The sequence below is a fragment of the Leucopleurus acutus genome, assembly GCF_964270905.1.
Source record: "Leucopleurus acutus genome assembly, chromosome: 2".
NCBI lineage: Eukaryota > Metazoa > Chordata > Mammalia > Artiodactyla > Delphinidae > Leucopleurus > Leucopleurus acutus.
Window position 1 is genome coordinate 46,083,090 of NC_139143.1, and position 72,089 is coordinate 46,155,178.

The 72,089-nt window shown below is 42.9% G+C and overlaps 1 protein-coding gene across 3 annotated transcripts; it reads left to right on the forward strand.

The window, feature by feature from the left end:
- The first annotated feature begins 7,057 nt into the window (after positions 1-7,057).
- On the forward strand, positions 7,058-36,479 carry UTP25 (UTP25 small subunit processome component). 3 transcript variants are annotated; one of them, XM_082832726.1, is made up of 12 exons: positions 7,058-7,216; positions 8,368-8,407; positions 9,105-9,336; positions 11,338-11,508; positions 13,670-13,758; positions 15,451-15,861; positions 17,554-17,773; positions 24,909-25,111; positions 26,280-26,462; positions 26,596-26,708; positions 27,433-27,678; positions 34,963-36,479. In XM_082832726.1, exons 1-12 carry the CDS (start codon positions 7,110-7,112, stop codon positions 35,204-35,206), a joined length of 2,259 nt encoding a protein of 752 aa, XP_082688852.1. In that variant the 5' UTR covers positions 7,058-7,109; the 3' UTR covers positions 35,207-36,479. The 3 variants fall into 3 exon arrangements, with proteins under 3 accessions (XP_082688852.1, XP_082688853.1, XP_082688854.1); XM_082832727.1 differs by having other exon boundaries at positions 24,963-25,111; XM_082832728.1 differs by lacking the exons at positions 8,368-8,407; positions 9,105-9,336 and having other exon boundaries at positions 7,165-7,216.
- Positions 36,480-72,089: the final 35,610 nt, after the last annotated feature.

A 72,089-nucleotide genomic window follows, 5' to 3' on the forward strand; every position in this document is an offset into this window, starting at 1 on the left:
TAGGATTGGAGGACACAATGATCCAAACGTTCATCTGGCTCCCAAATCCCCTCGTCAGGCAGAGCTGGAGGAGCTCTAAGTCTGCAGAATGAAGGTAGTCCGCCTTCAACACTGACTTAACAAGCAGCTTTGCAATCTGCCTTTGTGGAATTTTCAGTGCAAGAATTTATGGTAAACTCATGAAGGCCATCTTTAGCTGCAAACTTTATTTCTAAAATTTTTAGCTCTAGTCAGAACAAATGCAGAGAGGAAAACAAGGAGAAATAAAAACCACAAGAAGATGCTAGAAATCTTCTTCATGAGAAATGTATGGTTGTTCAATATGTGAAAGGCTGACATTCTTGGGGCTTCACTATCTGAATAAGCTGCCTCCAAAATGGAAGGTAAATCATCGCCCAAGGAAAAAGATTAAGATCACTGAAGCCTCCCACACCAGATGTAACAGGCTGGGCAGTTACGCCTGTGATGGGAGAACCACACCGGGGAGTGATTTGCTAACAGTCAAAAGTGGGAGAACATAGCAGTTGCTGTCAATTTGGGCTAAGAGGCAATTATAGATTCAATTTCATTCAAGATGGTAATTCTTAACTTCATTTTTTTTAATGTAGGACCGTAGTCTATATCCTGAGGATTTTTCCCCCATTTCTTTTCTCCTAAAGAAAAGCATTCTCATAAACTGTCATGTAGGTTAACTGGTGGTGCTCAGAAGAGTCATGAATTTTACAGGCAAAATGGCACGTAAAAGGTGAATGAGAAAAAAAAGAAAGCATCACATTTAAGTCAGGTCATCGCAGCCTGGATTAATCACTCCTCCTCTGTTCTCTCGGTGCATGGCTCATACTTTCATTCAAGAATTTATCATGTTGTGATGTCATGGACAATCATCGGCTTCTAGGACTCCTCCTTCCCTCAGGACTCAGCTCCCTGAGGCCAGGGCCTCTGTTTTATTCTTTCTCATAAACTCCCTTGCCACTCCATATATGCCCAGTGTACATTAATGCGCTATCAGTGATTACTGAACAAATACCCTCCAGGTCCTATACTAGTTCCAGTGGCACATATCAAGTGTAAACTCATTTTGTACTTACTGTGATGGAGATTTGAATCCAGATCCAACTGAGTCCAATACCCTCGGTCTTAAGCCCTTTGTAAACCTGCCTTTCCTGAGAAGGATTGATCAGTGAATGGGAGACGATATCAGCTTTCCTGCTCCCCAAATGGCTGCTTCTTCTCCATCACCTTGCTGGTTCTTCCTCATCCCCCCACCCAGCCCCTGGAATTTACAAGGCCCCAGGGTTCAGTTCTCAGGCTCCTTCTCTGTATTTACACGTCATGATCTCATTCAGTCTCATTTATAGGCTGACCACTCCCATTTGGGCATCCTGGACTCTCCCCTGAATCCCAGATGTGCATGCATATTTGACTACCTCCTGGACCTCTTCACTTAGATGTCTAACAGCAACCTCAAATTTAATGTGTGATTTGAATGACCTTGACATTCTTTTTTTTGATATACCAAAGTAATAAATGCTGTTTATGACTTCTTTAAGTTTACATAGTGCTCCAACATATTAATACCCTCTGAGCTTCAAAAAACCAAATACATTTACAGGAGTATTATCAGTCACCAAAATGACAAGGAAGGAAACTTTACCTTGCGAGAATGCACAGATGTTCTCATTAAGGCAGTATTGACCCAGACGATCATTTTAGTATCTGTCAAGATGGATATAAGCGTCTCTGAGCCCCAGGAACAGAGGAAGAACAGAAGCAGTTAACAGCAATGGGGAGCACGGCCCATTAGCTTGGCCCCTACGATCCCCTCATGTTGTATCCACGCCCCACACAGGAACTAGCATGGATGGCGTGGATTTCACAAAGTGAATTCACTACAGTCTCCACTGAGGATAATTCTATCAGGAGAGACTTGAAATACTAGTTTCAAGAAATGTTGAGAAGTGGGAGGAAGCCTTTGGTAAAAACATGAAAAAGTCTCCAAAGTCTTTTGGAAGTGGGCAGCATCAGTAGCGAATCAGCTGCTCCAGGAAGGCGTCAGAAAGGAAGATTTAATGTCCTTGTCACCCATACAGACGTCACTGTGATTTCGCTAAAGTCCAAATCGGTTCACATAACCCCCTTGCTTGAAATCCTTTAAGGGCTCCTCACCTTACATGGGATTGGGCCTCAATGCCCCAGCAAGGCACACAAGGCCTTTAGTGGGCTGAATCCTCACCTGTCCGTCTCTCCAACCTCTCTACTCCCACCCACCCACCTCAGCAACAGGGACCACAGACAGTTCTCCAAACACATCTTTCCACCTTGCTCATGCTACTCCCACTCCCTGGAACCTTCTTTCCCAGGAAACCCTGACTCAGTGCATCCTCTGTGCAACTCCCCATGACCTTTCCTCTCTCCTCCACAGCAAGAGGAGCTCCTTTATCTTCTGGGTTCCTAAAACCCTTTGTAGACACCCTTCTAATCTAGCCCATGACAGCATAATTATTTGTTAATTGCTTTGTTTCCCCAAAGGTCTTCAAGGGGAAAGCCTGAGGTCTGAGCTTTCTAAATCCTTAATGCCTAACATTATGACAGGAACATGGTAACTGTTTAGAAAATGTTTGATGAATGAATGAAGGTTTGCCTGCTAAGCCTCTGCCAGAAAAATGTGAAAAACAGAATGTAGTTACACCAACATTCCACTAGAGGGAGGGATGTAAAACTTTATCCCCTCTAGTGTAGCATTTTAGCCTTGTTCTCAGTCAGATGAATATAATCTGATAAAATATTTCAGTTTTAGGCTAGACCTAATATAAAACAACCTCTGATAAGCTTGAGGAAACGTAATTATTACAGGTCACTCTATGCCAGGCTCTGGGTTTGACAATGGGTAGTTCTTCTGGGTACAGATGAATAGAAAGGGTAGGCACTATATATAACAGTGTTTTACATTTTCAAGTTATGTAGAGTGCATTGAAACGCATTACAGAACTTTTCTCCTTTCAGACATAATCTTGTTATCTAAAACATGCTCCACCTAGAAAGCTCATTGCTCCTTACACAATAAACGCTGTGGAATCCGATGACTACCCAGCTTTCTAATTTCCTGTTGCCCTATATCCCTCATATCCTGTCTTGAACACACACACATGCTGTTCATGAAGTCAGCTGAAACAATTCATACAGCCTAAAATCTAGAATCTAGATTAATCTCAAGTTCAATACCGATGTTCAATGAACGTGACAGACTGACAAACGCTCAAGGGCAGCAGATGACCCTCCCCCCAGCCCCCAACCCCCAGCAGCCCCCAACCCCCAGCAGCCCCCAAACCCCGACCGAGCTGCTTCCTTAGCACCCAGCATCTATCAGTTTAGCATTTATCACAGTGTATTGTAATAGTCTGCATACTTATCCATACCTGGGTGAGGCTGAGAGCTCCTTGAAGAGGCTGGACTGGATCTTATTCTTTCCCCCAGCCTCAGCTGCTAGCACAGCACCTGGCACATGGTGTTTAGTACATTTTTTTAAATGAATAAATGAGCTCATTTCATTATACGGGTAGCAAGAGACTGATTTCTGCCAGCAGTCTCAGGAAGAGGATGGATGGCTTTGGGGTGTATACAGACACGTATGCATACATGTGGTGGAGGAGACTGTCTGATTTGAGGCAACTAGCAGACAGATGTGTGGGTGCACACACACTTTCCCCAGAATCTTCCCAAATCAGTAGCTACGGTGTCGGAGCTTTCATAATTAGAAAGTCATACCTTTGGATTATCTATGGCTCCTTGTCAACATATCTTGAACACATGTGCCCTTGTCATCACTTATATTATCACATAAATATCAAAACTCAAACTTCCCCAGCATCTGATCTGTATCCTCAAATTGTGCTCCTTCCCCACCTTCCCATTCCTGCTCTGTTGAGAATCTCAGATAGACTCCTGTTTACTTTCTGTGGTTTGTATTAGGACATAGTTTGTCTTTTCAAATACATCACCATATGTCAAATAAGCTCTTTCAAATCATGTACACCATAATATTTGCAAGGGATTAAAACACATCAATTTGTATAATTCCATGAGTTCATAATGATACTAAAAATTTTTTTGAAAACTTGATTGGTAAACATTAGAAGATCTAGTGAATTGACTCCTTGTGTTGAAAATTAGTAAATGAAGGGAGAGAATCAAGCATTTCTTCTGCTTTTCCTATACAAACAGCACCACTGGGTAAGCAAAATTTAGGGGAAGGAAAAGCTTGCTTTCATAGAAATAGTCCAGCAAGTAAGTGAAGAAGAAATGATAGAATATCACCTCATGATAGAATTAGAATGTGACCTCTAATGAATTAATGAATTAGACATTGACTACCAATGACTGGTAACATCACAGAATGAAAGGCAACCAGACGGTATACGCCTCCTGATGGAAGTATAAAATATTAGCTATAATGAAATCTGATCAAAGTTCTAAATCCCACAATGTATTCACAAGAAACACAGAGAACAGCAGAACATGTTCAACTAACAGTGTAAAAAAAAAAAAAAGACGACAATTATGAGACAATCAGAAATCTGAATACTGACTGGTTATATGATGATATTAAATAATTGTTATCACCTTTTTTTTTAGGTGAAATAGTGCCATTGTAGCTATGTTAAAGAAAGAACCCTTATCTTTCAGATATTTAAAAATAAATATTTACAGATAAAATAATACAATGTCTGGGATTTGCTTCAAAAATAATACGGGGGCGGGAGTTAGGGGTAGTGTGTGGGCATACAAATGAAACAAGATGGCCTTGCATTGAAGCCGAGGGATGGGAACATGGGAATGTGTTATACTGTTTTGTCTACTTTTGTATATACTTGAAATTTTCCAAAGAAAAAGTTTTTAATAAAGAAAAACTAACACTTTTCTGAATATTCTGACCATCTTGTCCTAAGGGACAGCCACCCCCCTCCCACCCCTTGAGATCGTTATCCTAGGGAGTCTCCCCGAATTGAAAATACCCAAGTAACATTAATTCTTCAGCCTATCTTTACAAACTAGTACAAAAGATTATTTCCTGGACTGTTTTTACCCCTGAAAATACTGAGTCCCTGAGGGCAAAGGGCAAAGAAAACCCTGCAGGAGGGAAAAGGAAGGGCTGAGTGTGGGAAGAAGAAAAGGAAGAACAAATTTTGCCTTTATTACAATTTTCCCAGGGCCTTCACTAGTTGGCACATGCATCTTCTTTGTGTGGGTTTTACTAAGAGAACTTTCACTGGAGGCATGAAAAATATGTTTAAATTCCGAACTCTCAGGTTAAAATTTCACAAAGCATACCCTTTTATGTTGTCAAAGGCTAATATAAATATTTTCAGAAGTGGGCTCAGTGAGCCAATGATTAGACCACTTGGGTGGAGCTAGGGCACAGTTCTGTCTGAACCTGGGAACAGTCTAGACCTGTCCATAGGACTACAATGACATGGAAACCAGGAGAGAGTAAAGAGTCACATCAAGTGCTCAAGAGTATAGCTTTTCATAGCAGATCTCTGGAAGAACACCAAGAAACTGGTTGCCTCTGGGGAAGGAAGCTGGGGCACTTGGAACAGGGTGGGAGGAGAAAAAACATTGTATGACTTTATTGTCATAGCGCCTTGATATATATGATGACATTTGCAAACAGCCTTTTGTTGACGTAAGTGACTGTACTTTTTATCTTGAAATTAGACAGAAGACAGATGTCTCTTTGTTTATGGGTTCCTTGGCTGGGCCATCTGCTGGCACTACCTGCTGTTTGCATATTTTCTTGATACTCCCTCCCCTCGCCTCCCTACCCCACCCTAACCTCCCAGAATCCAACCACAAAAATAGGATTTTAATAGTTCTAGTGCGACTTCTATAGGTGTGACATGGTATTGGACAAAGCTCAGATTCTCTCACAGACGCTCCTCTAATAGCAGAGCCAGTGAACACTGTCTTTGTTGGCTCCTATTTCACCTTATTCAGGTGAATTCTGAGGTTTATGATTGACATTGTAAGTTACTATTAGAAAAAAAGTGTCTGTGTTTATCCTGTGGTTTTTAAGGATCCCTGCACACTCTGCCTGTCTCTAGAGTATTCAGTCCAGTTGCATTGTTTTTTCCTCTTTGTTTATTGAGATTATTATTTACTTGCATTAAAATGTACCCATTTTAAAGGTACAGTTTGATTAATTTTGGTAATTGTATACAAGGTGTAACCACCACCACGATCCAGATATAGAAAAGTTACTTACCCTTTAAAAGTTTTCCATCCCAATTTGCCCCAATTCAGTTTTGAGACACTTTACTGAGTTTTACTGCTTTCTCTAACATCGACTCTCGGGTGATTTAGGAAAGGCACTTTACCTCTCTGGATGTGTTTTTGCTTTTATAACATGAAAAATGCCAGAAGACATTTGTTACTAGGGGCCCTTGCAATACTTTCAGAAAATGAGGGGGTAGGGTAAGGACGGGAATCTCAGCCTTGCGTCCCCATTCTTCACATAGCACACGCATGTGGCAGATCCTAGTGGGAAAAGCCTGTGGTCGCCTGTGGTTTCCATCTCCTCTCTTGCTAGTGTGTATGTAACCTTTTGTAAGCATCAGCTTTCTCATCTCCAATATCAGGCTTATTAACAAGGCCTATTTGTTTACTGTTGTGAGGATGAACTGAGATGCGCCGGCAGCCTTAAATGTTAGTTGGTATTTGTATTATGGCATAATATAAAGGCACTGCATTCAACCATCTCCGTTACTACACGTTTATGCAGTCTGATTCTCACAGCCAAAACAGACGCACAAAATACACTCACCCATTTACCCACCTGGGGAAGCCCAAAGCCTGCCTGCCGGCCTTCCTTACAGGGCTCGGAGAAAAGCTGCGCACGCGTGCATGTGCTTCCAAAGAGTCTCGCTAGGGGCCGAATGGGAAACAGGAAGTTCTAACGCCTGTCGTACAAGCGCGACGTAAAGCGGGTCTGCTTTATGGCACCCTGCTTCCGCCGTAAAGCGCCGTCGGAAATCCCGCGTGAGTGGGTTGACGAGACTACTTCCAGGTGGAAAACGCGGTTCTTGGAAGCTGGCTGACTTAACGTCTACCCCATGGGCAAGCGCAGGAGCCGGAGCCAGAGCCAGCTGCTCAACTCCCTAACTAAAAAGCAGAAGAAGCATCTAAGGGATTTCGGCGAGGAGCATCCCTTCTATGACAGGTATGGAGAGGCAACGCTGGGACCGGCGCTGCCGGCGTCCTTTCCCGGTGGGAGTCCGCGTGTCCCCGCGTTTGGTCCGCCGGTGCCCCGGGGATAGTGATAGGGCAGCTCCCCCGCTGCCCCGGCGCCGGCCTAGCTCGCCCGGGGATCATGGCGGCTTCCCGCCTGAGATGGGGTTCTTCACCAGTCTTTCTACCTTTTGTTTAGCCGGTAGCTTTATGCTAGACGGCACGCCTCCTGTGTGGCGACTGGGCAGAGATTTTATAAGCTTGTTTTCGTTTTATATGTTTTTAAAGAATTGCTTGGGGGCTTCCCTGGTGGCGCAGTGGTTAAGAATCCGCCTGCCAACGCAGGGGACAGGGGTTCGAGCCCTGGTCCGGGAAGATCCCACATGCCGCGGAGCAACTAAGCCCGTGCGCGCGCCACAGCTATTGAGCCTGCACTCTAGAGCCCGCGAGCCACAACTACTGAGCCAGGGTGCTGCAACTACTGATGCCCGCGAGCCTAGAGCCCCTGCTCCGCAACAAGAGAAGCCACCGCAATGAGAAGCCCGCGCACCGCAACAAAGAGTAACCCCCGCTCGCCACAACTAGAGAAAGCCCGGGCGCAGCAACGAAGACCCATAGCAGTCAAAAATAAATTAATTAAATAAGTTAAAAAAAAAAAAGAATTGCTTGGGACCCTCGACATCACCGATCTATTCAATGACAATGAGGAAACTAATGTTTGGGTAGTTGTGGGTTCCTCTATAAGTGTCCAGACTCTCAGTTATGATCTTAGCGCTCATCCCACCACTTTGAGCTGCTTTATCAACAGTTAGAAGGATAGTCTACTTAAGAAACTTGCTAGAAAAGGTGAACCCCGAGGGCTTTTATTTGCCAAAATTTCCCATCTTTTGGATGAGAGCCTGTTACTGTGTGACTGTAGTATTTGTCATGTGGTCTTGTTAGACTTTTTCATTTGTCTGTTATTATCTATTTGGCATATTGTTACAAAACCTGTCCAAATGCATATGGAGTTTTTACTTGACAATAGATATAATGTATTTATAACGGTATAGTCTGCCATGTTCATTTAAAGTTGTATCATTAGACTTTTCCTAAATGCTACATGCTAGTAGTTGAAGTTTAACATTACCTGTTTCTTCTCAGGGTTTCCAGAAAGGAAGCAAAACCACAGACTTGTCAACTGGTAATGCTTTATACCTTCTTTATGATAGTTGATTCTGGACTGTTACTTTTAAGATTATATAGTAATAAAGTTTGGCTATATTTCCACTCTTTGATTTTAGATGTAAGCTATATTTTAGTAATATTGCTTAGTTTTAAGTGCAGATGTCTGTTAAAATGCATTGTGATAACTAATATAGTATAGAGTATGAAACTGTCCTGAGAGATAAGCCTGTTAGAACCTGTTAAGGAAGCTTAACCAGAGGGCTCTTGGTGAATCCTAAGAGGGAACGTCTTGTTTGCTTAACATAAAATAGAGTGCAAAATCATCAAAGGTCTTATTTCATTACCACAGACTCAAAAGTAAACTACACTTTTTTGTTGTAAGTTTTCCTGTTGCTCCTTTAAAGGTGCCACATGTCTGACACATAGGTTAGATCGCCTTATAACCTAAAGCTCCATGTGTTTAGTTTGCTATCTTTCCATGTGGAACATTAGCAGTTCAAAGAAGAGGAAGAGCTTCTAGAATCATAGCTAGATTAGCTGTTTTAAACAAATTTGGTGCTAGATTTGGTTGAATAGATAGGATTGCATATTTGCAGAAAAGCTAGTGTTTATTTAGAAAAGTCTGAACTTGGTTCCACTGTGGGCCTGATAGTCGTGGGGTAGCAACAAGAACAATATAATTTTTGTTTTTAAAATCCCCATTTTCCTTTTAGTCAGAGAGTTTAGATACTTCAAGTTCTGAAAGTGAAGCAGAGAGTGAACCAGAACAAGTTTCTGGTTACAACAGACTACTTGCCACATTAAAGGATGTTTCCAAGGAAGATGAGGAGGAGGAAGAGGAAGAAGACAGTGTTATAGATGAGACAGAAATGAATCTTGAAGATGGCGATAGTGACATCAGTGTGGACGAAGAGACGGCAGTAGCGTCTACTGACGTGCAGAAGAGTAAGTGTCTTTGATGTGGGTTTATCATCTTTGCAGGGACCACAGACAGATTGCCCCAGGGGCATGTTGCCTTGTACTGTATGAGCTGGGTGAAAGCACATGGATTCAAGGCAGAGATTCTTAACATTGTTGGGCTCTGTGATATCGTCAAGAATCTGATGAAAACACAGGACCCTCTGGCCATAATAATGCAGAAATGACATTTTTGCTTATGATTTCCAGGATTTCATCAATCCTAGTTCAAATTCCCCTGATTGAGAGGAGAGGGAACATAATTCTGTTTTTGTAATGGTCTCAATTAATGAAGAGATTATTGTTCCTCCCCTAGAGGAACCAAGTTTAATGGAAGATAGACATAAAATATACAAAACTTTTCAAGCATCAAATTTGAATGGAACCGATAAATATAAGGTGTTAAAGAGATGCAAAGTGGTCACATGCTGCCAGGGTAAATGAGGGGAGGCTTCAGAGAAGAGCTGGGATTGAAAGCTTCAAGGAACTCTGTCTCACTCAGACATCTAGGTGACTATTTTTTTATTATTATTATTTATTTATTTATTTTTGGCTGCATTGGGTCTTTGTTGCAGTGCGCCGGCTTCTTACTGTGGTGGCTTCTCTTGTTGTGGAGCATGGGCTCTAGGCACGTGGGCTTCAGTAGTTGTGGCACGCGGGCTCAGTAGTTATGGCTCGTGGGCTCTAGAGTGCAGGCTCTGTAGTTGTGGCGCACGGGCTTAGTTGCTCCGCAGCATGTGGGATCTTCCCAGACTAGGGCTCAAACCCACGTCCCCTGCATTTGCAGGCGAATTCTTAACCACTGTGCCACCGGGGAAGTCCCCATAGGTGACTTTTTAATTTAACTTTAAAATCATCTTTATTGAGGTATGAATTACATTCAACAAGGTGTACCCTTTTTAAGTATGTAATTTGATAAGTTTTGACAAATGTGTATATCTATATTGTCACCACCAAAGTCAAGATACAGAACACTTCCAATACCTACAAAAGGTTCCTTCTTGTCCTTTTACAGTCAGTTTCCCAGGCCTGGCATCAGGCAACCACTGACATCTTTCTTTCTGTATGTATTAGTGTTTCCTATTCTAGAAATTCATATGAATGGAAGCATACAATAAGTACCCTTTTGCGTGTGGCTTCTTTGTCTCCTCATGTTGTGACTCATCCGCGTAGTTCATGTTAGTAATTCATTTCTTTTACTACTGGAATAGTCCATTGTCTGAATATATCTGGGTAACTTTTTATATCCTATTATCTTAATGCCTATTTGCCTTGTATTTTTTTCTATACTTTAAGGTGTCACACACCATTCTTAGTATTTTAATTTATCACTTGTACTCAGATAAAAAACTCGTTGCCTCAGACTTAAGGGTTTTTTTGTTTAATTTTGTTGGTTTTCCAGTTTTCTTTCATGTTTTGGGTTTTTAAAAATGAAAAGTTTGTTTTTTTAATTATAAAAGTAATATATATTTACTGTAAAAATTTAAGAAGGTAATATAGTTAACGTATATCTCCTCCACCCTGAGATGAACACCTTTAACATTTTATAGAACCTTCCAGACTACTTTTTTATGGATATATGAGTGAATACAAGTATATACATATATTTGTGTGTATGTGCATAATGGTCTCATACATTTCTGTAACTTACTTTTTTTCTTTCATAATATAACGTGTGTAACTGTGGGTTCACATTAGCTTAATCACATAGTATTCCATTGTAAATAATATGTGGTAATTTAATTAGTACCCCATCGATAGAAATGACGAAATCATTTTTTTCTAGTTATTTGTTATATCCTCGCTGATTTGAACATCTTTACATGTACCGGGTCAGTAGTCAAGCTCAATTTTGAAACTTACGTCTTCTACCTGAATTTGCTTAAAAGTAAATGATAGCCTAAGGAATTAGATGTCATTTGTCAACAGAAGTGTAATTATATTTATGAGTAGTAAATAATTTCACAAAATGTTTTATCAAAACTGCAGATGCGGCCTTACCTGCTGACCCTAAGGGAAAAGATGGGCACGGGCCACCTGGCACATCAGAGGAATCCCCAGAGGAGTTTACAGATGCAAAACATGAGTCACTCTTCAGCCTAGAAACCAACTTTCTCGAAGAGGAAAGAGAAGGCAACTGTTCTCTGAAAGCATTACAAGGTCACAGCACAGCTCGTGATGTTTGAATTCAGCTGGTGCTTAGTATGGGTGGTTGTGGTCTAATACCTGTTAAATCTCCTGTTATTGGAATGAGCAGTAATAGAAACAGATAGTTTAGCAGCTAGATGTAGAGCTGGAAAGAAATGCTTCTCCAAGATCTTTTGTGTTCTTCAGGGTTAGGCAGTGTTGGGAGTGGGCGTGGCTGTTCAGGAGAACAAACAGTTGAAGAATGATGGCAGGGAAGGCCATTTCCCCAAAGCTCACGATCCACAGCTGGGGTCAGGGGGAGACTTCTGATTTTTTTCCCCAAGCAGGGAAGGGAGAGAAAGATGAGAAAAGTACTTTGCATTTTTCTCTCTATCCTTCACTTGCTCTTCCTTATTGGAGCAGTAATTTTCCAGATTTGTGAGACCCGGCAGTGGCTAATCTGATTGGTCCTTATTACCAGGAAGCACCTCACAAGCCAAAAAGCTCCACCCTGTCTCCCCAGTCTCTCTCTTTATTTTTGGCTGCATTGGGTCTTTGTGGCAGTGCTTGGGCTTCTCACTGTGGTGGCTTCTCTTGTTGTGGAGCACAGGCTCTAGGCACGCGGGCTTCAGCAGTTGTGACACGTGGGCTCAGTAATTGTGGCTCGCGGGCTCTAGAGCGCAGGCTCTGTAGTCGTGACGCACGGGCTTAGTTGTTCCACGGCATGTGGGATCTTCCCAGACTAGGGCTCGAACCCGTGTCCCCTGCATTGGCAGGCGAATTCTTAACCACTGTGCCACTGGGGAAGTCCCCATAGGCAACTTTTTAATTTAACTTTAAAATCAACTTTATTGAGGTATGAATTACATTCAACAAGGTGTACCCATTTTAAGTATGTAATTCGATAAGTTTTGACAAATGTGTATATCTATATTGTCACCGCCGAAGTCGAGATACAGAACACTCTGGGCCATGCCTCTGTCCCCATGACTGTCACTTAGACAAGCCTCTGGTAGGCTGAGACAGGGCTCTGCTGTCTCTCAGGTCCCTGTGTCTTAGCCTGTGCCTGGGTGGGCAAGTCAGGTTGGTCTCATTCTGTGTCCTGACTGCCTTTTTTGGTCCCAGTGCCATTCTTCAACCAGCTGTGCCATTGAAATTGAAATTTTAGTCCTCCTTTGGTTCTGTTAGCTATTCTAGACAAGAGGAAGAAGTAGCAGGTAGAATTTGGGCACAAACCGCATTCTGAACTCAAAAAAACTTAAAAAAAAAAAAACGCTGGAGGAAACATTAGGAGGCTTGACTATCCTAAAGTTTCTCTGGTTGTTTGGTCTATACTGATATATTATCACCTAGAATTCTTATTTCCTATTGTTCACCTTTATCTTAGGTCTTAATATAAGGTGCACTGCATTTGAAGTTTTACTACCTGGGTCCTTGAATGGGTCGTTTAACTTTGCTTCTTACATGAGTGGGACTGGAAGAGAAGAGCACTGACCCTGAGCAATGACCCTACCATTTTGATCATTTGTTCACCTCAGTTGAGTGTTGAACATTTATATTTGTCTTCCAATGCAGGTTAAATCAGACATGGAACCTGCCCTCGGGGATCTTGCAGTCTAGTTAGGTGAGGTAGGACATGCACATATATGTGTTGGTTTGGATAACTGAGGGCAGGGTGGGCCACTTGAAGGAAAGTGATGACTTTCTATAGGGGACCAGAGATGGCTTCTTTGGAGCCAGAACTTGCCTGACACAGTAGGCTCCTGGGAAATAGCTATTTATTGTGAGTCAGGGGGTAACATTCAACTGATACTATTTGGATATATAGAAATGCAGTGAATGAGAGGATAGAATTTTCAGTTAAAGGAAGGAAAGCCACAGTGGCAGAAGAATTTGAGAGCCATGTAATTCAAAAATTACATTAGAGAGGTAAGTTAGAGGTGTATGTTGAATTTCAGACCGAGAAGTTTCTTCAGAGGTTTTTGAGCTGGGGAATAATGTGATTAAAGAAATGCTTTAGGGAGATGAACCTGTCAGAAACTTTTAAGCTCTGGACTGGGATAAATGATGGGGAAAGTTGATGGGGAAAAAAGATGAGTTAACATCATGAAAACAGGATGTCATTCACAGGGGAAGACTGGAAAATCCCTGTCATTTGCTCTAAGTGTTCTAATATTCTTTATTTCTGAATTAGATCCATTTGCACAACATGTAAACAAAGAACTGAAAGAAAAAGAAATCCAGGCTGTTGCCACAAATCCCAAAACTACCCACCAGCTAAAAGTAAGCATTGTTCCATCATCACAGTCACAAATGGAGAAAAGCAGTGGTCTTGGGTTTTAGTGGTCTCCCTGAATGTATGATACACACCCGTGGCAGATGGCTTGATAGAGAGGAAGACTGGAAGAGCCCAGTAAGGCACAGACATAGCTAGAAAAGGCACTGGGAAGCTGGAAGGTGGGGACCAATAAGATAAGAATGCTTTGGAGACAGGTACACCAGGGTTTAGACCAACATCTGCAACGGGCTATCTCATGACCTAAGGCAAGTTAATCTACCTTTTTAATCTCCACTGTTCTCATCTGTTAGAGGGGGACAGTAATGCCTGCATCAAAATAAAGTAATTTATTTTACTGGAAGATACGTACAAAGTGTTCAGCCAAACAGTAGCTACTGCTGTTCATTTGTTTGAAATATCTTGAGATAAGTTCACACCTAAATTATTCAGTATGGAGCAGTTTTTGCTTTTTTTTCGGTGATTTTTTTTCTTTCACCACTGATGCTATTCATAAGAATTAGTCATCCTTGTTTCATTGAAATTTTTATTGAGATAATAATTATAGATGCAGTTGTAAGAAATAATACAAAGGTATCCCATGTGCCCTTTGCCCGGTTTCCCCCAGTGGTAGCATCTTATAAAACTGTAGTACAATATCACAAGTAGGAAATTTCCACTGATACAATCTACCTGTCTTATTCAGATTTCCTCACTTTTGCTCCTGCTCCTTTGTGTTACTTAGCTCTGTACTGTTTTATCACGTGTAGGTTGCCCTGGCCACCACCACAGTCAACATACAGAGCATTTCCAGCACCAAAGATCCTTCCTCTTTGCTGGTGCCATTTTATAACCATACCCACCTCCCTTCCCCCATTCCTAACCCTTGGTAACCACTAATCTGTTCTCCATTCCTATAATTTTGTTATTTCAAAAGCGTTACATAAATAAAATCATACAGGTTGGCTTTTTTCACTCAGCATAATTTCCTGGAGATTCATCCCAGTTGTTGGCATATATCAATAGTTAATTCTTTTTTATTGCAGAGGTCATCCTTTCTTTATTGCTAAGATCAGCAGTTTTGTTACGGTGCAAAAATTCCCAAACTGGTATTCCACAAAATATTATTCTTTACGATTCTAATATATGTCTCCAAAAAAAAAAAAATCCAAAACAACAACAAAAACCTTGTTCCATGTCCAAGTAAATTTGGAAAACTCTGGGTCAAACGAAGTGGAACAGAGTCCTTGTTACAGGACTCAGCAGAACCTTTAGTATCTGATCTTCATGTGACCCTCCCTGAGGGGGATTAGGTTTTGTGGTGTTTACCGAAGTTATTTGACCGTCAGGCCCCCTTTTCTTTTGTCTAGAGTAAATTTTGACTTCCTACAGTGTGGTCCACAGGACAGTTTGTGACCCACTGATCTAGTGAAGAGCTCACAAGGTTTCTAAAGTCAGAAACCTTGGGCTCTAACCCTTAGCTCTGTTCTCCCCTGTTTGTCTGAATCCTATAACCTCTGAATCTCAGCATTTCCTAAACTGCAAGAAGAGCATCATAGTGTTTACCTTGTAAGGTTGTTGTGAGGGTAAAGTGAGAGGATCTGTAAGTTGTGAAAGGCCTTGGTAAATTATAAAGCACTATATGAATGTAAGGTACTATAATTCATTTCTAACTTAGTTCTTGATCATTTCTCCCACAGTGGCCCATCCTGGGCCAGCTTGTCTTTTCATCCAGGTTTCAACAGTTGGAAACCTTTAAACCCCCAAAGGACATTGACTTAAAGTCACTTCATCTCCAGAAGCCTCTGGAATCCACCTGGATCAAGACCAACAGCCGGTTCCTCTCTGGCCCCCCAAATTCAAGTAGCCCCTTCACACCCCTCCAGAAAGAGCTCTTCTTAATTATGAATTCTTACCGGGACCTATTCTACCCAGAAAGGACTGCCCTGAAGAATGGGGAAGAGATCCGCCACGTGTACTGCCTGCATGTGATAAATCACGTCCTCAAAGCCAATGCCCAGGTGCTTGCCAACAACAGCAGATGCCGAAGCCAGAAACTTGGGGTGGGTGATGATGATGACTTCAGGGACCAAGGGCTAACGAGGCCCAAGGTGAGTGGCAGCAGCAGAACTTTGCCCTCAAGGAGGCTGTAAGGCACTAACATATAGGTCCTGGCACTTAGCAGGTTCTCAGATGTTTTAATGATTGGAATAATGAATGGGTCCAAGAATGAGCGTATTAGATGGGCCAGGTAATGTCAGAGCAGTGCTGCAGACAGCTCAGTGGATTGTCTCTAACAGCAGATCTAACTGGAAACTGGAGCAGGAGGTACCTCCATGATAATTCTCTCCTTAAAGATAAACCCTGTTCCTACCTAAGTAACACTCCACTATAAATCTCTTCTTTGTGATTGTCAGAGCTGGGTGGGACCTTAAGGAGCCTTTTATTCAATCCCTACTTATTACACCTGTGGACAGAGACCAAGGACTCTCTTCACTAAGCCACATAAATATGTAAACCTTGGAAAACAAAATCCCTATTTTTGCATTGTATCATTATTGCTGCTTAAAGTGATGATTACATTTATGTGGGCTCATAAGCCTAAGCTCCAGTGGATTGGGGGCTTACATCTTTTAATTCTGTCTACATTTTTCATGATGTCCTGGAGCTAGATACTGTGCCGCCCATACCCCCTTACCCCTTAGCCTCTGTGTCTATATTGAAGACGCCTCATCTTCTTAGATTCTTCTCATTGAGCTTAATAGGATTTTAGAATTTTAATACTGATATGGCTCTTAGAGATTTCTTAGTCCAACCCTCTTGTTTGATAGTTGGGGAAACCAAAGCCTAGACACTTACTTAGTGTGACAGCTGGGACAGTAACTTGGCCCTCTTCAAAACTGATCCATCATCCCCGCACTGTACCAAACTGAATCACTACACCCATCTGGCTGTGCTGGTTGCCCTTCTGGGAAACTACCTCAGAATCTTGAACATCAGGATAATAAGATTATCTGTTTCCATTTAGAATTGCAAAATAGAATATGAGGTAGATTACCCATGAATCACATTCAGAATTTGGTGAATTGCCTGATCTGACTGGGGTTATATCCATTGATTGTATTGTTTACACAAGGGTAGTTAGAAGTTAATCATTTGTTAAGCATCTTCTGGTTTTTTTCCTCAACAGTTAAAATTAAGCACTTTTGGAAATGTTTGGAAAACTGAATCCTATATTTCCCATTGAAATATGATCTTATTTCAGAAATCCTTTATCATCATCTCTGAAAAATGTACTAGGAAATGTACTAGAAAAGTAATGATGTTTTAGTCCTTTCCTTACTAGCTTTATTCTCTACTTAATACATCTAATTCATTTCTTCAGCATATTCCTTAGGTCTTACGGATCAAAATACTGAACTAAGTTCTGTGGGAGACAGAAATGAGTAACATTTCTTGTCCCGAAAGAGCTTTGTGTGTTTATGCCCTTGGGTTTTTGCTAATGGACACCTCTGTTAAAGGCATTGACTTAACCTCAAAAAGTATTTCTACGTTCTGCTTAAGAATTGCCCCCCCCGCAAGGAGCCATGAGATTGAAGTCCATAGGACATGGTGCTGTGGGTCGGAAAGATGCTCAGCCTTCAGTACTGAGCCAGGTCCTGTGTAAAGAGGGTGACACGGATGTGGTCCTTGGCCAGGGGCTGCGGAACAGAGGGCTCCTTAGGTCCTCAGCAGGCTCACCTCGAGCTGTCCTTCCTTCCTTCCCCTTGCCCGTCCAAGGCTGCCCATCACTCCCTCCACAGGTGCTGATAGTGGTGCCATTCCGGGAAGCTGCTTTGCGGGTGGTACAGCTCTTCATCAGTCTTCTTGAGGGCGATAGCAAGAAGAAAATAACTGTAAGCAACAAAAAGAGGTTTAATGGAGAGTATGGCTCAGATCCCGAGGAGAGACCACCCAACCTGAAGAGGCCTGAGGATTATGAAGCTGTATTTGTCGGCAACATCGATGACCACTTCAGGACTGGTAATTCCTCCTTGTCAAGACTGAGACCCTGAGGGACCTGAGGTGTGAGGTGCACATAGCTGGAAGCTAGAAGCCTGGAATTAGGCATTCTTTCAGAGGGTCACTGACTCAGCCTTCTAGCAGAACCAGGATGCATTTGAGACGACTCGTCTGCCAGGGGAGAGTCTTGCCTTGGCTAATGGGGTACATACTTGGCTAATGGGATGGAGTGTCTGTGAAGGCATGTATGAAAGGCACATGCATGTTTATAACAAATGTCTCAGCATGCCTATAGCTGGTAGCTTACAGTCAATGCTACAGGGGTTCTTGGGGGAGTTGGAGGTGATGGGGCTGGGTGGGTCAGTCTGGGGAAGATGAATAAACTAGAGCATCTGTACGTAATGGACTTCCCTCCTGCCTGCCATGTGGAGTGCCCACACCTGAATTATCTCCACTCTGGACTTACTGACTCCCACCCAGCTTTGCACATTTTTGCTTGTCTGTCATTCAGCTCCCATGTACTTGGCTGGTTGTACATTGAAAAAGTTCCTGGAAAATATTTTTAGTCACGTATGCCCATTTACCAATTATTAAGCATCTACTGTGTGCCAGGCACTGTTAAGAAGCTGGAGATATGGAATTAAAAGTTACTGTTAAACAAGTGCAGCCTTAAGACAAATCAGACAGTATGGGATGAGATGTGTTATGGTTAGAGGATGGTGGGTGTTCTATTTAAAGTATTTAAAGCAAATATCCTTACTGAAAATGGGCACAGGACTGTTAGGGAAGGCCTTCTGTTGGAGGTACCATCCATACTAAGTTGAAACCTGAGTAGGATTTAGCCAGGTACAAAGTGCGGTGATGAGAGTGGAAGAAAAAGTTTCAGACAGGAAACTCATGTGTGAAGGCATCAGGGTGAATAAACCAAATAGACCTAAGATTCAGAGGCTGTAGCATGGCTGGAGTGTGCAGTGCAAGGGGATGAGAGCTTATGGTTAGTTTTGAACATATGCAGGTGGCCAACAAGCAGCTGATAGATCAGTCTTTTGTTTAATTGATATATAATTGACGTATTAGTTTCAGGTGTACAACATAGTGATTCAATGTCTATACCTTACAAACTTATCACAACAATAAGTATAGTTACCATTTGTCACCATACAAAGTTAATGCAATATTATTGACTATATTCCCCATGGCATACATTGGATCCCTGTGACCTGTTCACTTTATAACTGGAAGTTTTATACCTCCTGATCTCCCCCATCCATTTTGCCCACCCTCCAACCCCGCCCTCCCTTCTGGCAACCACCAGTCTGTTCTCTGTATCTATCACTCTGGTTTTTTGTTTGTTTTGTTTTTTAGATTCCACATCTAAGTGAAATCACATGCTATTGATATTTGTCTTTGTCTGACTTATTTCACTTACTGTGATACTCTCAAGGTCTATCCTTGTTGTCACAGATGGCAAGATTTCATTCATTTATGGCTGAGTAATATTCCATTGTGCGTGTGCGTGTGCGTGTGTGTGTGTGTGTGTGTGTGCGCGCACCACATCTTTATCCATTCATCATCTGTGGACACTTACGCTGCTTCCATATTCCGTATCTTGGCTATTATAAATGTTGCAGTGAATGTAGGAGTGCATATATCTTTTTGAATTAGTGTTTTTTTTCCTTTGGATAAACACCCAGAAGTTGAATTGCTCAATTGTATGGTGGTTCTATTTTTAATTTTTGAAGAACATCCATACTGTTTTCCATAGTGGCTGCATCAAATTACATTTCCACTAACAATGCACAAGGGTTCCCTTTTCCCCACATCTTTGCCAGCATTTGTTATTTCTTGTCTTTTTGATAAGACCTATTCTGACAGGTTTGAGGTGATATCTCATTGTGTTTTTTTTTCTCTCTATGCTTTGGTTAATAGCAACTTATAATACATGGTGGCTGTAAGAATTTGTAACTCCAAAATCACAGCCTATCATTTTATATTATTTCATTTTGATCACAGCACTTACTAGCCACCTGATACATTCTTCTTCTTCTTCTTTTTTTTTTAATTGGAGTAGGTATAGTTGATTTACAATGTTGTGCTAATTTCTGCTGTATGGCAGTGACTCAGTTATACACATATGTACATCCTTTTTTATATTCTTTTGCATTATGGCATATCCCAGGAGATTGGATATAGTTCCCTGTGCTATACAGTAGGACCTTGTTGTTTACCCATTCTAAATGTAATAGTTTGCATCAACTAACCCCAGACTCTCAGTCCATCTCTCTCTCCCCACCCCTGACCTTGGCAACCACAGGTCTGTGAGTCTGTTTCTGTTTTGTAGATAGGTTCATTTGTGCCATATTTTAGATTTCATATATAAGTGATATCATATGGTATTTGTCTTTCTCTTTCTGACTGACTCGTAGTATGATAATCTGTAGTTGCATCCATGTTGCTGCCAAATGGCATTATTTTGTTCTTTTTTATGGCTGAATAGTATTCCATTGTATATATGTATCACATCTTTATCCATTCATCTGTCAATGGACATTTAGGTTGTTTCCATGTCTTGGCTATTGTGAATAGTGCTGCTATGAACATAGGGGTGCATGTATCTTTTTGAATTATAGTTTTGTCCAGATATATGCCCAGGAGTGGGATTGCTGGATCATATGGTAATTATATTTTTAGTTTTCCGAGGAACCTCCATACTGTTTTCCATAGCGACTGCACCAACTTACATTCCCACCAACAGTGCAGGAGGGTTCCCTTCTCTACACACCCTCTCCAGCATTTGTTATTTGTAGACATTTTAATGATGGCCATTTTGACCAGTGTGAGATGGTACCTCATTGTAGTTTTGATTTCTCAGTGTGATTTTGATTTGCATTTCCCTGATGATTAGTGATGTTGAACATCTCTACATTTGACTGTTGGCTATCAGTACGACTTCTTTGGAAAAATGTCTATTCAGGTCCCCTGCTATTTTTTAATTGGATTGTTTGGGTTTTTTTTTTTTTTTTTTTTTTTTTTTGCAGTACGCGGGCCTCTCAATGTTGTGGCCTCTCTCATTGCAGAGCACAGGCTCCGGACGCACAGGCTCAGCAGCCATGGCTCATGGGCCTAGCCGCTCTGCAGCATGTGGGATCTTCCTGGACTGGGGCACGAACCCGTGTCCCCTGCATTGGCAGGCGGACTCTCAACCACTGCGCCACCAGGGAAGCCCTTTAATCCATTTTGAGTTGATTTTTGTAGATGGTGTAAGCTAGTGGTCCAGTTTCATTCTTTTGCATGTAGCTATCTAGTTTTCCCATCACCATTTGTTGATGAGACTGTCTTTTCCACATTGTATATTCTTGCCTCCTTTGTCATAGATTAATTGACCATATAAATATGGATTTATTTCTGGGCTCTCTATTCTGTTCTGTTGAACTGTATCTGTTTTTGTGCTATTACCATACAATTTTGATTACTGTAGACTTGTAGTGTAGTTTAAAATCAGGTAGTGTTATACCTTCAGCTTTGTTCTTCTTTCTCATAATCAGTTTGGCTATTCAGGGTCCTTTGCAGCTCTCTACAAATTTTAGAATTATTCTAGTTTTATGAAAAATGTCATGGGTATTTTGATAAGGATTACATTAAATCTGTAGATTTCTTTGGGTAGTATGGACATTTTTTTTTGAATTTTATTTATTTTTTTATACAGCAGGTTCTTATTGTCCATTTAATACATATTAGTATATACATGTCAGTCCCAATCTCCCAATTCATCACACTCCCACCCCCACCACCACTTTCCCCCCTTGGTGTCCAGTATGGACATTTTAACAGTACTAAATCTTCCAATCTATGAGCATGGTGTATTTTTGCATGTTTGTGTCATCTTTAATTTCTTTCATCAATACCTTGTAGTTTTCCAAGTACAAGTTTTTTATCTTCTTGGTTAGATTTTTTCTAGGTATTTTATTCTTTTTGATGCTATTGTAAATGGATTGTTTTCTTAATTTCTCTTTCTAATAGTTCATTATTAATGTATATAAATGCAACAGATTTTTGTTAATTTTGTATCCTGCAACATTACTAAATTTATTTATTAGTTCTGACAGTTTTTTGGTGGAGTCTTTAGGGTTTTCTCCATAAAGTATCATGTCATCTGAAAATAGTCAGTTTTACTGCCTCCTTTCCAATTTGGGTATCTTTTATTTCTTTTTCTTGCCTAGTTGCTGTGGCTAGGATTTCTAATACTATGTTGAATAAAAGTGGCAGAAGTGTGCATCCTTGTCTTGTTCCTGATTTTAGAGGAAATGCTTTCAGCTTTTCACCACTGAATATGATGTTAGCTGTGGGTTTATCGTATATGCCTTTGTTATGTTGAGATACATTCCCTCTATACCCACTTTGTCAACCCATCCTTGCATCCCTGGAATAAATTCTACTTGATTATAGTGTATGGTCCTTTTAATGTATTGTTGGATTCAGTTTGCTAATAATTTGTCAAGGATTTTTGCATCTATGTTTATCAGGCATAGTAGCCTGTACATTTCTTTTTTTGTGGTGTTTCTGTCTGGTTTCAGTATCAGGGTTATGCTGGCCTCATAAAATGAGTTTGGAAGTGTTTCTGCCTCTTCAGTTTTTTGGAATATGTTTGAGAAGGATAGGTATTAAATCTTTAAATATTTCGTAGAATTTACCAGTGAAGCTCTCTGGTCCTGGTCTTTTGTTTTTGGGGAGTTTTTTGATTACTGATTCAATCACATTACTAGTAATTGATCTATTCACATTTTCTGTTTCTTCATGATTCAGTTTTAGAAGATTGTGTGTTTCTAGGAATTTATGTATTTCTTGTAGGTTATCTGACTTGTTGGTGTATAATTGTTCATAGTAGTCTCTTATGATACTTTGTATTTCTGTAGTGTCAGTTATAACTTCTTTTTCATTTCTTATTTTATTTGGGCCCCCTCTCTTTTTTTCTTATTGAGTCTGGCTAAAGGTTTGTTAATTTTGTTTATCTTTTCACAGAACCAGCCCTTAGTTTCACTGATCTTTTTTTTTTTTTTTTGGTCTCCATTTCATTTATTCAGTATTTCTCATCTGGCTTTTATTATTTCCTTCCTTCTTTGTTGGAAGTATTTTTTTCCTTTCAGCATATTCGAACATATCATGCCATCTCCTTCTGGACCACAAAGTTTCTGATGAAATATCAGCTGATATTCTTATGGGGATTCCCTTGTCTGTAATTAGTTGTTTTTCTCTTGCTGCTTAAGATTCCCTCTTTACCTTTGACTTTTGACATTTTAATTATAATGTGTCTTGATATGAATCTCCTTGGGTTCATTTTGTTTGGGACTCTTGGTGCTTGCTGGACCTGAATGTCTGTTTCCTTCACCCGGTTAGGGACATTTTTAGCCATGATTTCTTCAGATAAGTTTTCTGCCCCTTTCTTTCTCTCTGTCCTCCTTCTGGGACCCCTATAATGTGGATGTTAGTACCCCTTTCTCTCTCTTCTTCTGTGACCCCTTAACACCGATGATAGTACACTTGATGTTGTCCCACAGTTCCCTTAAACGGTCCTCATATTTTTAAAATATTTTTTCTCTTTGCTGTTCTGTTGGGGTGATTTCTACTACTTTGTCTGCCAGGTCACTGATCTGTTCTTTTCTACCATCTAGTCTGCTGTTGATTCCCTCTAGTGTATTTTTCAGTTCAATTATTATAATCTTCAGCTGTGTGAGTTCTGTTTAGAACTTTCTTATATTTTCTATCTCTTTCTTGAGTTTCTCGCCGTGTTCGTTCATTCATCTCCCAAGTTTGATGAGCAACTTTATGACAATGACTTTGAATTCTTTATCATTAAATATTTTTTCTGGGGTTTTATCTTGTTCCTTCATTTGGAACATGTTCCTCTGCTTTTATCTTGTTCCTTCATTTGGAACATGTTCCTCTGCTTCCTCACTTTGCTTGACTTTCTGTGTTTGTTTCTATGTAGTATGCAAAACAGTTATTGCCCCCTGTCTTGAAGGAGTGGCCCTGTGTGGGAGATGAACTGTGTTTTTAACTTTTTCTAGTTCTTGGTTGTCTTATAAACTCTCTCTCTGTTTGTTTCACTCCCATGGAGTCTAGAAATGCAGTCCCACCCCCATCTGCCTGAGCCTGGTGCTCAAGGAGTGTCCCCTGTGTGGGCTGCATGCGTTTGTTGCCTCAGGTCGTGTCCTGCAAGTGGCATGAGATGGGGTAGGCGTGGCTGCTGGTTGGCCATGTTTGTCAGTGCTGCACACAAGTAGTGCAGGGAAGTGGGGTAGGGGGTACTCACCCACCACCACTGTTAGCAACTTAGAGTGAGAGTGCAAAACATGGCACCCACCCGTGCCATCAAGGTAGAGGGAACTTGTAAAAATGGCATCTGCCAGCATTCTGTCCCCAGGGAGAGTCCCAGCCAACTTCTGCCCCTCTGGTAGGTGCTGTAAGATTAGCAAGTGAATCTCCTTCACGTATGATCTGGGCTCTCTACAAACTGCTACTTGTTGCTTAGGAGAGAGATGTGGGCAGGAAATATAAATTTTTGTGATGATAATGTCAAAGCCATAATTAGTGAATATATTTATCCAAAGCTTTATGTAGAATGAAAGAGAACTTGTGGGTGACTCCAGGGATTTGTAGAAGAGCTCTTTGAATATGGAAAAATAGATAAGGACCAGGTCAGTAATAGGAGAAGTAAGTGTTAAAGTCGTGGAAACCACCGGTAAGGAAAAGAACATTTCAAGGAGGGTGTGCTTATGCGTTCGTGACAAGAAACACTAAAGTACCATTGAATTGGGAACTGAGAGCTGTTGGTGACCTTAGCAAGAGTCATTTCAGTGGTGTCCTGAGACTCAGAGGCGGATTGCAGTGCATTAAGGAGTGAGTGGGAGATTTTAAAGTAGAGACAATTTTCTGGAAGGTTTGCCAGTGAAGGAAAAGAGGGTGGGAGCTAGAAGGGACCGTAGATGCAAAGGAGGGCTGATGATGATGATTTTAATAATTAAAGCAGTTTGAGCACAATTATATGCAGAGGGGAAGATGTGGAAGGTACAAGGGGAGGCTGCAGTTTGAGAGGGTGGAAGCTAATGGCTTGGTGGTGACTCATGAACTGATGTGTGCTTGGCTGTTTTGTGTATAGGAGTGGCAGTACTGCAGAGAAGCATCCGACTTTATGCCCCCTTCTATTCGTCAGACATCCTCATTGCCTCCCCTCTGGGCTTGAGGACCATCATTGGTGGAGAAGGAGAGAAGAAGAGAGATTTTGACTTTCTGTCTTCTATTGAGCTTCTCATCATTGATCAAGCTGACATTTACCTGATGCAGAACTGGGAGCATGTCTTGGTAATGCTGGTCATTAACATTTAGAGACAAGAAGCTCAGTGGTTTGAGTCTGAAATGGTTATTAAAGTCCCGATTAAAACTCAAATTGGAAATGAAAATATTCCACGTTTTCCAATTTGAAAATGGGAAATGTTGTCCCCTCTTCTACCCACAAGTTGGTCAGTAAAGTATCCAGAAAGATAAAAATTCTTGTCAACATTTTCAAATCTCCAGAAAAGATTTCTTCCCCTTAAAAGTTGCTTCTAGTAATAGACCAGTTTAGTGTGGTTGGTTGGTTGGTTGGTTGAAATTCCTCCTCACCAGGAATGTTTTTATCTAAAATAGTTCCTCCTATTTATGCTCGTTCTCTTTTGTGTGGTCTTCTCTTCAGTGGAGATGGGAAAACATTGCTCATGGTTTCTTAATTTGTGATGCTTTGCAGAGAAATGTAAGATGTTTTTGTCCCCCTACTGTAATTTGTGCTATAATTTTTTTTCTCCCTCTCAACATACCCTGCAATGTTTTGGGGTTTAGGATTGTGCTTTGGAACAATCCTCATCACAGAACTATAGGTTTATTTTTCTAAGGCATGTGAGAATTTACCTTTTCTGCAAGCCCAGGACTTGGAGTAAGTTTGGGACAAATAAAGGGGAGTACTTATTTATAAAATAGGGAATAATCTTATAGTACTTGTGACCCTTCAATATACATTACAAGGTAAAAATAGGATTAAAATAGAAAAGGCATGTCGATGGTTGAGTCATCTTTATTTTGAGCAAAAGGCACATGTAGTCACTCAGGGAATTTTCTAACATTGTTGGGAACTAAGTCATGGAAGGACAGCAGCTCTGTTTTCCATGTCATTTCCCTTCTTGTCCAAATCTGGAACTGAGTTGCTTATAGAGTGACCAGAGTGGCATTTCAGAATTTCCTTTAAAAGAAATATTCTGTATAGGTAGCATCTTGATCCTTTTTGAAAGATCCACGAGGTGGCCAGTTTGAGCTTTTCTTCTTGTTCACTTGACTATGGGCAAGTCACTCAGCCATCTGAGCCTGTTTTCTTGTAATTTGGGAGATGATAGTGTGTACTTCATGGGGTTAAATAAGATGATGGGCTTATAGAAAGGTTAGCAATGCCCAACAGGTAAGTGTTCAATAAGTATTAATGGAGTATTATTTCTGCTCAAAGCATTTGATGAACCACATGAACCTACTGCCCTTGGACTCACATGGGGTGGACTTTTCTCGAGTGCGCATGTGGAGCCTCAATAATTGGTCCAAGTACTATCGTCAGACGCTGCTGTTTGGGGCCCTGCAGGATGCCCAGATCAACTCTGTATTCAACAAGTACTGCGTCAATGTGCAAGGCCAGGTGGGTTCTCTCCTTTCTCTGAATTTTCATGAAGTATTGTGTATTGTTTGGGTCATGAGGCAGAAGGAGAGGATAGCATTTGGTCAACAGTGGGGATAGCTCACTTCCTAATGTTCTCACTGACTCCTGGCAGGTGGCTGTGAGGAACGTCCCGATGACAGGCTGCATCAGTCATGTCCTGGTGCAGCTCCCACATGTCTTCCAGAGGATGGAAGCTGAAAACCTAGCTTCAGTGATTGATGCCAGGTACCCTCCCCTGTCCCATTGGACCCCTGGGGGTCACAGAGAGGGATTTTACTTGGGCATTCAAATTTAGAATTGTATTCCATGTTGGCTTTATTTGTTAACCATTTACAAAATGAAATGAGATAGTTGAATCCAGTCATGCCATTGACAGAGGAGGACACTGAAGGCCAGAGAAGTAGTGTCTTGTCCTAGTTCCGGTAGTGGCAGGGTTAGTAAATCAGGGGTACTTTCCCCTAGACTGTGGCATTTTAAAATTACATTAATTTTTTAATGCCGCATGTCAACAACTTAATTCTAAGCCCTTCAGGGCAAGAACTGTTTTTCTAATTCTCTATGTAATTTTCCCCTGTCTTCTCATTGTGTTTAGTCAGGGGACCCATGGTAGCAGAATGGTGCTTAACACATGGTAGGTGTTCAGTAATTATTTGTTGACTGACTGATTGACACCTGAATGAATGAATGATACAGTTATGTACTTCCTAGAATAATTCTCTGGGATATACCAGCATCACATCTATTCTTCATGATGAATAGTGTTAGCACTTGCTTTTTAATGCGCTTAACAGGTTTTATCCTTACATAATCTCTTTGCAATGAGGTAGGCCAAGTTGGCCTCTTAGGGGAGGTAGAAGGAGATTGTGACTTGCCCAGGGTCATGCAGTTGGCAGTGGCACTATGGCTCACCTCTAGACCACTGACTTTGCCCTTTGCCTTTCCAAATCAGGTTTAACTTTTTCGTCAACAAGATTTTGCCTCAGTATCGTGATGCAGTCATGTCTCACACGCTTATCTATGTCCCCTCCTACTTTGACTTTGTGCGTCTCCGAAATTACTTCAAGAAGGAGGACCTGAACTTCACTCATATCTGCGAGTACACCCAGAAGTCTGGTGTCTCCAGGGCCAGACACTTCTTCCTTCAAGGAGAGAAGCAGTTCCTGCTCCTCACAGAGCGCTTCCATTTCTACAAAAGGTAAAGTAGGGCCAGGTTTCAAGTGTCCTCTCTGGGGGGCCTGCTTCCAAGTGCATGGTGGGCTTTGCTGTGTTATAAAGTCCTCCCTTGCTTCACCTCCTGCAGACAAGCCAGAGTCTGGGGGGCTGGACAGACTTTTCTTGATTGTTTGGTTGGTTTTCTTCCAAAATGGGCATTGTTGGAAAAGGTGGTAGAAACGAATGAGTGACTACAGCATAACCTGTATATAGATCTGGAGTGGGTCCATACTTAGGGTACCTCCTGTAGCTGTGGGTATACCCCTCAAGAAAGACATTACAGAGTTGAGCAGCTCTCAGCTGAATACAGGAAAGGGAGGAACCTGTCACAGAAGCACAGATGAAACATTGGGGACTGTGTGGTCTGTGGAGATGGAAGTTGAGTACAGTGTCAGTGTTCAGAAAGTTCTCATTTGTCCTGAGGCAGTGCACACACAACTTCTGCACCAAGGAGAACCAGGACTAAGGGGCTTCTTGAAGTTTATGGGAAGCAAAAGGTGAGGGGCTTAGAGTTGAATATTTAAGGGCTTCAAGGTTTGCTTAGCTTCCCCACCATGTGACTTTGACAAAATAAGTTGTATTGACCTTTTTTTTTCTTTTTCTTTTTTTTTAATTCTAATTAGAGTGTTAGTAATATTGAGCCTTCTGTTACTATTTGGATTAGTTGCAGCCCTCTGTGCCCCCAGAGTTTGGTTATTTTATTGTTTTGCTAATTCTCTCTGCTGCCAAATGTAAAAGCCCCTTTTAAGCTCTTACCTAGAGAGACTGGAAATTGCATCCTATAACCTTTTCTTTCCTGATTCACAATAATGTCCAGTGAGTTTAAGTTCTGACTTCACTGTTTTATTAATTCTCAATTATAAGCTAATGAGGGGCACGTTTCCTCAGAGAATCCCTAACGTCTAAGCCTGAATCTTCTAGGCTTTGGAACATATTAGATGATGCACCTTGGCATTGCATTGCCTTTTAGTTTATGCCGATATTAGGATGGTGTTCCTCCGAAATGTTCTCCTTACCAGGATGGGGAGGGAGGGATCCAGCAGCCTGCTGGAGCGCAGCAAGCTGGCGTGACATGCCTTCTTTGGGTATTCTGCTGCCTAGATGATCTGCTAGTGGAGAGTTGAGGAGTGACTACATTTGTGTTTGCTGGGCTTCATTCTTGGCTACCCACACAAGGCTGTTTGGCCCAAGAGTGTTAACGAATGCCTTCTTGCTGGCATCATTATTTGCTTTGTTCCAGTGAGTTGTTGTTTTCATTCATGTTGGAAATGGTATTTTGGGGGAGTTTGCACTCAGCAGGTCTAAAGAGCCCTTAGTTTTCCAAAAGCTTGATACATCAAAGCAAGTCCTTTAAATGAAGTGGATGGATTGGGAAACTTCCCAGCGTGATTGTCTGTAGCAAGTGTGAACTAAGCTGGGATGAGGACTGGTCTCAAGTAGCAGCTTTTCAAGGAGAGGGCATGATGTCAAAGGAGCCCTTTCTCTTAAGTAGGCAGGACAGTCTCCTGTCTTACACTGTTCATTTATTGACCAAACTGTTTTGTCCCCAAAGTCACTATAAAGACAAACCGAACACATGCCATTAGCTTTATACCCTGGACCAGGTTAGTGGGTGTTTAAGTTGAATGGAGATAATCTACAACTGCCAATTATCTCAAAGTTCCTAGCTATAGATTTTTTTGCTTGAGAGGTCACCAAGGTGATGATGGGTATTTTGATCTGCAGTGTCTTTGTGATTTGATTTTTTTCATTTTACCTTGGGAAAAGTACATGTATTTTAAACTTTAGTATCCAGCTTTAAAATTCTGTATTTATATTCTCTATGGAAGTAGGCAGTGTTAGACATATTGCAGTTCGTTTGTGAGCTAGCAAAAAACTTTCAACCTGAGGATTCGTTTTCTTTGGGGAGATGAAACCAGTAGATTCTTAGGATGGGATGGGCATTTGGTCATGATGGCCCTCCTGAGGGGAGGACAGTTCACAGTTCTTTCTCTGAGCATTATCAGTGGGTTAGCACAGGAAGGAGGATTCTTAAGCAGGGGGCAATCAGAAACTCTGGAGGTAGGATTTCTGGAGGTGGGAAACGCTAGTGGGGTGTTTCTGAGTGTTCCCTGCCCCAGGGAGAACCCCAGTTGTAGAAGTAACAGACCTAGTCTTTATAGACTGTATGCAGGAGCCAGCCTTGCAAGTCAGTTGTGGGTGCCTCATTTATCTTTAACAGTTGTCAGGTAACATAGACATCTGGAATGTCCTTAGTTTTAGGTCCTGTCACAGTGTTATGCCATATTTGTAGGGGTCACTGAAGACCCAAAGCACATACAGGAGAGGAGGAAGGCAGGGGAAGAGGTGCAGAAGATCATGGGAATTGGTACTAACTGCCCCTCTGAAGGGGTTCTGGTCACGTTGTCTTATTTCCAGGAGATGCCTAGTCTCTACTGTGGACGAATTGGTACTAAGAGAGATTTTCTTGGTTTTGAAATATAATACCTATTGGAATTGGTTTTGTTGCTTTATTTTGCTTTAAAAATAGTCTCATTATAAGAGTATTACACAATTATTGTAGAGAACCTAGAAAATCTAGGTTAAAAAAATGGGATCACCGGGCTTCCCTGGTGGCGCAGTGGTTGAGAGTCTGCCTGCCGATGCAGGGGACACGGGTTCGTGCCCCAGTCCGGGAAGATCCCACATGCCGCGGAGCGGCTGGGCCCGCGAGCCATGGCTGCTGAGCCTGCGCGTCTTGAGCTTGCGCGTCCGGAGCCTGTGCTCCACAACGGGAGAGGCCACAACAGTGAGAGGCCCACGTACTGCAAAAAAAAAAAAAAAGGGATCACTTATAATCTTATTGATATAAATACCCATTTTGGTGTATTTCTTTCCTGTCTTTTTAATGTAAAAAACATGTGCACGTGCACAGACACAGGCATTTTAAAAAGGATACCAAAATTGGGATCACAGTGGACACATTTGGATTTTTTTCTTTTATCTTGAATATTTTATGTGCTTATTGAAAAAAAGCTTAAACAAGTTAGCATTTTGGTATATATTTGTATGTTATGGATGTATTTTTAAGTTAATATATATATAGTTCTACTATATGTTGCCCCCACTCCAACTTTTTATTTGGGAAGATTTCATTTCAAAGACGTTGTAAGACTCTCCCAGTGAACATCTCTAACTCCTTCCACTTAGACTCCACCAGCAGTTAGCATTTTGCCACATTCTCATGCACCCACATTCTCTGTCTCTCCTTCTCTCTTTCCACTCACATCTCTTATTTTTTCTTCCTGAACCATTTGAGAGTAAATTACGGGAGGCTTCATGACACTTATTTACTCCTAAATCTTTCAGCCTGTAGAGCCTAAAAACAACATTCTTTTATCTAACCACAACACCATTAACATACCACTTGACATTACTGCAGTAATACCATCTAATATTTAGTCTGTATGCAAATTTTCCTAGTTGTTCCCAAAATGACTATTACAGCTGTTTCTCACCACCACCACCCCCAATCCAGGATTTAGTTAAGAATCCTACATTGCATTTGCTTGACATGTTTCTTTAGTCTATTTTAGCAGTTCTCAAGCAGGAGCAGTTTTGCTCCCCAAGGGGCATTTGGAAATATCTGGAGACATTTTTGGTTGGTACAGTTGGAGGGTTATTTTAGTGGTCTAGTGGTTCAAGCGGGTCAAGGCCTGAGTGCTGCTAGACGTCCTACAGTGCACAGGACAGCCCTTACAACAAAGAATTACCTGGCTTAAAATGGCAGTAGTGCCAGGGTTAAGAACCCCTGATCTAGAATAATTCTCTTCCTTTGTTCCTTGTTGTGATACTGATATTTTTTGAAGAGTCCAGTCCAGTTTCCTGTAGAATGTCCCACATCTGGATTTGGCTGTTTTCTTATTATTTAGATCAGTGTTCCCAAACTTTGCTACATATTAGAATCCCCTTGGGGAGCTTTTAAAAATCTGAATGCCGGGGCTTCCCTGGTGGCGCAGTGGTTGAGAGCCCGCCTGCCGATGCAGGGGACACGGGTTGTGCCCCGGTCTGGGAAGATCCCACATTCCGCGGAGCGGCTGGGCCCGTGAGCCATGGCCACTGAGCCTGCGCGTCCAGAGCCTGTGCTCCACAACAGGAGAGGCCACAACAGTGAAAGGCCCGCATACTGCAAAAAAAAAAAAAAAAAAAATCTGAATGCCCTGGTCATACCCCATTATCAATTAAATCATGGTGTTTGGGGATGGGGACCAATTACAGATATTTTTCAAAAACAAATAGGTGATTCAATGAGCATCAGAGTTCAGGGACCAAAGATTTAAACATTATTTTAGTAAGAATTCTACATAGAGGATATTGTGTTCTTCCCCCTGCATCTCCTCAAGAGGCCCAAGGTGTCAGTTTATCCCATTTTTGGTGATACTAAATGTAATCATTTGGTCAAGGTAGGTCTGCTAAATCTTTACATTGTGAAAATACCTTTTCTGTGTAATTATAAGTAATCTTTAAGGTGTGTATAGCATCCTTTTTAATGGTTGCATAGTGTTACATTGTATGGGTATATAATTAAGCCAGTTTCCTTTTAATGGGCATATTGACTTGTTGTTTTCTGTTATTATATACAGTAATGCCAAGAGCATCCCTATGCGTAGTTGATGGCATAGTTGCCTGGGCATTTCCTTAGGATAAATTTGGAAAGGAAAACTTACTTGTTCAAAAGCTGTACCCAGTTTAAAATTTGCTGTGTGTTGCCACTCCCATCTTCTCCCCTCCCCGCTAAAATACACACTCACAATAATTTATACTCCATTAGCCTATTTCTGTAAAACCCTACTTTTTTCCAGTGACTTGATAGTCAAAATGATACCTCATGGTTTTAATGTCTTTTTCTTGCTTCTGTGTTTTCTGTAATTGTCAGTTGAATGTAGTGCCTGAGTAAGTAGTTGGCCTGGACACCTCTTCTGTCAGGCCACTAGTGTGGCAGGTGTGAATCTAGTTAGGATTTGGTTGTTACCATAGTTACCTTCTGTTTACCACAGACTGCCAGTTCCTCCAGCAGACAGTGGCCCACTGTGGGGCCCGGTGCTGGAGGGCCTTGTCTCAGTGTCCTGCTCCCCTCTCAGCTTTCACCATGCCCTGCACCCCTGTGCCGAGGGAGAGCCTCTCCCACGCTCGGGCCCCTCCCCCAGCAGCAGGCTGCTCCTGCTTGCTCCTCCCCTAAGGCTTGAAGTGGGGCAGGTGTTACCCTCCTGGTCCAGCTCAGATGCAGGCAGGTTCTATCCATCCTGGGCTTTGAAGCTGGCGCTTTCTCAGGGCTCCTGCACCAGCCTCCACGGTGGCCAGCCTCTGCCTTGTTCTACGAGGGGTCTTGGTGGGAAAGAGTTCCCAGCTTCTCTGCGGTGGTGGCAGTCTGTTTACATCAGTGCAGGATCTTGGACTGAACAGGCTTCATGCCCTTTCCCCAGGACAGACTGCTCTTTTCACTGGATGTAAGTCCTGTGGTGGGGAGGAATGGGGTGAGGGGTTAATGCCCCTCGCTTAAGGCACACAGTTTTGCTGCTTCTGACTCCACCCTGGCAGTTGACCTTTGCCCCTCTCATTGGCTTCAGGCTTTAGCTTCATGTACAACTTGGCTCTGGGAAGAGAGTGAGTTTTCATGCCTGCACCACCATCGGGGTGTCTCAGGTCTTCTGCCTTGCCTCCAGTCTCTCCAGGGCTCCCAGTGGAGACCTATGGAAAAGCCCTCATGACTGTGAAGTGAAGGAGTGTCCGGGAATCCCAGGGATTCTGAACTGCCGTGCAAGCCCATAATTGCCCTTTAAGAACTTGTTAAAAGTGTAGCTTTTTTCTTCCTACCCACTTTCTTAGCAGCTGCCCTCTTCCCCACTGTGCTCTGCCAAAGGTGAAGTGGTTCATATGTCCTGTCTTTCTTCAGACAATCTTGTCACTCTTTGGAATTCAGTCAGTGATGGGCTGAAGCTGGCTCATACCAGCTCTTAAGGTATGGTTGCACATCTCTTCCCAGTTCCAAGTTCAGCAACATGACACTGGTAGCTTGAAATGGAGTATTTACACCACAGAAATTGGCAAATGCTTCAAATCAGCACCTATCCTCCCCCACTGAGAATCAGTTGTTAAACACACACCAGGGCACCGTTGAATCAGTTCACTTGGTTTCCCTGTGACATCAGCTGTCTAGGCTCAGGAAAAGGAACACTGTTGTAGATTATCTTTTTCTTGTTAGCATGGGAGCAGTATTCTCTTGAGTTTTCTACATACTAAGCAGAAATGGAACTCTGTGTTTGTTTGTTTTGATAACTACTGAGATAGAACTGTTTTTTTCAACATCATTAGCCATTAAAATTCCTTTATGGAAAGAGGATGTGGAAAGATGAACCAAGTAATTGACTGCAGTTATATTTTGGGAGAGGAGGGTCTCCAGAGAGATCAGGATGAGCTAAGGGATAAAAAGACAAGGAAAACTTATCGTCCATGAATAAAATAAAATTCCCGAGGGAGTCTGATATCAGCCCTGTATGAGAGTCTAACAGGAAAAATCAGAACCTTGTCAACGTATAAAATCTTTGGTCGTGGAGCCCAAGAGGGAATGATTGATCTCAACCTGAACCGTAAGGCGAGTCCCTAGGGTCTGCATGCCCCCCCCCATCATGCAGCCCTGTGCAGCAGGGAAAGAAGCGAGGAAGCTGTTGAAATTAATTGCCTTCCCATAATGCCTAATGGGTCCTTGGGCAGGATTTTGTAAATGGGTGAACTTGGGACATCTGCCATGGAGTTAACATGTCTACAGAATGACAAGAAAAGACTAATGGGAGTGCATTTACAGTTTATGCAGTTTATTTTATGTACTGGGTCTGGTCTGACCTCATCTCCATCATAGAACACTGTTTTGCCTGATTATAATAAGGATAGTTAAATTGGAAATGCCTGCTTTTCAAATTTTCTGCGGCAGATTTCTAATCCTTGTCTACTATTCTTCCCCACCCTACCTCAGTCTGCTCAGATTAGGCTCAAGAAGTGCAAATTCGTTTTATCATTATCTTAAGCCAAATATTAGGAATTCAAATACGCTGTCACAAAAAATGAGCCCCTCCGGCTCAAATTAGAGTAACTTTTGGTCTGTGTGTTATTTGTGCCATGGTCTTTCTCCTTGCGTGAAACAGCAAGAGTGACTGTGTCCCTGTAAAACTCTTCAGTGGCTTTTCCATAAAATTTCTCATGTAGACATAGCCTCTCTTTCTCCTTCTAACAGATACACAATAAAAGGCATCAGGAATCTGATTTTCTATGAACTGCCAACATATCCCCACTTCTACAGTGAAGTCTGTAACATGCTGCAAGCCACCACCAGAGGAGAGGAAGCTGCCTGGACCTGCACTGTCCTCTACTCCAAGTACGATGCCCAGAGGTTGGCTGCTGTGGTCGGGGTGGAACGGGCTGCACAGATGCTGCAGTCCAAGAAGAATGTCCACCTCTTCATTACTGGAGAGAGATGAGAATTGGTTGGATAGGAAATGGTGTTTGGTGTGATATGTCATGCTTGGTTCTGTGTCGCTTGGACCTGATTCTGATCACTTACACCAAGAAGGGCTGCAACAAGGAAGGAGCACCAGGCAGGTTCTTATCAGATACTTCTTTATTTTCAGATCATATATACCTGAAAAGTTCAGTGTAAACCAGATTTTGGTAAAACCCATCTTTCAGAGGTCAGGGGAGAGCTCATGGGACTCTGAGAAGTTGATAGAAGGAATCTTCTACTTGTGAATTTTTTTGTACGCCATAAATTCTTTTGTTGTGACTTCACCTCTAATTTATTACACTTGGTAAATTCTTTCAGATTTGCCTGTTTCTATTTGACACCTTCTTAAAGTGAGGCATGCATTTCTTTGCTTGTGAGAACTGGTTATGAGAAATTGGAATACTTCTTGCTGTTGAATATCATCTTAGTTTTGGATCACACAGGTTTTGCAAAACTGTTATTTTTCTCCAGCCAAACTTTTTTAAACCTTAAATATTCTATTTTAATTCAACCTAGAAGAGCACATTCGTTCACTGATCTTTTTTTAACTCCTAAATGTTTTAGTGAAAATATATACTTAAAAATCACATTATATAAAATAACATTAATTTCTACTTTATTTCAAGAAATAATTTTGTGAAATTCTTGATGTCGCAAATTCATCTTCAACATCACTGTCTTCATTGCTATAGTCATTTTTTAAGTCATATAACATAAAAAGGAAAAGAAGGTACAGTTTTAAAAACATTTTTGGATGTTCCCTGGCGGTCCAGTGGTTTGGGCTCGGCGCTTTCACTGCCGAGGCCCAGTTTCAGTTCCTGGTCAGGGAACAAAGATCCTGCAAGCTGTGCAGCGCGGCCAAAAAAAAAAAAAAAAAATTGAACTATTCTCAGACAGAAAAATTACAAATTCAGAACCTGAATCATCTGAAAATAAATTGCCAAGTTGCTGGGCCTGTCACTCCTAAAAATCACTCCTGAATTTAGTATGTATTTCATGTAAACAAGGACATTTTTCTATGTAACCTCAAAATAACCGTCAAATCAGGAAATTGCCACTAATCCTTGGGCCCCATTCAGATTTTTGCCAGATGTCCCAATAATAACCTTTATAGCAAAAGGATGCAGTTCAGAGTTAAATACTGCTTTGAGTTGTCATGTCTCTGTAGTGGCCTTTATTCTGAATGGTACCTCAGCTTTTTCTTGGCTTTCTTGACCTTGACACTTTATTTTTTTAATTTTTAAAAATTAAAAAAATTTTTTTAACATCTTTATTGGAGTATAATTGCTTTACAATGGTGTGTTAGTTTCTGCTTTATAACAAAGTGAATCAGCTATACGTATACATATATCCCTATATTTCCTCCCTCTTGTGTATCCCTCCCACCCTCCCTATCCCACCCCTCTAGGTGGTCACAAAGCACTGAGCTGATCTCCCTGTGCTATGCGGCTGCTTCCCACTAGCTATCTGTTTTACACTTGGTAGTATATTATAAATCCATGGCACTCTCTCACTTCGTCCCAGCTTATCCTTCCCCCTCCCCGTGTCCTCAAGTCCATTCTCTACATCTGTGTCTACCTAGCCTGCCCCTAGGTTCTTAAGAACCTTTTTTTTTTTTTCAGATTCCATATATATGCGTTAGCATACGGTATTTGTTTTTCTCTTTCTGACTTACCTCACTCTGTATGACAGTCTCTAGGTCCATCCACCTCACTACAAATAACTCAATTTCTTTTTTTTTTTTTTTTTTTTTGCGGTACACAGGCCTCTCACTGCTGTGGCCTCTCCCGTTGCGGAGCATAGTCTCCAGATGTGCAGGCTCAGCGGCCATGGCTCACGGGGCCCAGCCGCTCCGCGGCATGTGGGATCTTTCCGGACCGGGCACGAACCCGTGTCCCCTGCATTGGCAGACGGACTCTCAACCACTGTGCCACCAGGGAAGCCCTCAATTTCATTTCTTTTTATGGCTGAGTAACAGACGTTGACGCTTTAGAAGATTACAGACCAGTTATTTTGGATGGTGTTTCCTGTCAGATTAGGTTAGGTTAGGTTTAGTTTATGCATCGTTGGCAGGAGCAGCATAGAACCGATGCTGCATCTTCCTTGCTGCATCTCTTCAGGCGGTGCATGATTTCCACCTGTCCCATCATTATGATGCTGACTGACCACTTGTTTAAGGTGGTGCTTGCCAGACTTTTTCACTATAGAATCACTCATTCCCCCTTTATTAATTTATATTAATATTACAAGTATGGATTCTTCATTTTTTATTCAGTGAGTTGTAATTGGTTATTATCGTTATTCCTTTAGATGCTTAAATGGTCTCAGATATGGCCAGCAGGAACACCTTCAAGCTGGCTCCTGTGTCTTCTTGATACATCCCCCTTTTACTTGGGCATTTCTTTATTTTCTGACACTATAAGACATTCCAAGTTTGTCTTATACTTTCCCTATTCCAGCCCTGCTTTCTTTAGTGGAAAATTATCTTAAAGCGAAGATTTGAGTGCTAAGTGTACTCAGTACCATTGTGGAGCCACTGGTGGTCCCAGGCCATCTCAGTGGTCAGAGTTGGGGAATATCTGCATGTGTGTATATGTATACACATACCTATGTGCCCACGACATCTAAATTTATTTCTGTGTCCATATATTGAAAGCCATGAATGTACACCATACCTCCAATTTCAGACTGACAACACAGGGTTCCTTTTGTTTTCTCCCTTTCCAAACTTGTAACTCCCTTCTCACATAGTGAGACATGTGGCTCCCATTAGGCTCAGTGGAACAACCCATATTGGTACAGATTTTCTTCCTCTTGGACATGCTTAAAATTGCTCATCAAAAAAAAAAAAGTGAAATCACTTTTGGGGTACTTTTCCTGCTAGATATTTAAATAAACATTTTTAGTTCTCTCTCAACATGAAGAGTAGAACTATTCATTCCATATATAGATGGGTTCCTAAAGTTTTGCAAATTTATAGGCTTAAGCCAGCCAAACTCATGCTACAAAGAACATTTTTTTTAATATATATTTTTAAAATGGAGTATAGTTGATTTACAATGTTGCATTAGTTTCAGGTGTACAGCAAAGCAAATCAGTTATACATATACATGTATCCACTCTACAAAGAACTGTTTTATCCATAGAGTGCCCTGTGGGTATTGGCATATTTGTGCTGTGTTTACCATAGAGCCTGTGTATTATGAGAAAAGAAACAAGTTATTTGCCTAGTTCAGAGATATGAGGAAGAAGGGACTCTGATTACCCCCATCTTCTATTTCCATATTCTTTTCCCTGTGAATTGTAGCTAATTCATGGCTTTCATTATCACTATTCACAAGACTCTCAAATCTCCGTCTTCTCTGGACCTCCACTCACATGTGAGCCTGGATTTCAAGTCTGTGATATAGCCCCAGAAATACATATTTTTTTAAGCATCCCTACTGATATTAATGCTAGCTTATAGCCAGCTAACTGCTTCTCACCTACAGAGAACACTGAGGGTTTCAAGTGCGAACCAAGCAGTATTGCTTCTGTTCCTGGCTCAGCACCTGGGAAAGAAGGTAAGCCTCGACAGTGGCCCTGGTTCCTGAGTTGATTGCAAAGAGTTGACTTTTTGGAGTGGTTTCATTAAAAGCATGCCTTAACATCAGGTCTCTCACTCACACAAAATAAGGGAGAGAAGAGGGTCTACTGGACCACGGATAATAACACCTGAGCTGGAATTATACCCAATCTTGATATTTCTTAGCAAGGCTCATCTTCAGCAAGCAAGTACCTATGTAGTGCTGGTAGAAAATAGACAAAGGAATGGTCCCAATCCTGGGAAGAGGTAGAATTTTAAGGTAGGAAAAGGAACTTAACCAGAAAGTAAGAGTTTTAAACTTTTTAATTTTCTTCCCATAGTAATAACAGCTTAGCACTTTTCTCTTTGAGGGGAAAAAAGCTTTGAGTCATGAATGCTTTCTGCAGCTGGCTGCACCATATGCAGTATTCAAAAGACAAGAACTAGCTAATCATAGAGAACCAGCGGCAGCTTAACAGCCCTCTGCTGGCTCCCAAAGGGCTTATAATTGAGTGCAGATGGTCCCGGCAGGATGGGTATGAATCCCTGCTGACTCCTCACATCCCAGAGGGCCAAGGGGGGCTCATGAAGCCTCCCAGCCCTGATTGTGCCCTCGTGGGGGCCACTGAGGAAGGAGGGGAGGCAGGTGGTGCGAGAGCCTGCTGGCTGCCTTCTGCCCAGCCTTCCCTCGGCTGCGTGAACAGATCTTCGGGCTGCAGAGTGTAGCTTTGATGAGTCTAGGGTCTCAAGATTACAGAAGTCCTGGGGTAAGGGAACAGGGTTGGGGGTTCTTTATAATCATTGGAAGAGCCTCATTGTGCAACCTGCAGGTGGCTGCAGGGCGCCAGAGCCTCACGGAGGAGGGATGTAGTGGGCATGCACAGACGGCTCCTTTCAGGGAGCATCCTCCTGGGGGTGGGGCCCTCACAGCTGGCCCGCCCTCTCCTTTCCCACTCTCTTTCCCATCTCTTTCCCAGCTTCCCTCTTTTTTGTGGGGGTGGGTACGTGGTCCTCTCATTGTCGTGCCCTCTCCCATTGTGGAGCACAGGCTCCGGACGCGCAGGCTCAGCGGCCATGGCTCACGGGGCCCAGCCGCTCCGGAGCATGTGGGATCTTCCTGGATCGGGGCACGAACCCGTGTCCCCTGCATCGGTAGGCGGCCTCTCAACCACTGCGCCACCAGGGAAGCCCCCAGCTTCTCTCTCTAAAGGAGTTACGGTAGTCATCCTTGCACCATTCACAAAAAGCTTTTCTGGCTTTTCTAGCTAAACAGAATTCTAAACTTCAGTCTCATTCAAAAAACTTTTCTAGCTAAGTAGAATTCTAAACAAATTTCAGTCTGCTCTTAATACCAGAGTCAGTGAATTGGGAGTAGATACACAGATAATCCAAAATTCATGTAGTCTTTGGAGGGGGAAAGAGAGAATACAGCTCCCTCTCCTTTCCTTGGGGCCTAGCCATCCCTCCCACGTGAATCCACCACATCTAGCTGACAGCACAAAGTGCATTTCTTTCTAAAGACTTGTATTTCTTCCTCTTATACCATATGCTCCAGCCAGAGCTGCAATAAAATTCTATGTATCATGTCCTGTTTCTGAGCTGAACGCGCGTTCCTATCCCCTCATCGTTTGCCTTGTTTCTGTGAGGACCCTCCTTTCTTCAGATGTGGGAAGGAGTTCCCTCTGCATTGCTTGCATTTCAGTATAATTCCTGGATTTGCCTTTCACCCCTGGCCACGTTGCCATCATTCCTGTGGGAGGTGAGAGCATGAGAAAGAACAGAGGTCTGGGCCTCAATCAAACGGGCCGGCTGTCTGAATCGTTAGAGTCCTATGCGCCAAAGGAGTCAGGGCTGAGGGTGGATTGCTACAAGGCTTGCTCGCCCTGCGCAGAGAAATCTGAACCTGGTGGGCAGCTCCACTTAGGTGTCACCCTCACTGCTGGGAGGAACACCTGCACTTGCTTGTCCTCCTGGCTACCACAGTGGGCGGGGCATGGCACAGTCCTGGCCAAGTTGTCATGGTCTCCAGGCTTGGGCCTCTGCAGCTGGCTGGGACCGGTGGGAGCTGTAGCCTCGGCTGACACAGGGAAAGAAGGCAGTCTTTGCTGCTTGGCTGATTTGGAAGCTGTGCCGAATTCCTGCCCATCTGTTCTCCCAACTGAGCCAAGGCCAAAGCTGTCTAGCTCTTGCCAACCCAGGGAATGACATGGAGCCCTGTGTCCTGCAGCCCTCATTCTCACTGCCCTCTGCAGCCCCTCTCATCTGTCAGTTTGACTCCCCACAGAGATGGCCCTGGGCTCACAGCTGCTCTTTGCCCACAGATGTTCATGGGTTTTCTGCCTTGTATGTTCTCCATCATTTTTCAAAACCGGCCCCGAGCTGGGTGTGGCACCGACATTACCACCAACCCACTGTGGCTCTGTGCAGGTCCTCCCGGCCACCTCTCAGCTTTCTTATCTTTATAAAGTGGGGTACAGTCTCCACTATCCTGACAGAGGGACATGAGAGAAAGTAGAAGAGACTGCTGTCGTTTGCCCTGTACTCGCCTCCTACTTCCCTAGTAAGAGGACCCTGGATTTTATTGGGCAACAAAGTGCCCAGTCCCCGTTGCGGTAGGGTGTGGCCAGGGAAAAGAGCCCTAACCTTGGGGCAGACTCTTAGGAGAGCTCTTTGAAACTGGTAGGAACACCACTTTTTCCTCTTGTTCTTCCCTTTTTCCTGCCTGCAACACAGAAGTGATGGTTGAAGCTCTAAAGGACAGAACTCTGTGCACAGAAGATGGTGGAGCCAAAAGACAGACGGAGCCTGGCTCTCAGGTCATATCCTGAAGCTGCCGTCCCAGCTCTGCGTGGTCTCTCTTCACACTTTTCTGTGAAAACCTAAATCCCTCATTTGTTTCAGCCACTGAGGCCAGGCTGTATTGTTGGCCTCAGACTGAATTGCCAAGTCCTAACGGCTACAGAGGACAAAAATGGGATCACAAGTCCTGAAGTCCAAAGGCTCTGCCTATTCTTTCTTCTTTCTTCTTGTCTGCAGGAAGCAGCATAGGGATTGTGCTTCAAGGTTGACACCTGGCCATTTGGTGACAGTGCGGAGTGAGGGCTAAGACGTGTCTGGCTTTGTGCCATCACTTCCGTAATCTCCAGTCCAACTGGATCTATAAGAATGAGGGAGGACATATGTCTTCTCATAGGGTTTATGGAAACTGATGGTAGCAGAAAAATAACTGGCAAGAAAACAGACTTCAATTTTCTGAAAGTTGGTGACCACCTGTGTTTCATTTCTCCAGGTGTATTTCAAAGCAAAATTAGGAAATGGGTCCGGATCCCCAGTTTGGTGGCAACTTAGAGAGGTCTGGTGGTCCAATCTGCCGCTTGACCCCTGAGTCGCCTATAGGTTGTCTCTGAGTGGCCTTAAAAGCTTAAAAAAAAAAAACCAGGACTGTCATACAGAGTGAAGTAAGTCAGAAAGAGAAAAACAAACATCATATATTAACACATATATGTGGAATCTAGAAAAATGGTATAGATGATCTTATGTGCAAAGCAGAAATAGAGACACGGATGTAGAGAACAAATGTATGGTTACCAAGGGAGAAGGGGTGGTGGTGGGATGAATTGGGAGATTGGGATTGACATATATACACTTTTTTTAATACTTTTTTTTAACATCTTTATTGGAGTATAATTGCTTTACAATGGTGTGTTAGTTTCTGCTTTATAACAAAGTGAATCAGCTATACGTATACATATATCCCCATATCTCCTCCCTCTTGCGTCTCCCTCCCACCCTCCCTATCCCACCCCTCTAGGTGGTCTCGAAGCACCGAGCTTATCTCCCTGTGCTATGCAGCTGCTTCCCACCAGCTATCTGTTTTACATTTGGTAGTGTATATATGTCCATGCCACTCTCTCACTTTGTCACAGCTTACCCTTCCCCCTCCCCGTGTCCTCAAGTCCATTCTCTACGTCTGTGTCTTTATTCCTGTCCTGCTCCTAGGTTCTTCAGAACCATTTTTAAAAAATTTTTTTTCTAAATTCCATATATATGTGTTAGCATACGGTATTTGTTTTGCTCTTTCTGACTTACTTCACTCTGTATGACAGTCTCTAGGTCCATCCACCTCACTACAAATAACTCAATTTCGTTTCTTTTTATGGCTGAGTAATATTCCATTGGACATATATACACTATTAATACTATGTATAAAATAGATTACTAATGAGAACATACTGTATAGCACAAGGAACTCTACTCAATGCTGTGTGGTGACCTAAATGGGAAGAAAATCCAAAAAAGGGGATATATGTACATGTATAGCTGATTCACTTTGCTGTACAGCAGGTACTAACACAACGTTGTAAAGCAACTATATGCTAATAAAAATTCATTAAAAAAAAAATAACAGCTAGGATCTGAACCCAGGTAGTATGATTCCCCCAAACCCACATTGTTTTTCACTAGTTGATGCTTCTCTAAAACAAAAAAAAGCACTCAATAGATTGTAGCTATTATTATTACTACCCCTTTAAAAGGAGAGATCTGAAATTGTTGAACTCTTAAAAAGACAGAGGATTATAATACTTTCTTGGTGGTGGTAGCGTTGTTATAAACAAACACTAAATTGTTTTGTATGCCATCCTTCTGGATTGTATGACATTCTAAAGGGCGGTCTAGGCTTCTGAGAAGCTTAATGCCTCATATAGCAGATGATTATTGAAGGCATATTTTTAACTTGTTTGCTGCTCTGTTTATCCTTGGTCCATTGAGCTTTACCCAGGGAAATTTAATTCTTAATATCAGGCCAAATAAAAATTAAGAAGATACCTTTTCTTGAAACATGCACCTACATGGAAAAGCAGCATAACAGTGTTTAAAATCATGGACACTGAAGCAAGGCTGCCTGGGTTCAAATCTTTGCTTTGCTACTTTCTAGTGATTTTTATGAAATTCCTTAAACTCTCTGTGTCTCAGTAGCCACATCTGTAAAATGGGCTTATGGTAATAGTAATACCTGTCTCTAGAGTTGTTATAATAATTAAGTTACTTAATCCATGCAGGGCACTTAGTACTGCTTGGCACATAGTCACTGCTCAGTCAGTCTGAACTAGTGTTACCTACAGACCTTCCGTCCCACAGTACAAAGCTAAAAGAAAACAAAGGAAAGTCGTGGGGCATCAACTTCTGTTTTGGGTTATTCTTGCCTATAAGCCTTATTCTTTTTAAGTGAGTGAAAAAGAAATTTTGAGAGCGAGGGCTTCAGAAAATAGCTGTGAGGATTTTACTCAGCAAATTCCAGGGCTTAAGGACGAGGAAGTGTGACATTTTAATGAGTTATAAACACCAGGTGGTGCTGTAAACAAGTTCAGTAACAGGCTCTTCACCTCCCCTCTGGCTGCCTCTGGGCTGCCACTGCCCTGTGCCCTCTTGAGCTGAAGAGGCCCAGAAACCCAAGTCTCTTTTTTTTCTTCTTCTTCTTCTTTTTGAAACAATTCCAACACATAGGAAATACGAAAGCTCAAAGACAGTTACAAAAACTTGTGGTATAATTTAATTGTTTATAAGTTAACACCTTTTAAAAATGATTCCACAAATAACATGTTTATTTCAGGAAACAGTTTGTATAGAGCAGTGTACATTATGTTTTAAGAAATGGAAAATCACTACTAGGTGCAATCCATAATTAAACTCACAGATAACTGTTAAAAATTAACATTTTAAACACAAACCCCAAATTATAATAACGATGAATAACTTCCTTTGGAAATACAACCAAATTTGTATGTATGAGGCCCAAGTCAAATGGTCCCCTGCTTCCCCTTCACCAAGCTCTGGCTACACCTTTTGTGCAGAGGAAAGATTGGGGACATGACTTGGAATTCTGGTTGCTTGTCTGAACCTTCATTATAGGGGGCGGTCAGAGTTTTCCTCATAGAGAAAACTGCTGGGTACTTTCCTAGCCTCTTATCCACCCACCTCTTCCAGGCCTGGCTTGTCACTCACTACCTTCCTGAGACTGTCCATTTCCATACCTGCCCCAGAGCAGATGCCCTCCTAACACTTCCTCCCTCTTTGGTCCTCCTCTTGGGAACAGTATTTCCCAGACCAAAAGATAGCAGGAGGCCACGGGGAAAGAGCAGTAAGTTAATATTTATTGAACACCTACTATGGGCCAGGAACTGTCCTGGGTGCTTTATCTGCATCATCTCATAACAACCGTAAACCTAGTATCTGTCACCATTTTTTTCATGTGGGGGAAACATGCTTGGAGAAATTAGATATCTAAGTCTTCCAAAGTTAAGCAGCTAGTTAGTGGCCAATGCTGCATGTTTTTTCTGTCATCCCCATGTGATTGAGAAGGAGGTCAGGACTGGCGGCTCAGATGGAGATGAATCTGCAGAGGATTCTCTCAGTCTGTGGCCATGTCTGGTCCATTTTGTTAAGCACAGCAACTCTTAAGCATGAGCTCTTCTCTCTGACTCCCTTTCCCACGGCTTTACTTAGTTCAGGCCTTTGTTAGCCTCTTCCTGTGGTACAGTCCAGACTTTGGAACCTGCTAGCTTAGGCTTCAATCCCAGCTTTACCTTTTACTGGGTGTGTGACCTTTGTCAAGTTGCTTGCCTTTGTCTTACCTCAGTTTCCTTATTTGTAAGATGGAGATAATGACATCTTTCTTAGGGAGTAGAATTGTGAGGTTGAAATGAAACCACATAAGTACTTGTGGATCTCATCAAATCCCATTCTCTCCCTTTTGCTTGGACTGCCTACTGATTCATCCATGCTACAAATATGTACTGTGCACCCACCACGTGCCAGGAATTCTTCTGGGCACTTAGGATAGACCTGCTTCCTGCACTTGGAGAATTAGAGTGCATGGGGGAGACAGAAAATAAACAACTAGAAGCTAGATAAAAATATCATTTCAGATGGTGCTAAATGCTGGAAGAAAATAGAGCAGGTCAAGGGATAGAGCTCTTTGGCTATCCTGTTTCCTCTGCACAGAATGCCCTGTTGCCACTGTGGAACTCTTACCTTTCAAGACCCCCTTCAAATGATCCCCTCCGTGAAATCATCACGGCTCACTATCAAATTTAATCATGGCCTCTCTAGACTTTCCCATTGGCTGTCCAAATCTATCTGTCTTACTCCTTGTTGCACTTTCCAAACCGCTGTCCACCCTCAAGAAAAGCTCCTTGAATATACTGCAGAGGAGAGCTGACACTATCACCCTGAGAAACTACCTGATGTGCCAGTTTGTGAGTGGCAAATCCTCGTGTGGAGAGAGAAAAAAAAGGGAGCAGACTTCCTGGAACCTCTACAGGGGTCAAAGGAACAACCTTCCAAACAAATGGCAGAATGAAACATCCGCACTGTGCGTATGGGTGTTTCTAGCAGGAGGGACACTGGTTCTCTCTTCTCGAAAAAGCCCAAGAAGGCTTCCTGCAGGAAGCTGGCTTTCTGGGAGCTACTGGAATGAAGGCCCTGTACATTAAGGACACTGGGGGCTATGAGTCCACCTCACCCTCACTGACCCCCTCAGCCACCTGGGTCACCCATGCTCCAGCACCACGGTGGCAGATTCATCCTTTTTCATTAGGTACTTAGGGTCTGAGCACAGCTTCCCCCTGGGGTCCTAATCATTTCCTAGAAAGTGGCCACCCTGCACCCTGGAATTGGAGGTTTTCCTTTTTTCCTTTCCACCTCCAGCTACACGGGGTGAGGAGGTGTGTTTGACAGGAGGAATGGATGTATCTACAACACCTGTCACAGAGTTCTTCCCAGCCACTGGGTGTGGGCAGGGAGGTGTCCTGGTTGTGTTCTATCTGTTATGAAACCTCAGGCAAAGACAAAATCAAGCTGTGCTGACTCAGCTCCCCTGGTCAGAAAAGCAGCTTGGGGCTCTTGGGCACAGAAAGGAATGTAACCCAGCAGCCATCGTTTGTAGGATTGCTTGATCCCCCACAGGAATCTGAGTTTAGAGGAAACACCAGCCAGAGTCCTGGGCTTGCTCCCTCCATGACAGAATTCCAGCTGCACTGCCCCTGAGATCCAGCTCTCAAGAGAGGAAACTGTGGCAGTTTCCTTAAACTGCATCAAAACAAAGCAGTTCTGGTGACTTACCCAGATACTAATTTACGCTCTGTTTTCATTGCTGTAGATGTTCTTGCCAATTCCCACCAAGAAGTTAGCATTCCTTTGTGTTTCTCTGCCTTGGGGAGCACTGGGGGGAAGGTGAAGCAGCATTTTCTAGGCCAAGAGAGCTTTGTTGGCTGGTCCCGGAGGTAGAGGACATTGAGGCCGGGCTTGGAGGAAAAGAGGCAGAAGCAGCCAAAGGAAAAGAGTATTGAGGGGCTTCCCTGGTGGCGCAGTGGTTGAGAGTCCGCCTGCCGATGCAGGGGACATGGGTTCGTGCCCCGGTCCGGGAGCATCCCACATGCCGCGGAGCTGCTGGGCCCGTGAGCCATGGCCGCTGAGCCTGCGTGTCGGGAACCTGTGCTCCGCAATGGGAGAGGCCACAACAGTGAGAGGCCTGCGTACTGCAAAAAAAAAAAAAAAGTATTGAGGGCTTCTTCCAGACAGGGAAGGGTATTGCAAAGACCCGCTGTGCCCAAGCCTGGTCCAAAAGCAATGCAACTGCTCTCTTTCAGAGATCACACAAGTCTGGAAAGTGAGCAGGTCAAAAGAGACCAGAGTGACTGAAGACCAGTTCAGAAGGCCTTTCCTCGATGTTGTAGACTGTAAGATTCCGTAAGACCTTTGCACAAATCTGGAAAGGGGAGGCCCAGCTGTGACTGAGATTGAATTTCTAGGCAACTCAGAAGGATGAGGTTCAGTACAGATTCAATCTGTTTTGAAGAAATAAAATGAAATCTGATATTGTTTATAATTCTAAATTTTATGGAGCAGGGAATTCCCTGGCGGTCCAGTGGTTAGGACTCTGCGTTTTCACTGCCAGGGCCTGGGTTTGATCCCTGGGGATCAGGGAACTAAGATCCCACAGGCCACGTTGCATGGCCAAAAATATAAAAAAATAAAATAAATTTTATGGAGCAGAATGTATACTTGGATCAAAATATTAGTATAGCACCTCATACACTCTTCCTATGAGTGAACAATAGGGCAGAACTGGGAAGCAAAACCCCAAATGGGACTCAAGTAGCCTTATTCTCAGCCTTCTAAAAAAAGTCGGGGTGGGGAAGAATTAGGACCGAGGTGGAGGAGAAGGGTGAGCAACAGACATTCTGGAATGGGGAGGTTTTAGTTTGCTAGGGCTGCCATAACAAAATGTCACAGACGGGGTGGCTTAAACAACAGATATTTATTTTCAATTCTGGAAGCTCAACATCCAAGATCAAGGTGTCTGCAGAGTTGATTTCTTCTGAGGCCTCTCTCTTTGGTTTGTAGGTGACTGTTTTTTCTCTGTGTCTTCGTATGGTCCCTCTGTGTTTGTCTGTGTCCTAATCTCTTCTTCTTCTTCTTTTTTTATACACCTTTATTAGAGTATAACTGCTTTACAATGTTGTGTTAGTTTCTGCTGTACAACAAAGTGAATCAGCTATATGTATACATATATCCCCCATCTCCTCCCTCTTGAGCCTCCTCCCACCCCTCTAGGTCATCACAAAACACTGAGCTGATCTCCCTGTGCTACGCAGCAGCTTCCCACTAGCTATCTATTTTACATTTGGTAGTGTATATATATCAGTGCCACTCTCTTACTACATGCCAGCCTCCCCTTCCCCGCTGTGTCCTCATATCCGTTCTCTACACTGCGTCTTTATTCCTGCTCTGCCACTAGGTTCATCAGTACCATTTTTCTAGATTCCATATGTATGTGTTAGCATATGGTATTTATTTTTCTCTTTCTGACTTACTTCACTCTGTATGATAGTCTCTAGGTCCATCCGCCTCACTACAAATAACTCAATTTCGTTTCTTTTTACGGCGGAGTAATATTCCATTGTATATATGTGCCACTTCTTCTTTATCCATTCATCCGTCGATGGACACTTAGGTTGCTTCCATGTCCTGGCTATTGTAAATAGTACTGCAGTGAACATTGTGGTACATGTCTCTTTTTGAATTATGGTTTTCTCGGGGTATATGTCCAGTAGTGAGAATGCTGGGTCATATGGTAGTTCAATTTTTAGTTTTTTAAGGCATTTGCATCCTATTTTCCATAGTGACTGTATTAATTTACATTCCCAACAACAGTGCAGGAGGGTTCCCTTTTCTCCACACCCTCTCCAGCATTTTTTGTACCTCTTCTTCTTATAAGGACATAAATCATAGTAGATTAGGGCCCACCCCAATAAAACCCATTTTATCTTAACCACCTTTTTAAAGGTTCTATCTCCAAATTAGTTACAGCTTAAAGTTCTTCAACAGTTAGGACTTCAACAGATGGATTTGGGGGAAACACAATTGGTATGAACGACATCTATGGGCTCCCCAGCAGATGGGGAGTGACCATGAGGAAGCATTCATTCTCCTGGCTCCTCCCTGATGGGCTGCTGATAGGCAGTGACTGCTTTCACTCTGAAAACCACAGACCCTGTTGGCCACCCTCTGCTACTACAGCCCACTCTCTGGATTCCCTCCTCTTGCCCTTGGGACACTCCACCTTGTTAATTTCCCCTAACCCTTCCTACACCTTTGTGAATAGACTTTTCATTGATCTCTCCTTCATAACTCATCTAAATGTTCCATGGTTTCCTCTCAGGACTCAGAACTTTCCTATGTGCTAAGTACTGCTATAAATATAAACATACATCTTCGCTTTTTTTTTTTTTTTGCGCTGCGCGGGCCTCTCTCTGTTGTGGCCTCTCCCGTTGCGGAGCACAGGCTCCGGACGCGCAGGCTCAGCGGCCATGGCTCGCGGGCCCAGCCGCTCTGCGGCATGTGGGATCTTCCTGGACCCGGGCACGAACCCGTGTCCCCTGCATCGGCAGGCGGACTCTCAACCACTGCGCCACCAGGGAAGCCCCATCTTCCCTTTTTTATAAAAAGCTTTATTGAGATATAATTTATATACCATACAATTCACTCATTTAAAGTACACAATTCCATTGTTTTCCGAATATTCACAGATATGTGCAAACATCACCATGGTCATTTTTAGCACATTTCATCAGCTTCACAAAGAAACCCCATATCCTTTAGCTATCAACTCCTTTAGCAACCCCCATCCGCCTCAGCCCTAAGCAACCACTAATCTACTTTCTGTAGATTTCCCTATTCTGGACATTTCATATGAAAATATTCATATAGTATGTGGTCTTTTGTGACTGGCTTCTTTCATGTACCCTAATGTTTTCAAGATTCTTCCACATTATAGCATGTGTCAATACTCCATTCCTTTTTGTGGCTGAATAATATTCCATTCTATGGTTATACCATCTTTTATTTATCCATTCGTCAGTTGATAGACGTTTAGATAGTTTTCACCTTTTTGCTACCATGAATAGTGCTGCTGTAAACATTCAGGTACAAGTTTTTTGTTTTCATTTCTCTTGGATTGGAATTGTTGAGTCATATGGGAAATCTACATTTAACCATGTGAAGAACTGCCAGACTGTTTTCCAAAGGAGCTGCCCCATTTTGCATCTCTGATGTAATGTAATCAGATTTCTCTACATCCTCACCAACAATTGTTTATTATCTAAACTTTTAATTCTAGCCATCCTAATGGGTGTGAAGTAGTAGCTCATCGTGGTTTTGATTTGCATTTTCCTCATACCTAATTATGCCGGACATCTTTCAATGTGCTTATTGGCATATATGTCTTCTTTTATGCTAACAACTAGTTTATGAGGTAAGTGGCTTATTAGCTCCATTTTACAGATGAGAAGACTGAGGCACAGTGAGGTGAAGTGACTTACCTAAAGTATACGGCTGGTGAGGGTTAGACTAGGATACGAACTCCAGCAGGCAGCTTTCATGTCCCTAACCATTACACAACACTGCCTTTGCATAAAAGAACAAGACCATTTGGGGGATAGCAGAGCAATAGGGCAGAATAGCCAAGGGACTTTTAAGAAGAGGAATATCTACTACTCACTTTTAAATAGTTTATATGCTGCATATAAATCTCTTTCATCTCCATGTGCGAATGGTTGTTTTATGGAAAGGGGACCAAGTTCTTTCATGTTTGGGTTAAAGCCAGGGTGAAAATAACAGAACAGTCATAAGATATAGGGCAGAGAACAAGAACTCAGCAGGGGCAGAAAGTTAGAGCCAGGGCTGAACAAGATCATATAGAGCCCCTAGTAATTCACAGAAATCTGGGAGAGGGCTCTCTCTTTGGAATAATCCAGGCAGTTCAAACAAACCTTATCTGGATCCGAAGGGACTGGGAGACCCCAGCTGGGTTTCACTGATAAAGTAGTTTAACGGAAGTATGGCCAGATGTGTCTCCACCTCCTCCCCACTCTACCCCAACCCAGTCCTTAGCCTCTTATCCAAATGGACATGTGGGTGCCAAAGCGCACTCTTTCCTCCTTCTCTCTTTGTATCAACAGTGAACACACTGGCCTTTGTTTCTGACCTTGAAGAGACTGTACAATCAGCATCATTCTCTAAAATATTTCTCAAAGACGGGCCTATAAAAATTCAGAGACGTTAGGGCTTCCCTGGTGGCGCAGTGGTTGAGAGTCCGCCTGCCGATGCAGGAGACATGGGTTCGTGCCCCGGTCCAGGAGAATCCCACATGCTGCGGAGCGGCTGGGCCCATGAGCCATGGCCGCTGGGCCTGCGCGTCCGGAGCCTATGCTCCGCAATGGGAGAGGCCATAACAGTGAGAGGCCCGCGTACCGCAAAAAAAAATTCAGAGGCGTCAGAGGACCCATTTAGAAGCTTTCTTCCCTTAAATTCATCCCAGGAATCTTCTCGCTTTTCGTCCAAGTACTCCCACCCCCACCCTACACACACACACAAATACACACTCCTCCTGGTTCACTGCCACACTGCCTGATGATTCTCTCTGATTGAGAGGCTAAGCAAGGTAACAAGAAGGGAGGAATGAGTCTGTGAATCAAGTATATTTTCTGAATTTCCATCCTGTATCCCCAGCATCTGTCTGCTGATTTATCAAGAGAACCAGCGATGGTTTAGGAATGATGGACAGTCCTCTGAGGAAGCAGTGCCAGAAGCATGATGAGCAGAAATGCTGAACAAGATGCTGGCTGGAGGGGAAATCAATCTCCGAGGCCGATTAGTTTGGGTGAGAGCCAAGAGAGGCAGAAACTTGTTACAGCTACACTCATCTTTCTTGCTACCTTTTTTTTTCTAGATCCTAGAATAAAATTAGATTAGCCTCAGAGCTCAAGGTAGCTAACTGGTCTGAGCATATCATAGCAATGTCTCAATGTAGATGACTATTAAAAAATGCATAAGATTCATCTTCCCAGTTCATCTGTAAGATATGTAAGGACAGGGCTCTGACCTATCTTCTGTAATTCATGGAGTAACCAGTACAACGCTGGGCCCAAAAGGTCACTAAGCAACTTGCTGAAGTGAATTAGCTTCAAAGTAGAAACAAAAGGAACTTTCATTTTTTGAAAAACAAAAAGACTGTCTAAATCTGCCAGCTGAGTCTAAGTCGTTATGATGCACAGAGAATAAGATGGATAATTATAAACAGGGAAGCCCGCAGTGAATTTTGGTGGGGGTGGGGTTCTATAAAATGTTAAAAAACATGACTGTCATACAGACATATAGTCAAAGATTTATCTAATTCATTAGTGAGGGAATCAGCAGGATGACAAAGCCCAGTCAATCAAAGGAGGATACAAGGGACTGTTTCATATGATCCTTAAAAGAAAGGATGTGGAAGTAGGTTTGCAAAGAACATATAACTAGTTAATGTCATATATGGCAACAATATCAGACCCTTTGAGGTTATGTTTTCTTTCTGAAAGAATTCATTTGCATTTCTACTGAATAGACGTCATTTGTAGCCTAGCAATATTCTCAAGTCAACATCTAACTTTACAGAGTCTGGGCCCAAATCATTAGTAATTAGTAAGTCTAACTATAAGTTACCTCTCTTTGAGCATCAGATGATCCTTAGGTGGGCTTGTTAGACAATGTGATGGCATGACATTAAATGGCATGAGTAATATTTTTTGGTCTTATTTCTAAGTTTTAGGTAATTTTTCTTTTTTTTAATATTTATTTGGCTGCATCGGGTCTTAGTTGCGGCACACGAGCTCTTCGTTGCGGCACACAGGCTTCTCTCTAGTTGTGGCACGTGGGCTCTCTAGTTGTGGGGCACGGGCTTAGTTGCCCCATGGCATGTGGGATCTTAGTTCCCCGACTGGGGATCAAACCCACGTCCCTTGCATTGGAAGGCAGATTCTTAACCACTGGACCACCACCAGGGAAGTCCCTAGGTAATTTTTCTTAATACACAGCTTCACTCCTTATAAGATACCATTTGCCTACAAATAAAGTCACCACACATGATCACATGTAAGCCTAGAAAATGGTTTTCAGAAGTTATCTAACCCAAACTGCAGACCCTGCCTACTTTCCCTGCCCTCACTCTTTTGCCATTTTCACACCTCCGTCCATGGTCTTTAGTTCATGGCAGTAACCACCCATGTGGAATGAAGAGACTTACCTCTCTCTGTCTGACTTATTTTAAGCCCTATTTACAAGCCAATATTTATAAGCCAATATTTCCTACTATGGATGGGAATCACAGTTGTTAAGCAAGTGTTTGTTTTCTTTTGCTTTTTCCCTCACAGGCCAAAAGCCATTCCTTTGGATCCCACTCAAGTTTAGGTTGGCTGTGCCAATACCATCAACTACATTGACTATTTTTAGGCAGTGGTATCTGACAATGAGGGAATTGCTTGTTGGATGACTTGGAGTTTATCCCCGCCCTATTGAACCAGGGTTAATAAACTCAGCAACAGAGCTTTGGAGGCGGAACTGTCCGCGTCCGAGGATATGGCTTGGGAAAAGCCCGAACTCGCCCTCTGCGGTGCTCTAACACCAGCCGAGACGGGTGAGGGGATTCGCACTGCTAACTGTCAGTGCCACCTGCTCTACCAGCCAGGGATAAAAACAATAGCATTTCACCTGTTCAGCCCCCTTTGCTGTGAACCCTCCAGCCTCGTCATAGCCCTCCCTGATGGTTCCAGGAGACCCCAAGGGGCGTCTCACATGCACACATAGAAGAGTCCTCTGAGTTATCACTAGCACTGGTCATTTTTTTCCAGTCCTGCCCCAGCCTGCTGGGCTGAGGTCTATCAGAGAGCTCGCTTATGCCCTTGAAGCCACCTGGAGGCAACCACAGGCCACCACTCATTGTGCCGAAGCCCCCAACTGCAGGCCCACAAATCCCCTGTCTTATGCCCTCCTTGCCCCTGCCAGGTGCTGTGGAACTGCTCACTTAGTTTTAATTCTTTCCTTATTGCAGCCTTTCATCCTAGGACTCAGGCAGGTGTCCTTAGTGCATGGAGGGAGAAGCATCTGCGTATCTCTCCTCCTCCCACATGGACTTATCCTTTGCTCCATAAGATGAACTCTTTCCTGGGAGACTCATGGGAAACCCCTCTTAGGAGGCCCAGTGCTATGATTCTCCAAACACGCCCAAGTTTGTCTGAATCCAGGCTGGACAAAGTTCAGGTTCAGGCTGAGACCCCATTACTCCTTCAAATGGACACACATGGGAAAATAGGACATCACCCGGCAGCTCTGAGAGGCTCAGGAATGTTTCCCTGGCAAAGCAGAGGAACACGGGACAGTTTCCTACCTCTTCTGACTCATATCTCTAAAGTGAGCTCTTGTTACTCAGGTGAAGAAAAAGTGAGGTAATGAAGAAGAGATACAGGGCAGTGGAGACCCAGAGCATCATGTCAACTGTGTTGTTAACAAGTCTGGGCAAGTCATTTCCTCTCCCTGGCCTCACTGTCCTCACATGTAAAATCAGAGTGGTGCTCTGTCTAGATCAGGGGTCGGCAAACCTTTCCTGTAAAGGGCCAGATAAATATTTTAGGCTTTGCGGGTCATACAGTCTCTGTCATAACGACTCAAACCTGCAGTTGTAGCACAAAAGCAGCTACATATGGACACCATATGGCTGCATTCCAACAAAATATGATTTGTAGAAACAGGCAGTGGACTGGATTTGACCCGCAGGCCATAGTTTGTCAACCCTCGGTCTCGGTGGTCTCCAAAGTCTCTTTAAGTTTCAACAGTTCCTTTAGGTTAGAAGTGAATTACTTCGATACCAGACACCAATACATTTAAATGTAAGATCCCAAATGTAAGAACACCACCAGTTTACTTGTCTTTTAGATAACATCTTTTCTTTTGTCTTCCCCAGTGATGAACTGAATTTCAGCTGCATTTATGAAGAGCCTAGAATGTGCCAGGAGGTGCTCATGCTGTAGGGGAATCTAACGATATAATGACTAAATTGTACACCTCAAGTTATTCACAGTGTAATGAAAGAGATAATCAAGTAATTACATAATTACAAAACATTACAATTATTGCGATAATTGTGCTATAATCAGTTATCGAGACAAATCAAGTTCCATTACATCTCAGTTTCAGAGGATAGAGGGGACCGGGTTCAAGGACTTTGCCATGTCACACGTGTAGGATATACAGAAAATCGGCTGGACTACCTGAAGTGCGTTCCTGTGAGAACTGATGGTCATGATTTCTCAGAGAAGTCCTGACTCAGGCTGGGACTGGTCCACAGAGCAATGTCATGACAGATGGCACTTGAGGCCTGAGGGGCGGCCAGTGGAGGTGAAAGTCAGACTTTCTATAGGTGAGGAGTAGCCTAGGGTACAGAACACGTGAAGGGAACCTCTCATTTTGGAATGCGTCCGCGACATTACATATAAATGGGAAACAGTGGCGAGAGTGTGTGTCAACCCTCACGGGGCACCGTCCCCAGCTCCACAAAGCTTTGTATTTCTTGTTATGCTTCTTTTTTCAGGGAGATGAAGTGTTGGTAGAGGAGATGCTTAGACCACAAGCAAGATATTGTGCCAAGATTTCTGTCTTTGACATATTTATTTCTAAAATGTCATCATGACTTGATATATCCTTTCCATAAAACCTGCAATAAACTCAGCATGCCTTTGACAGTGTGGCTAGAGGATCCAGAGTCTTATCTTAGCCAAGTCTTCAATGGCCACATGCATGTCATTGGAGGAGCAGCAGTGCAGATAATTGAAAACACCCTCAACCCATTTCTACTTGACTTTGGGATGCAGCACATTTGTGCAGGAATAAATTTATATTTTTCATATTTTATGGACTCACTGAAGCTTAGAATTTTACCAGAGCCCTTCATCTTACAGATGCTAAAAGGCAAGTTTAGTGAAGGGTTATTCAGTACTTGCTTTCAGTCACATAGTTAGTTGATAGAAGAACCAAATTTAGAACCTAGGTCTTCCAATGCCGCATTTAGAGCTGTAAGAACTGCATTTTATACTGTGACCCAGTGTGCATGCAAGAGCACACCTACATTCCTAAACTGATGTCTTCTGTTCTTTTCTCCTCCATTCGATTATCACCTTTTAAAAAGTGCTGGTCATGGGCTTCCCTGGTGGCGCAGGGGTTGAGAGTCCGCCTGCCGATGCAGGGGACGCAGGTTCGTGCCCCGGTCCGGGAAGATCCCACATGCCGCAGAGCGGCTGGGCCCGTGAGCCATGGCCGCTGAGCCTGCGCGTCCGGAGCCTGTGCTCTGCAACGGGAGAGGCCACAACAGTGAGAGGCCCGCGTACCGAAAAAAAAAAAAAAAAAAAGTGCTGGTCATGACCCACTCAGTTGACTTTACAACCCAGTAAAAGGTCTCAGCTCAGTTTGGTTTTTGATGAACACTGCTCTAGGCATTACTCATATGCCATCACAACCTCACACCAAACGAAAAGGAATACTTTCTTACAACAGTATGAACAAATATATCCCTTTAAAAGATTACATGTGTTTGCTACATTCCATAAGTGAGCAGAAAGAATTGGGAATATTGGGTTTTCTTGGGTAAAAAGAAGTTTAAATATGCATAAAGGGAGCCACAGATCTGTCAAATATTTTCAAACCACTTTCAAAGCTCACTTTCTCCGTGAATTCCTTCCAGACTAAACTCATGGAGCTCTGATCCTCTCAACACTGATGTACATTTTTGCGGTCACTAATCCTAAACCTCATCTTTACCTCATTCCTTCTAGGAAATTGCAAAGAAAAAAAATGCCTATTGGTGTCTGGGAGACTCATGCCCTGCTAATTCCCAAGTCTGTGAGAGGGGGGATGGAGGCGCCAATCTGTAATGCAGAGTGACATGTCATCTCTACAGATCCAGATTCTGTATATTTGAGTGCTGAAAATGTAATGGCCGTGCACCAAAAATGTCCAAATCGTGCTGGTCTGGAATGGAACATAGGCTCTTATATGTATATATAATTAGATTTCCAATGCCATTGTAGAAACTTTTCAGCCTCTGGACAGCACAGACCAAACTTGATTCAACCTGCCACTAGTACTCCACCCCAAACATCCTTCAGAGTTATACACTTTCAACAAGGGTCCCTTTGAAATTCATTTTGTTTTCTCAGCTACCAGAGCTGCAGGAGGTCATGACTAGGGGGTAAGGAGCAGAAGGGAGAAGCACAGGAAGCAGAGAGCTTGAAAAATCCTTGTGCTGGAGAATCAGTCTACAAATAGGGGAATCACAGCCTGAGACAGTGGACTCCCGGAAGATTGTACAAAATGGCCCTCAGGCCTGATCTGCTCCTTTCGCAGCCTGAACTGTTCTTTCCTAAAGTGGTTTCAATTTCCTCCTTCTCTGAGAGGCGGCAGCAGAACGGAGGATGCCAGGAAGGCAGAGGCCCAGTGCTTTTCTCAGTGGCTGCCCTGGCTGTGCTCTGACAACGGAGCTGATGGGAAAATGGCTCCTAATTAAATCATTTCATAAAAAAGAGACCATTTTCCACCTGAATGCACCCCGCAGTTCTCGTATTGGGTAATTTGTTGTCCTAATAAGCTGGAGAGGTTGAATTCCAAGGTTGTAGCCACTGACGGTCCACAGAAACAGGGTCCATGCTTTGGCAGTGCCCTTGCCCTGTGGAGGGTAATGAGGAAACCTGACAAATGGCAGTTCCTTGTAACAATTCTGTTCACTGGAGACCTGGGGGCTGAGATTTGTGTTTCCCAATCCTTAGGTTTAGGATGATTCTATGTCACTGAGATAAAACAAAACCAGAAAAAAAGTCTCTGTGCCTTCTGTTAACTGAAAAAGAAGCAGGAGAGGACTTTTTGTTTTTTTGTTCGTAGATCTTGAAGTGATGGGGAAAGCAGGGTACTCCTTCAGCTATATTTGAACAGAAACATGGGAAATCTTCACCTCTGTTCAGCTCCACGGTCTTAGGACAGCTGGAGGGGCGATGCCACCCAGTGTAAGTCTGTGGACTCTGAAGTTAGACCAAGTGTCAGTTCCTGCTCTAACACTTAGCAGCTCTGTGGCCCCGGGCAAGTTGTGGCCTTGGGCAAGTTGTGGCAATCTCTTTAAGCCTCATTTTCCTCACCTGTCAGAAGACAAGAATAACACCTCCCTCTTGGGGTGGTAGTGAAGAATAAAGAAGATTGTATTTGAAGAGTGTGTGCAATAGAAAACACTTATTAAATGGTAGAGAGAGAGAGACCGTTTTCTCCGCGTTACAGAAGAGGAAATGGAGGATTAGAGAAATTAAGTAGTTTGAACAAGGTCATAAAACTAGTGGGCGGTAGGGTCAGGGTTTTGTTTGACTCTAAATCCAAGCACCATGGTTTCACTGTTGGTGCGCATCGAAGCAAACACTTAAATACATACAGGTTTAGGGCTTCCCTGGTGGCACAGGGGTTAAGAATCCACCTGCCAATGCAGGGGACACGGGTTCAAGCTCTGGACCGGGAAGATCCCACGTGCCGCGAAGCAACAAAGCCCATGCACCACAACTATTGAGCCTGCGCTCTAGAGCCCGCGAGCCACAACTACTGAGCCCGCGTGCCACAACTACTGAAGCCCGCGCGCCTAGAGCCCGCGCCCTGCAATGAAGAGTAGCCCCCCTTGCCGCAACTAGAGAAAGCCCACACGCAGCAACAAAGACGCAACGCAGCCAAAAATAGGTAAATAAAATAAATAAATTTTCAAAATAAATAAATAATACATACATACAGTTTTACTGGCTGTGAACTGAGCAGAAGTATTCTGATCTATCTGTCTAGAGAAGGCCCATCACAGACCATACAGATTATACTCCCTGGGGTGTATCTTGGCAAAGAGGATGCCAATTCCCTTTGGTTCTTGGGCCCAGCTTGCTCAAGGATTCCATTGCTCAGAGTCCCTGAGCCCATTTCTCTCTAAATGCTGGAACATTTGGTCTCTTGGGTACCCTGTATCCAGAGTCTGCGGCTTCACTTTTTTTCTTTAGCATCTAAAAAATATTTCTTCTCTTATTTCCTGAAACCCAAAAGAAAATTGGTGGTCCTGGCTCCCTGCCTTTTTACCTCCACTTTTCTCTCAAGTTTCTGTTTTAGTTTGGCTTCAGTGGAAAATTCCACTGCGGCCTTCTATGGATGAATGCAGACTCTTTAATTATATTGAATTTACAGAGATCAATTTTTATAACCCTAACAGGGTTAGTTCCTGAGTTCCTCTGCTTGTTAGATGATCGCGGACGCATTCCTCTGGGTCCAAAAGACCCTCAGGGAGGCTAATTGACAGTGGCCAGGCATCTGTCATGAGTCATTTCTATCGTGTTGGAAAAGAGAAATTTATGGCTTTGATCAATATGTATCCTTAGGGCTCGGCATCTCCTGATTCCATTCTCTTGCCGGCACTCTGGAGCAAAAGCATTTTTTTCCTTTTCTATTGGAATAAATTCCTCCTTGCTACAGTTTCTCTGAGGGCCTTGACTGCAAAATAAATCAGAAACCGTACCATAATTTGGGCTCTTAGTTCTCTTTCTCCCTCCTGATTTTCTTGCCTTCCCCTCCTTCCTTCCTTTTTCTTTTCCCCCCTCCCTTCACTTGCCTTGCTCTTCTACCCTCTCCCTCCCTCTTCTTATCATCTCTCTCTGAATTACTCCATTCTTTTCAATTCAATAAGTGTTGATTAGATACCCAATCATTTGGGCTAGGTAACTGAGCATCCAAAAATGAGAATGTATCTGCCCTCAAGGAACCCATAGCCTACAACCCAATAGAAACTTTTCCTATATTGCCTTTCTTTTTCCAGTTCATACTGAGGACTGAAAAAAATCTAGATATTATTTAGGGTCAGTAAAGATTATCACAAAATGTCAAAAACACTTTGAGAATTATGTGTGGATTAGTCATTCACACATTAGTATGAATTAATTCAGTGAGATTGCTTTCTCTCATACCTAGTTAAGCGGCTGCCCTGTAAGAATAAAGATCCTTGTTGGAGAAGGAGAAGTGGGGAACTGGGGATCACAAAAAAAGTTGGAGGTTGGCAGCTTCAGGAAAGCACTTCAAACAGAATATGGACACTGTTTATTAAGAGAGAAATTTGTTTCACCCCAAGGCTTGTCAAACATCTCTGTGAACTGTTGTCATAATTTGAACCAAGGCTGAATCAGAGAATTTGGAGGGCTTATAATTTTTATTTCCTCAGCTGTAAAAATTTTTGACCCTACTCTCAGCAACAGTAGATGGAACTTGTTTACTGAATATCTCCCCCACTAGACTGTAAGCTCCATGACATCAGGACATCATCTGTCTTATTCATAACTATGTCCTCACGGCCTAGAACAATGCCTGGTCTACACATAGTACGCACTCAGTAGATACTTGTTGGATGAATGAATGAATGAATGAGTGGAATGACAGTAGCATACAAACTGCTATAGGAGTACAAGGGAGGAGGAAACTACATCAGGTTGAAGGCTTGGTTTAGAAAGAGCTTCATGGAGAAGGTTTTTCAATGAAGAGTTAGGGGACTGGATGCCTGGAGTTCAAGGATAACCCAAGAAGAAAATAACTTTGCTGAGAACAAACAGGGGACACAACCAGTTGGAACAGTAACACCTTGAAAGAACGAACACTCTAACAATTAACTCTTGCTTGAACACAATGGAAACTACAATCAGATGTGTGCCCGTGTGGGTTGGTGGGATGATTTTACCTTCCTCTGACTAGTCTGGGAATTGTCAGGAAAATGGAGGTAGCTTCAGGCCAAGAAAGGATTGCTAAGAGGACTGCCTGGTGGCCTGCAGGGTCACTTCATGCTCCACAAGGCAAGGCCTCTCACTGAAAGCTCCACTGACCATTGGAATTCTCACAAGAGATGACAGGTGCTGTCTCTCTCAAGGGTTGTCATTGCTTGAATCCAGGAGTCCTTCCCAAATTTGTTTTCTACAGGGTTGTGCTACCCAGAATGAGTGATGGGGTGACCATGCAGTCTCCTTTCAGCGAAGTCTTCCCAACCCAGGCTGGTATGGGCATGGGGATGATTCAGCCCCGAGGCAGGGAGGAGCCCAGATGTCCTTCAGAGAGCCCATTCAGCCTGAAAATACAAGATTACTCCTTGCAACTGGCGGCATACTGAAGACCTATTTTTCAGCTCCCTGAGTGATGGCAAGTGTGGTTAACACAACTCTTTCATCTTCCGATGTGCATCAGTCCCCACCCCCCAACCTAAACGTGGAGATTATTCCTTCCTTCCTGGTGTCCTTTTTTTTCCCCCTTTGTCTCAGAAATAACGAGATATCATGAGTTTGCCATCCATCACCGTATCAGCAGCAAGTGGTGACTTCTGATTAGTGGGATACCACAGGTGCAGCAGGAGGGACCATGGCAACACCGGCTGCTCCTCCTGGCAGCCTTGTCACCCCTCAGTGACTGGCATTCTGTCTGTGTCAACAAGAATCTGTCTGAGGATTATTCATGCAGCTGGACATAATGAATTCAGCTGTTTGCTAGTGCAGCAAATGGGTTTTTTTGCCAGTGATATTAGGGTCAAGCTGAGTAATAGGATGTGTCCATACCAGAGGAATGTCCATTTATTAGCTTCTGTGGCAACACACATATTAAGAAAATCACATTTTGCATGGCTCTGTAGCTGAGGGAACTGCTTGTTAAAAATTTCCACTCAAGCAACCTCAAGCTAAGGATTTGTATTCCAAAGAGCTGGACCTATTTCACCAAAAGTATTTACTTCAGAAGTAGAAAAATCCCACAGGCTCAAAGAGCAAAAATAACTCTGCCTTATATAAAACCTCTGAAGGAAAGTTAGCCTTAGTGCAGGAGAAAAGCTGGAGGTCTACAGAGAGGGCAAATGGCTGACACATGATGTCTTTCAACATAATGTCAATTGGCTTTTTTTAATGACAACGTGGGATTGACTTTAATTGCCTGTGAGTTTACACTGGGAGCAAGAAAAGATTTCTGTCATCGGGAGAAGTAGCTGCTTACTTCATTTCAGGGACTGGGGGAAGTTTCCTTAGTCCTCCTCAGAAACCCCTCGTCTGCTCGAGTGATGACTAAAATCCCACCATTTCAGATTTTTTCCGTGGCTTGATATTTGCCTTTGAAGTGTCATCAATTAAGCCTCAGAACTGCACAGCGCCAGCCTGCACAGCTGTATATGGCAGCCCTGTTAAGTGTTATCAGCATGAACAATTTGAGACTCTTTCTCACGAATGAGTTTTGAAGGAAGGCTCTGGGACCCGGTGGAGGGGAAAAAGAATATAGACGTGGTAGAGAGATAATGAGTATAGTTCCAGAAAAGCAAGAAAAAGTGGATTTGAAATGGAGCCTGTTTCATAGTCTGACAAAGGAAAATTTAGTAAGTAGAAGTTCCAATCTTTGTCATTAAGGAGCTTACAAATCTAGGACACTTTGAAGGGTACATCTCATGCAGCCCAGACAGCTGGTCTCCACAAAACAAATTAATAGAGCTAATCAATGAATTTGGTAAAGTAGCAGGATACAAAATTCATGCACAGAAATCTCTTGCTCTCCTATACACTAACAACGAAAACTCTGAAAGAGGACTTAAGGAAACACTCCCATTTACCATTGCAACAAAAAGAATAAAACACCTAGGAATAAACCTACCTAAGGAGACAAAAGAACTGTATGCAGAAAACTACAACACACTGATGAAAGAAATTAAAGATGATACAAACAGATGAGAGATATATACCATGTTCTTGGATTGGAAGAATCAACATTGTGAAAATGACTCTACTACCCAAAGCAATCTACAGATTCAGTGCAATCCCTATCAAACTACCAACGGCATTTTTCACAGAATTAGAACAAAAAATTTCACAATTTGTATGGATACACAAAAGACCCCGAATAGCCAAAGCAATCTTGAGAAAGAAAAACAGAGCTGGAGGAATCAGGCTCCTGGGCTTCAGACTATACTACAAAGCTACAGTAATCAAGACAGTATGGTACTGGCACCAAAACAGAAATATAGATCACTGGAAAAAGATAGAAAGCCCAGAGATAAACCCACATACATATGATCACCTTATCTCTGATAAAGGAGGCAAGAATATACAATGGAGAAAAGACAGCCTCTTCAATAAGTGGTGCCGGGAAAACTGGACAGCTACATGTAAAAGAATGAAATTAGAGCACTTCTTAACACCATACACAAAAATAAACTCAAAGTGGATTAAAGACCTAAATGTAAGTCCAGACACTATAAAACTCTTAGAGGAAAACATAGGCAGAACACTCTATGACATAAATCACAGCAAGATCCTTTTTGACCCACCTCTTAGAGAAATGGAAATAAAAACAAAAATAAATAAATGGGACCTAATGAAACTTAAAAGCTTTTGCACGGCAAAGGAAAACTTAAACAAGACAAAAAGACTACCCTCAGAATGGGAGAAAATATTTGCCAACGAAGCAACTGACAAAGGACTAATCTCCAAAATATACAAGTAGCTCATGCAGCTCAGTATCAAAAAAACAAAACAACCCAATCCAAAAATGGGCAGAAGACCTAAAAAGACATTTCTCCAAAGAAGATATACAGATTGCCAACAAACACATGAAAGGATGCTCAACATCACTAATCATTAGAGAAATGCAAATCAAAACTACAATGAGGTATCATCTCATACCAGTCAGAATGGCCATCATCAAAAAATCTACAAACGATAAATGCTGGAGAGGGTGTGGAGAAAAGGGAACCCTCTTGCTCTGTTGGTGGGAATATAAACTGATACAGCCACTATGGAGAACAGTATGGAGGTTCCTCAAAAAACTAAAAATAGAACTACCATACGACCCAGCAATCCCACTACTGGGCATATACCCTGAGAAAACCATAATTCAAAAAGAGACATGTACCACAGTGTTCATTGCAGCACTATTTACAACAGTCAGGACATGGAAGCAACCTAAGTGTCCATCGACAGAAGAATGGTTAAAGAAGGTGTGGCACATATATACAATGGAATATTACTCAGCTGTAAAAAGGAACAAAATTGAGTTATTTGTAGTGAGGTAGATGGACCTAGAGTCTGTCATACAGAGTGAAGTAAGTCAGAAAGAGAAAAACAAATACCGTATGCTAACACATATATATGGAATCTACAAAAAGAAATGGTTCTAATGAACCTAGGGGCAGGACAGGAATAAAGACGCAGATGTAGAGAATGGACTTAAGGACATGGGGAAGGGGAAGGGTAAGCTGGGACGAAGTGAGAGAGTGGCATGGACATATACACACTACCAAATGTAAAACAGATATCTGGTGGGAAGCAGCCGCATAGCACAGGGAGATCAGTTCGGTGCTTTGTGACCACCTAGAGGGGTGGGATAGGGAGGGTGGGAGGGATACACAAGAGGGAGGAGATATGGGGATATATGTATATGTATAGCTGATTCACTTTGTTATAAAGCAAAACTAACACACCATTGTAAAGCAATTATACTCCAATAAAGATGTTAAAAAAATGAATAGGCTTCAAAGTGTCTTCATGATATATTTTCTTCCAGTTGGGAAGGAAAAATCAGATGTGAAGGTGAAGGGTCTGAGGTGAGACAACCCACCTCTTCTTTCCCAACACAGAAGACCCGAAGCAGTCTTGTTGAATGATTCCCTGTTCCTCCATGGGAGTATCAAGCCACATCTACCAGAGAAGGAAATCCCTTTGGCACCAACCTGGCATTCATAGCAGTCAGCTTTTTGTGATCTGGTGACATTATCCATGCTCCCTGGAAGACAATAAGGCCATTCCTTCAGCTCAGGTCAGAAAACACAGGGGTCTCCTGCCAGGTAAGCACTGTCTCAGCCCAGCTCCAGGGGCCTTGGTTCCCCTTCCTTTATCCCCGATGCCCCTCCAGGGGTCAGCTTGCGTTCCTTCCCCCTCATAGGTGTCCCTCATACCTACTCTTCTAAGACATCTTTTCTCCTCAGGACTAACTTCTGAGAAGGTTATTCACTCATTAACTACACTCTTTCTTGCTATCCTCAAAGACAAACACCCGGGCTCTTTTGTTCCTTTTTATCCAGTTGCCACCAGGAAGAAAAAACCAGGGTACAAAGATGTTCCAAACCTGGGATGAACACAGAAGTTCCAGAACTTTGATGAGTTGTTCCAGGCACTGTCCCATACCATTATCCTCCCACGGCTGCTCAGTCCTTGGCCCCTTTTCTTCTTAGATCTGGGTAATCACACGATTGCACTGCTGCCATCTTTAGGCCAAAATCTTCCAAGTCTCCATCTCTGGTCTCAGCTCTTTCTCTGAGCATGAAACCTCCACATCCAACTGTAGGATCAACAGTCTCACTTCAGTGTTCTCCATCCAGGACCGACGCAGCATGTCAAAAACAAAATTCATTAAGCCTCCCCCAGAATCTGCTCTTCCGCCTGAATTATTTATATTGGCTTCCGCATCCACCCAATCACTTAAACCCCAAACCTGGGAACCTTCTCAGACAACTTCTGCTCCATCCCCACACCCCTATAACTACCTGCAAATCTTACGTCTTCCTACCCTCTCTGTTCCTGACCCCTCACTTCTTCTCTACCACTGCTCCCAACCCCAACTTAAGCTCTCATCATCTCTCCCTTGCACTGCTCCAGTAGTAAGGGTTTTCCCTGATCTATCTTTTGCAACGCTATGAAAGACTCTTCATGCTTCCCACCTGATTAAAACCCTCAGCACACCATCCAAGCTTTTTAGGATGGTCTTTGAGGTAGTCTGCTTAACTCTGCAACTTTATCTCTAGTGAAGGCCCCCACCTGCCTCATCCCCCTTCCCACCGGCCTTGTTCCAGGCCATCCTCACTTCTTTACATCTCCGTACCTTATTCATTGTATCCCCTCTGCCTCTCACTGATGCCAATGCTAAGTCACTTTTTCCAAGAGAGCCTCCCTCTCTAGCAGGTAAGTCTGAAGTTAGATTTAAGGCACAGCAATAACTATGACGTAGCTGGCCAATAGCTCAGGATAATTCAACTGCCTTCCCACTCTTATGTCCATTATGGTGGTTTGGCATAAGGAAGGTGAACTGACCCTCTGTTTCCAGTATAAATTGAAATACACTTTAGCTTAGCTAATGTAAAGAACTTAAATAGATAAGGAAGGAACCGCTGTAGTCAGAATGCTCGTGTTCTATTGCTCATCACTAAACCCTTAGTTTCCTTTTCTTTAAAATGGGACTAATAATAATCCTATCTCACAAGGTCATTGTGAGAGTAAAGGAATTAATACAAGTAAAGATCTTAGATCTTAGAACAGTGGCTGGCAGAGAGTAAGTGTTTAGTAAATGGTAGCTATTGATGTTAGCAGTAGCAGTAAGACTAGTACTAGTAGTAGTATTTATAGAACTCCATTTTCCCTATCAAATCATCAGAAGAATCTTTACCCCCGTAACTGTTGGAGAGAGTATGGGATGACTATGTGATTCAGGCCTCATGTTTGTATTCTGACTGATGGCAGAAATTGATCAACAGGTAGAGCGGTACAGATGAAAACACACAACGCATTCCTCCCCACACGCCCTGCTTTATATTTTGTAAAGGGAATTCATGGCCTGGTAGGTCTAGTGTTGAGTTCTTGTGCCTCTATTTAGGCTTATGGGCACCAGGGCCGCCCAAAATTCAGCCAGAGGCCAGGTACTCCAAATCACTTCATGATCCTCCGTCTCCATGGGCTAGAGTTTATAAGGCACTCCCACCTCCATGATCCCTTGTGATTTCTACCGCAAACCTCTGAGGTTTTTATCTCCCCACCCATAGACAGACACTGTCCCATACCTCTAGAAATGCTCTAGTTGCTGCCATTTGGATGGACACTCAGAAAACACCTTTTGAAAAAATCTAAACTATCTGCTGTGGTGGTTTTGTAAAGACACAACCCAAGGGAGAGACCCTCAGCGGGTAGGCTGAACTCAAACTACTGGGCAGGGAAAATACCTAGGATTTGGCCTGGCTTTATAAGATGAGCCATATTTTTCAGCTGAATGAAAAGACTTAAAAAGGGAAAAGAGGAATGAAGGAACTAATGAGGCGTCCCTTTCCTCACAGATAATGTGGGCTGTTCCCCCAGTGGTCTGCAGTGGCAGTAGCATCTTTTACGCTTCAGTGACAATCAAATGCCTTGGAGATAAGGCAACAATTATGAGACCTGAGAAGAAACGAAGGAAAACCCAGTAGCAGCCAAATAGCACTGCCATCTATTAACAAATTATTACAGGCTGAGGCAGGCTTTAATGAGATTTTAACAAAAGAAATCTAGTCACGTTCCCCTGGGGCAAAGAGATTTTATCATGATGTGAATGATTAAGCAGGTAAGAGGCCCTCCCTGGGAGCTTCAATAAAGAAGAAAATGTGAGCCCCGCGTCCTGACTCTCCAAGGGCTCTGACTCCTATTCCAGATGAAAAACTCTTGGAAAAAAGGGCTCGCGTAATACTGTTCCACAGGAAGTTTCAGTTTGGTACCTGGCCTGGTGAGCCATGAGAGTGTTTAGGAAAATTGTTCTAGACCTTTGTTTTGTGATTCCAATGAGTCATTGCAAATTTGGTTATCCTAAAGGGCATCACCAAATTCTCAAGAGATTCTTAAGTCAGAGGGTATCAGGGCAGCATTAATTTGGAAGAACAGTGAGGCTGGCTAGAGTCAGGACCTGCCTGCCCATGACCTTGTAAAACCACTGGGGCTTTCGGAAGAGGAGGTGATATGAGTCTAATGGTTCAAGAGAGGATAGAGAAAATAGGCTGCGCGGAGTAGGTCAGAGGGAGGGAGGCAAACGTTAATTCAAGGTGGTCAGTGTGCACTCTTGTCCGGCGAGCTGGGCCACTTACATGCGGTGGGTTTTTCTTTCTATTTCTCCCACCCCTTTCATTTATCTACTAAATGAAAACTTGTAGTCAGTCAATAATATCAAGGAGAGGTATAACCATTTCAGCACTAATATTTCTGTGATCCTGGAATGTGTTTTGTTTGGAAAGTGTGCCTCTGATGCCTTATTGAAGGGAACTGCGGAACAGTGGTCTAGTAATGCCTGGGCTGGTAAAGAGTGTAGTTCCTCAGGAAAGGGACGCTGGACCATGGAAAGATACTGCGGGAAGGGTGAGTCAGTGGTCTCCCTCTGACCAAGATTCTTTGCTTGACCAAACTTTAGTTAGGATCCTGGACCTTCTCCCTAGGCCCGTCTGTGCACTTCCTTGTAAAATCCAGTTTTAGCAAGAGCCCCTGGCCCTTGATATCTGATCACCCTCTTTATCTGATGGCATTCCTCATCCTCCACCAGATGATATCTGATCACTCTGGCCTGTCTTCAGCAAGAATCCTGTTAGGTCAGTCTAGCAGAATCTCCCGACCCCCGCTGTTTCCTCTTAGAAATTTTCCATCCCCTGACCCCCACCGTGCTCCTTGGCTATAAATTCCCATTTGCCCATGCTGTATTTGGAATCAAGCCCGGTTCTGTACTAAAGTCTCTTTTCTCACATTGCAACAATACTGAGTAGAATCTGTTTTGACCACTGTAACTACTGTCTAGCTCTGGTTTTCCTTGACATCTACCTGAGGATGAGTCAGGGAGACTGACCCCTTGGTAGTTGGGGCACAGTGTAAGATTATGTCACCTTTTGTGGCAGAATAACAGCCAGAATAGCTACATAAGATGCTGGTGATACTCCCTTTGGGACCAATGGCAGACACCAGCTGTTAAAATATTTAGTGTCTGATAATATATGATAAATGAGTAAGGAGTATAGTAGCACTTCCCTTAATGGCTCACACTGTAGGAAAGAGATTTAATAGAACTGAGGATGAACTTACAATGACTTGGAAGATAAATCTCAGGAACATACATCTTTGGGATAGATAGCTCATTTTGTTAGAATCTAGTGCTATTATTACTAGTTGCTAACATTTATTAAGCGCTTACTAAATGTCCGGTGCCGTTTTAAGTGTTCAACGCGTGTTACTTCAGTCCTTTGCATACTGTCTGTGATGATGAACCAGTATGTTTTTAAAAAAATTCCCTATCTGTCATGGACAAATAGTTTTGTAGAATACAATAAAAATGTATTATTCGAAAAGTGAAATTTTTTTATTAAAAGTGAAAATTCAAGGTTGCTTTTAACTGTTAGATTTAACAGATATAAAATTACTCTGGCAAATTGCTATCAAAGTTTCTCGATGCTTATTCTTTCTTTCTTTATTTTTTTGTGGTACGCGGGCCTCGCACTGTTGTGGCCTCTCCCATTGCGGAGCACAGGCTCCGGACGCGCAGGCTCAGCGGCCATGGCTCACTGGCCCAGCCGCTCCGCGGCATGTGGGATCCTCCCGGACCGGGGCACGAATCCATGTCCCCTGCATCGGCAGGCGGACTCCCAACCACTGCGCCACCAGGGAAGCCCCAATGCTTATTCTTAATGCTATACTTATCTCCCCATGCACCAGTAACTGGCACCTGTCTAAGGACCATATGTTGAAGAGAACATATGCTAAAGAGGTTGTATTATCTCATTTAGCCCTCATAGAAATCCTACAATGTAGTTAATATTTCCATTTTACAGATGAGGAAACCGAGGCGCAAAGCAGTTATCTTGCTAATGAGGCCAAATTAGGTCCTTTAGCAGTCAATTAGCTTTGCAACAAGGAAAATCTCTATTTTATGACCATGGAAGTGTAGCTCACCTAGTCATTGTAAAACTGAGTAGCTTAAGAAAAACAAGCCTGAATGAGAAAGTATAAATGGAGTTCTATAATCTAGGCCTCTATTAGGAGAACTGCTGAAGGAATATGCCAAACATTTTAGGAGTCTCATTTTTGCTGTATTGAGCAACATGGTGACATGTTTAAGAGTGTGGCTTAGGTACTAGGCTGCCTGGGTTTGCTTCCTGGCTTGCCCACCTACTTGCTGTGTGAATTTGTTAGTTCCTACCTGAAAGTATGGTTGGAAGGAATAACTGTGTTAATATATATAAAATATTTTGAACAATGCCTAGCACATAGTAAGGGCTCAAAAAATGTCAGTTATTATTTTTGTATTTGAAAAACAATCCACTGTAAAAATTTCAGATTCCCCAAATGCCTCCATCTCTCATGGCCTGACTTCTGACTGAATAAACCAATCTTCCCTGCCTTAAACTAGTGCCGCGGGTAGAACTCAGCAACGCTGCAGTGGTCGCAGCCAGACCTAGGGTACAGAGTGGGGTTTCTCAAGCATACCGCTATTGACATCTGGGGGGGAGGATGTTGTGTGCGTTGTAGGATAGCAGCATTCCTTGCCTTGACCCATTAGGTGCCAGTATCACCCCCTTCCAGTTGTGACAAACAAAAATGTCTTCAGTCATTCCCAGGTGTCTCCTGGGAGGAAAAATTGTCTCAAGTTGAGAACCACTGATAGAAAAAATATTAATAATAGTCCCTTATATTTTTGTAGCTTTTCAGTTTAAAAAGCCTCCTACATGTTTTAACTCAGTTGGGTAAAAGAAAAAGAGGGAAAAGAGAGAGCAAAGAAAGCATATGAGAAAGGAAGGAAGGAAGGAAGGGAGGAAGGGAGGAAGAAAAGGAAGAGAGAGGGGAGGGAGGGAGCGATGAAGGGGGGAGGGAGTGAATGCAAAGAGCATAAATAGATGAAGAAAGGGCAGGCCCTCAACTAAGGTAGGAATGACTGAACAGGTATGTGCTCTTGTGTGATCTCCCACTAGTGCATCTATATCTGCATGTCCTGCCAGCACCCCAAACTCAACGTGTTCAAATCTGAAGTCAGCAGATTTCCCCCCAGACATGAGCCTTCTGTGTTGCTGCAGTTTCTGTTACTGACCTCACCATTCCTCCAATCACCCAGGTCTGGAAATGTGTCTTCTTAAAAGGGTACCTCCTACCAACCCTCCTCTCTCTAACACCTAATTAGTTATCAGGCTTCCTGACTCTACTTGTTATCTCCCTCAGGGTCAGAGTCATGCATTTACCTGATGTGAACAAGGAAAGGACCTTAGACCTAGCCCATCACTCTCATTTCTTTCATAGATGAGGAAACTGAAGCCAACTGAGGTCTAGGGCATGACCTTGGACAGATTACTCTGAGTCTGGTTTCCTTGGCTGTAAATCAGGGCTAATATCATATGCCTCATGGGGCTGCTGTGAGCTGATGCAGACCTATCACTGTGTCCCCTTGTCTCCCAACAGTCAGTTACAGGCTGGTACCCAGCACTGTTCCTCATCCACCGCACTGCCTCCTGTCCCTCACCTGCACCCAGGGCTCCTGTCCATTTGACCTCACCATCCTGTCCCGTTGCCGCTGCCCCATTCGTGGCCAGCCCTCGGGACTGCCCACCTAGTATGCTGTGAGAGCTGGACTCCTAGCTGGACTTCTGGCTCCAGGCTCTCCCCAGGCCATTCATTTTACACATCGCTGTCAGGTTGGTGTTCTAAGACAGCACTAGGATCAAGCAGCTCTCATTTAAAAAAAATCCTTCACCCGTTCCTCATTATAAAACCGAAACTTCTTGGCCTCCTATTTAATATCATTCCCTCCCCCTCCTCCCCATGATATGTCCCCAACTCCCTAATCTTCATTCTCCATTCTGCTTCTTATCTCTTATTAAGCTAAAAATGCAGCTTCTCATACAGACCCGCTGCTTTCCTACCTCTGTCCTTTGCTCATGCTATTCATCTTGGAGTTCCCTTCCTAAATCCACGCAGCTTCAAGGGCTATTTCACCTAACTTCCTTCATGAAGTTCTAATCTCATCTTCCCGGTTAACATGCATTCAATCTCTCTCCTCTCTGAACTCTTATAGCACTTAATCTACATCTATTCTATGGTTTTATGTC

Coding starts and splice junctions, on each gene's coding strand:
- UTP25 (XM_082832726.1), top strand. CDS start 7,110: ATGGGCAAGCGCAGGAGCCGGAGCCAGAGCCAGCTGCTCAACTCCCTA. Junction 25,112..26,279: donor AGAACTGGGAGCATGTCTTG/GTAATGCTGGTC, acceptor TTCTGCTCAAAG/CATTTGATGAACCACATGAA. Junction 27,679..34,962: donor CGCTTCCATTTCTACAAAAG/GTAAAGTAGGGC, acceptor TCCTTCTAACAG/ATACACAATAAAAGGCATCA.